The sequence below is a fragment of the Tiliqua scincoides genome, chromosome 1 (assembly GCF_035046505.1).
Source record: "Tiliqua scincoides isolate rTilSci1 chromosome 1, rTilSci1.hap2, whole genome shotgun sequence".
Lineage (NCBI taxonomy): Eukaryota > Metazoa > Chordata > Lepidosauria > Squamata > Scincidae > Tiliqua > Tiliqua scincoides.
In genome coordinates this window covers 97,936,916-97,996,250 of record NC_089821.1, presented here as the reverse complement: position 1 = coordinate 97,996,250, position 59,335 = coordinate 97,936,916, and the positions used below count along the sequence as shown (strand labels likewise).

Sequence of the window (59,335 nt, the reverse complement as noted above, 5' to 3'; positions counted from 1 at the left end):
TATGGTAGTTTATGATGTTGGTGTAATACCACAGGTCATGAGCACTGTGCTGGTATCATGGTTGTTGCTGGTTCACTTTTGATGATTCTCAGCTAAAGATGTGAATGACCTTCATTGTACTTGTTGACATCTGATATGAAAACTCCACCTGTGGTGAGCAATCTATAATGAAGTATTCATATAAGCAGCTCATTGCTCGATGTGACAGTCAGTAAATAATGGGTATGCATGTGTGAACTGGCTCTTAATCATGTAGTTGATAGATTATCAATAGAATCATAGAACTGGCCCTTATGTTGCTTCTCACTTTGTCTGGACTGAAAATCACCCTTGGGCTCACTACCCATTTGCTGTCTTGCCCTGTTTACTTTTTAAAAAAATTATGAACCTGTTGCTTTGGCTAGTGTAAAAATACTAGGAAGTAAGAGATGACATCTGTGTGAGCTTTGTTGTTCCTACTCTCAATTCTTTAGATATTTCTGGTATAGTTTATACATTTTATTTTTATCAAAACTCCATGGCTATTTCTTTTATATGCTGCATAATTCTGATGTGAATACTGAGTTGCCTTGCAGAAAACATATATATAACTGGATGCTGCCACAAGTTCTGTGTGTTCTAAAATACTGAATAAGCCTGTGTTGTGATGTTCTTATTTGTATGGAGCTTTTTAAAAGGAACTTATAAGTTCAGTTTTTTCTTCTTCTTCAAATGCACCACAAATTTGTGGTTTTATCAGATTCTTAAAAGGTACAAAGTATTTCTACAGAATATGATGAAAGTGCAATAAATTGAATCTGAAGGATCTGAATGTACTAGTTAGATGCCTAGTGTCTGTCAAAAGACAGTGCAGCTTTTAGAGATGAATGGATGCTAGATGTTGGGGCACTGCTCCATTCCAGGGGGGGGATTGTGTAGCATTTTGATCTGCAAGCCTCCATAAGACCTGTGCATTTTCTAGAAATAGGAATATTATCTAAAGCAACTGACAAGCTTCAAACTTAGCTATGAAACTAAACGATGAAGTCAGTCCATACTGTACATGGTTTAACCTAATGTATACTGTAACAAGTAAAATATTTATTTTTTAAAGGAATTGCATAATATTATGATGGCCTCTGGTTGTAAATAATGTGTTTGAATGTTGTATTTTTGTATACCTGCTCTTTTCAGAAAGTGTATTTTTGTAAAGTGGCACTTTTACTATATGAAGCCCTCTTCGCTGTTGTTTCTGTGAACCATAACTTTTAAATAATAAAAGACATGATGTCTAGGATACTCATGCTGCTGCATCTTTCAAACACTAATTGCTAAAGCATTCTGTGTATGTAAGATAAAAAAATCTACAAAAAAACCTGGACTATGTCTTCCTTTGCAATAGAAAGCAGATTTTTGTTGTTGTTAAACCAGAAACCTCTGCATGCTTCTTGAAGTGCCACAGCTTCTTGTCTGTATCTGTTATTAATCAAGTTGGCTCTGTAGTTAGGAGCATAAATTCAAAGTCGGCAATAGAAGGTGTTCATTTTGCCTTACCCGTAGGTCCTGTTCAAATATTTTTTGATGACAGTCTGAGGAGGAAGATCAGGCTGCTTTTTCTTGATCTGGAGAGGAACTGTTGCCTGAGAAGCATTTATTTTTACACTTTTCTTCCCCTTCACCTGCACACTACTAGCCTTAAAGGAGGAAGACAATTTTGCATCTGGAAGAACTTAAATTACTTGCTTTCTGATGCCCTTGCCTCAACAACTGGTCCTTCAAAACAGAAGAATACTATAGTTGACATCCCCACTCCACCCCTTGTGAAACATAGAGTTGCCTGTGGCAAGATCAGGATCTTCTCAGAAAGCCCCAATTTGCACATTGAGTGTTGTTGCAGTAGCATGGCAGTGGAATGATGTCAGCCCTTTCTTATCACTATGTGGATAGCCACCACTATGAACTTGGACATCCACAGAAGTACTGAATTGTGTATATTTTGAATGGTTCTTTTGAATGGTAGTGGTACTTTGAGGGGGAAAGATCACTAGGCCCCTGTGCAACTGGATGCTGGCCATATTGATGGCTGAGGCAGGGTGACCCGATGTCATAACTGCAAAAGAGAACAAGGTGCCCCAAAATGTAGGACAACCAAGAAAAATGTAGGACATGACAAAATAAAAGCTGAAAACACTGGTATATGGGGTTTATTTAAACACTATATTGCTTATTATTAAATTTAGAGCCCAACTTATGCATGTCTATTCAGAAGTAAATCCCAATGTAGTCAATATAATTGGATAGTCAATAGTGGATAAGTACCACTCAACAGGTGGGAAACCCTGGCCTCTGAGCGGCCTGCTCGGAGGCAGGCTGTGCAGCATGGCCTTTCCCAGTTTGAAGAGACACTTGGCCAACAGTCTGAGGCTAAGAGGCAAAGAAGGAAGGCCCATAGCCAGGGAGACAGACCAGGGACAGACTGCACTTGCTCCCAGTGTGGAAGGGATTGTCACTCCCAAATTGGCCTTTTCAGCCACACTAGACGCTGTTCCAGAACCACCATTCAGAGCGCGATACCATAGTCTTTCGAGACTGAAGGTTGCCAACAAGGAGTGGATAAGATTGTGGCCATAATTTATTAATTACAAGAAGGCTATGTGCCGCCTGCAGGGACCTGCTCACAGGGAAAAGGAGAACATTTAAGTTCTTTTCCAGGACATGAGACAAAAAAAGAGAATATGTCCTGGAAAAAGAGGACCCTGAGCTAAGGTCACACTGGAGAAAGCCTGCTGGAAGGTTCGAAAGCTTGCACCATTCCTCCATCATGCTGCTCTTCAGCTCCCACCCACCCCATCCCACCTGAATGCCTGAATCAGGACAAACATCTCTCTGTTCAAAATAAAATGTTTTGCGCTACTCCCTCCATGCCTACCTTGCTACTGGGAGTTTAGCGCTGATATCTCCTGTGACTATTAATGTCTGAAGAACTTAATTTCCCATTATGTCGACATTACCTATAGGCAGGGCTTTTTTTCTAATGGAACGCGGGGGGACGGAGTTCCGACACCTTTTTGCAGGGGCCCCTCCCCTTCGGAGGCATTCCAGGGGGGGAGCAAAACAGAGGCAGAGTAGACAGGCACAGGATTGGACTCTAAGGCTGCCATTCTATCCACAGTAAGCCCCATTCACTAAAGTGGACTTCTGAGTAGACATGCATAGGATTGGGCTCTTAGGCTGCAATCCTAGGCACTTTTCTGGGAGTAAGCTCCATTGGCTAGAACGAGGCTTACTTCAGAGTAGACATACCTAGGATTGGGCTCTTAATCCTGGCAGAGAAATATATCTGCACCCGTTTTCACATGCTAAGGGCAGGTGAAAAGGGATTCTACGTTTGTACAACATGCTGTCCAGGCTTGCCAGAGATCTTCCTCATCCTTCCCCCACAAGCATGCCCTCTGCCAGCCAGCATTTGCAGCTCCTCTCCAGCAATGCACAGCAGCTGCTCAGGGCAGCAGAGAACATGCAATTGCATGCCAAGCGCCTTCCCAAAGACACAGAGTATTCTGATACCTGAATTAAACCATATTTAAACATAAGAACATAAGAACAGCCCCACTGGATCAGGCCATAGGCCCATCTAGTCCAGCTTCCTGTATCTCACAGCGGCCCACCAAATGCCCCAGGGAACACACCAGATAACAAGAGACCTCATCCTGGTGCCCTCCCTCGCACTGGCATTCTGACATAACCCATTTCTAAAATCAGGAGGTTGCGCATACGCATCATGGCTTGTACCCCATAATGGATTTTTCCTCCAGAAACTTGTCCAATCCCCTTTTAAAGGCGTCTAGGCTAGATGCCAGCACCACATCCTGTGGCAAGGAGTTCCACAGACCGACCACACGCTGAGTAAAGAAATATTTTCTTTTGTCTGTCCTAACCCGCCCAACACTCAATTTTAGTGGATGTCCCCTGGTTCTGGTATTATGTGAGAGTGTAAAGAGCATCTCCCTATCCACTCTGTCCATCCCCTGCATAATTTTGTATGTCTCAATCATGTCCCCCCTCAAGCGTCTCTTTTCTAGGCTGAAGAGGCCCAAACGCCGTAGCCTTTCCTCATAAGGAAGGTGCCCCAGCCCCGTAATCATCTTAGTCGCTCTCTTTTGCACCTTTTCCATTTCCACTATGTCTTTTTTGAGATGCGGTGACCAGAACTGGACACAATACTCCAGGTGTGGCCTTACTATAGATTTGTACAACGGCATTATAATACTAGCCGTTTTGTTCTCAATACCCTTCCTAATGATCCCCAGCATAGAATTGGCCTTCTTCACTGCCGCCGCACATTGGGTCGACACTTTCATCGACCTGTCCACCACCACCCCAAGATCTCTCTCCTTATCTGTCACAGACAGCTCAGTACCCATCAGCCTATATCTAAAGTTTTGAATTTTTGCCCCAATGTGCATGACTTTACACTTACTGACATTGAAGCGCATCTGTCATTTTGCTGCCCGTTCTGCCAGTCTGGAGAGATCCTTCTGGAGCTCCTCACAATCACTTCTGGTCTTTACCACTCGGAAAAGTTTGGTGTCGTCTGCAAACTTAGCCACTTCACTGCTCAACCCTGTCTCCAGGTCATTTATGAAGAGGTTGAAAAGCACCGGTCCCAGGACAGATGCTTGGGGCACACCGCTTTTCACCTCTCTCCATTGTGAAAATTGGCCATTGACACCCACTCTCTGCTTCCTGGCCTCCAACCAGTTCTCAATCCATGAGAGGACCTGTCCTCTAATTCCCTGATTATGGAGTTTTTTCAGTAGCCTTTGGTGAGGGACCATGTCAAACGCCTTCTGAAAGTCCAGATATATAATGTCCACGGGTTCTCCCGCATCCACATGCCTGTTGACCTTTTCAAAGAATTCTATAAGGTTCGTGAGGCAAGACTTACCCTTACAGAAGCCATGCTGACTCTCCCTCAGCAAGGCCTGTTCGTCTATGTGTTTTGAGATCCTATCTTTGATGAGGCATTCCACCATCTTACCCGGTATGGATGTTAGGCTGACCGGCCTATAGTTTCCCGGGTCCCCCCTCTTTCCCTTTTTAAAAATAGGCGTGACATTTGCTATCCTCCAATCTTCTGGCACCGTGGCCGTTTTGAGGGACAAGTTGCATACCTTAGTCAAGAGATCTGCAACTTCATTCTTCAATTCCTTAATAACTCTTGGGTGGATGCCATCAGGGCCCGGTTTGTTTGCAATCGCTTGTTTGCAAATCGCTTGTTTGCAAAAAATAGCTGTTTCTATGTGCACCTAAGGAGCCCTCTCATGTAAGAATTCCTTTTTTGTTTTTACTCCCACAGTTGCTTCGAGTAATTTTACTACATGGAACTCATGTAGGCCATTTTTTGGAATCCATTCACTGCTTCCTCTCCTCGAAGTAGTGCCACACTACATACTACACGCTACAAGTGCACCTGTACAGTATTTTTCCCTATGTGCAGAAAAAGTAGCTAGGGGGAAGGGGATATGGAGATGGACAGCCCAATCCTATGCATGTCTACTCAGAAGTAAGTTCATCTTTAGGGGGGAAGCACATAAAAAATATTTTATTTCTCAAAAAAAAAAAGGTTTATAAATAAATAAATAAATAAATAAATAAATAAAAGATTAACAAGTTGTGAGTTCCTGCACCTTTTTTTTCACATAAAAAAGCACTGCCTATAGGCATATACCAATACCTGGCAACACCTGGCACTAAGACAGCCAAGCAGCCAGCCAGCCTAGAAGGGAGAATGAGATGTAGGGAATTGACTGGGGAGAGCTAAATCTCCCATAATGCGTTTGACATTAAAAATAAATGCCTTTTCTTGCACAAATGTGCTTTAGAGTCGCAGGAGGGAAGTACTATCTATAAAGGATAATCATTTGCAAGACAGCAATAAAAGCAAATTGGGTCTTCAGATAGCAAGATACCTTTTCTGAGTCTCCCTGGGTTAATCTCATTGGCAAGTCATTATGGTTTGTTGGTATTTTGTAGGTTAGTATAATTGCTACATCAAAAAAAAAAAAAAATGCAAGGAGAGGTTGCACGAATTTGGAGCTGAGCTGGATTTCAGTTCAAAGCCAGAAAGAGAAATTCTTTTCCTGCTTATTCCTAGCATCCATTCATGGATTAAAGACAAATAATTATAAAATGAGCTTAATCATTGTATGGCTTAAATCTGCGGTTTTCAAACTCTCCGGGAGTTTAAAACCCGCAGTAAGTCTTGGCGGGGGCGGGGGGGGAGAGTGGAGCGATCTGCTCTGCCTCCACAAAAGCGGAAGTGGAGTGCGATCGCCCCACTCTCCCTTTCCCTGACCTGGGGCGCCCTGCAGGTGCTCACGCAGGGCTCCCCGCACACAGGGATGGCTGCTGCAGGGACTGGAGGGTGCACCCCAGTCCCGGCAGCCCTGTCAGAAGGGAAAGCGGAGCGATTGTGCTCCACTTCTGGTTTTGTAGAGCAGGGCGCGATCGCTCCGCTTTCACTTTTCCTGACCTGGGGAGCCCTGCCAAAGGTTGCGCAGGGCTCCCCGCACCCCTGGGAGGCTGCGGGAGGCTTGGGCAAGTGCACCCAAGCCCCTGCAGCCCCCCCCGAGTGGCGCAATCCTGCGGATCATGCCGCTGCCTTCCCCCGTCTCCTGGCTGCCCCTGCCCCTTAAGGGGGCAGAGGCCAGGACCCACAGGCTGCAGCGTCGTGACGCCCCAGTTTGAATACCACTGGCTTAAATGGTCCAGTTGAGCCTATGCTGTAATTATTTTCTACATACAACATGCACAACATTACCAACTTTTTAAAGATCATGGACATCTATTAATATGCATGCCAAAGGATAAATTATTCCAAAAACAAATTAAGTCAAGAGTCCCAGGATGGTCCAAGCAGCATCAAGCAAATGGCAGTAAGTCAGCCTGGCACAAAACAATTGTTTTTTTATTTTTGAAAACAGTGCGCCACCTGCTGGATGAAGTGGAGTACTTGAGAATATGAACTTCTATAAGTGCTGCTGGATTAATTCTGAATACTACATGTTTCTATGCTGGATGTGTGTGTGTGTGTTTAAAAAACAAAACTGAACTCACAAACTTGTTTTATAAGTCAGTGATGTCAGGCTAGTCAATGCTTTTGCTTTCATCAAATAATACAAGTGTTTAAAATTAGCTGAAGGCCCTTTCTCAATCTGGGTAGAAATTGAGACTGAAGTCCCAGTGTCAAGTGTGTTTTTGTGTTTGTGTGTGTGTGAGAAAGATAAAATAATCTGTTTTGAAAAAGTAGCAGGTTAAAGTCCTGAATATGTGTGTGCGTATTTGCCTAATCTAATCCACAAACAGTCTGGGATCTGGATTGCTGTGATGTAAATGGTAACATAACATCGCACAAATGAATAAAGCAAGGAAGATACAACTTCATAGATTTGTAAGACATGGCACTGAAAAACTATCACATCTTCCATCCCCTTCCCCTTTTGTTGAATGATGAATGTGGATTGGCAGACTGGATTGACTTTTTTTTTCACATTTTTATACTGCCCTTCCTCAAATGAGCTCTGGGTGTGGTGTACATAGTTCTTCCTTTTTCTTTTGTCCTCGCAACAACTCTGTGAGGTAGGCGAATATAAAAGATGGTGACTGCCCATGGCCACCCAGGAAGCTTCATGGCTGAGTGGCATCTTCTGGGTCCAATTCCTGAACCACTACTCTATTCTGGCTCTCTTGGGCTTAGGGCCCCAGTCCAAAGGTATGGGAGTGAGTGCACTTCATTTACTTCCTATCACATTGGACAACAGCTTAATCATGTATCAAATTGCCCCTCTACATGCATAGCTTAATAGCCATCCATGTAGAGGGACAGGTTAATGATTATGCTAAAAAGTCCAGGTGTGCCAGGAAGTGGGCAGAGCTTCTGCACTCACAACACAAATGAGTGACAAGCAGCTGAACCAACCCAGTGGGTTTTTGTTTTGTTTTCCCACAAAGAAAATATCATGGAGATAGATTGCCAGCTGTATTAGATCCGTAAAACAATTTGCTGTCTCTATTTCTACAGTTTTCCAGATAATATTACTGCTTTTCCCAAGAATTATTCCCGCCCTAGCCTGCCATTTCCACAGTGACACGCGGCTCATGAAATCATAGGTCTGGCAGTCTGGCAGGGTAAATTCCTGGCACCCTTAGAGCAGTAGAGAAACTTTCAGTTAACAATACTCTGCTCGAATTCCACAGATTAATTATGCACTGGATAAAATAATATTTCCTTCTGTCTGTTCTAACTCTCCCACTGGTTAATTTTAGTGAATGTCCCCCAGTTATGGTGTTGTCTTTCCCATGCATAATTTTATATCTCTCACAGCACAATCCTATGCAGCTCTACTCAGAGGTACATCCCACTGTAATTAGTGGGATTTACTCTCAGGAAAGTGTGCATAGGTTTGCAGCCTCAATCATATTCCCCCTCAAGTGCCTTTTTTCTAGACGGAAGAGCCCCAGCACTGTAGCCATTCCTCATAAGGGAGGTGCCGTAGCTCAGTAATCATTTTGTTTCCTCTCTTCTGTTTCTTTTCCACATCCACTATATCCTTTTTGAGCTGTGGTGAGTAGAACTGGACAAAATATTCCAGATGTGGCCTTACCTTTTATTTATACAATGGCATAATAATATTGACCATTATATTCTCAATCCCTTTTTTAAATTATCCCATGTATGGCATTGGCTTTCGTCACAGTGGCCACACACTGGGTCGACACTATTCAATAAGCTGTCCACCAAGTCCCCAAAATCTGATCTGTTTCAGTCAACTCTGAACCCATCAACCCATCTGAGTCTGGGTGATGGCCTTTAATATTTGCTAAACAAGTTGTTATTCATGTTAGACTTTTCTAGATGGTTTAAATGGCAAATATAAGAGGAACTATGGTGACTTGTTTTCCCATGTTTTTGTGCAGTTATTTTTGCCACTGTGCCACTGCTTCATTCTTGTTTATGCTTCTTTTTAGTCCCAAACCTCCAACTGTCCTGCAATGATCTTATGATGCTGAGTCACCAAGCCACTGTCTCAGTGAAGTCATTTTGCTTCAGCATGGTACACCAGTGTTGTAACTTTGTGGTGGCTTCTCTGCAGGTTCACATAAGACAAGAGGTGTATGTGGAGCAATAGTTGCACACATGGAGTAGTAAGACATTTTTCAGAAGCTGGTGTAAAATTACTTGATGCACATCAATCCTGCAACAGTTTCTGTCACACTGAATTGCTTTCAATGTATAGAAATAAAGGGGTACTCAAGTCAATGATATCCCAGTGTCCTAGAATCAATGTGTGAATGGTCATGTTTTCAGGCCCTAAATGCGTGTGCTTCACAGAAATGGTTTCTGCTTCAGTTTTCACACGCAGAAGGAAGCAGGCTGAGTATCAGGCCTGGGCAGAGAAGACCTGGCTTCAAGGCCTGGATCCCACACATGGTTGCTTGTTTTATTTATATATATTAGTATTTTTAGGCTGCTTTCTCACCGAGACAGGCCTTCAAAGTGGATTATCAAGAAAAGTAATAAAACAACTGTTGTGGGAGGACACAAAAAAATAGGATAAACCTGCATACACTACCCTGACCTTCTTAGCAGAATAGCAGCTCATCATTATAAGAAAAATGTTTGAGAAGGCATACAAAGTGGTCAATAGCTCAGCTATTATTTTCCATCTTGAAGGTGTAAAATATTATGTTAGTGAGGAAACCAGAACTGTGTGGGCTTGGGATTTAGTTCAACTGGCTTAGAGCCAGTTGTTCTGTGAAACAGCCTTTCTTTAATTTTCTATTTAGTGCTGGCAAATCAGTTATTTGTGTTGAACTACCTGGAGTATGATCATGACACTTTGAACTTTCAATATGCAAAGTTCCCTTTGTGATCATGATCATGATTATGATTTGTTTTCCTCACAAAAGGGAGATGTTGCCAAGAACTGAGAAGAAACTGAGGCTGTGAGGAAAGACAACCGAGTGCGTTCTTGGCTTAGCATGGATTTGATTCCCTCCCATCTTCCCTTTCAAACCAATGTCTGAGATGTCACATGCAGCAGAATTAAGAGGATAGAATGTTGAAGTAGCCAAGTGGAGTTTGGGACTTTTGATGACAGGTAAAAACATATTTACCTGAGCATTTTTGAATGCTCTTCTATGTAAAAACTCACTAACTCACTTCTATGCTCTTCTATGTAAAAACTCACTTGCAGCAGGGCAGCAAGGTCCCAGACTAACCTTCTCCCTGTTTTACAAGTTTTCTATGTACAGGGAGTATGTTTTTATAAAGAAGAGATCAAACACATGTGATTCCCATTCTAAAATGTGACTTGCTGTAGTCCATTCTATCTCCACACCCTACAACTGCAGGCCAGCCGCATTTTGCTGCATGCGTGGAGCCAGCCCAGTCCATTGTAGATAATCTACTAGCCCAGCACAACTCATGTTTTACTGATACAGTACTTTCTGTCAAAAATCCATTACATTCTCACAATTACACTCTGATCTGACATTTGCTGTTGCATACAATTTAATGAGGAAATGCTCCTGGAAACTCAAAATTCTGTGGGTGATGGTGTCCTGAAAATATCACTTTTAGACAGAACCCTGGCCTCTGAGCGGCCCGCTTGGAGGCAGGCTGTGCAGCATGGCCTTTCCCAGTTTGAAGAGACACCTGGCCAACAGACTCAGGCAAAGAGGCAAAGAAGGAAGGCCCATAGCCAGGGAGAAAGACCAGGGACAGACTGCACTTGCTCCCAGTGTGGAAGGGATTGTCACTCCCGAATTGGCCTTTTCAGCCACACTAGACGCTGTTCCAGAACCACCATTCAGAGGCGATACCATAGTCTTTCGAGACTGAAGGTTGCCATCAACAGACAGTGATCATGGTGATAACTCTCAGGGACATTTTATCTGTGTCATTTTTCCTGCATAAGAGATAATCTCTGTGTAGGACAAACCACGCACACCATCAAGTACAAAAAGCAGCTTGGGAGGTGGTTTCCAGGAGCCTGTAAACCAATTCAGCAGCCAATATGTGCATGTTTTCTGGTAGCAAAATAAGTCCTTGTGCTTCATGCCTGATGGTTTACATGCTTAATGTGCCTAGATGGAGATCATACCATATGAAGTTGCCCACAAACCATAGTCTTCTACTGAAATCGGCACCGAAAATATTCTGAGCTAGACTGGGAATTCAGATGCAAAGTTAGTTAACAAAGTAATGATGCAGCATGCTAGGAAACTTAAAATTCTTGAATGACTCATCTAGGTAGTCAAGTCTGAGTCACAGCACTGCTCAGTAACTAAGTAGTGAGATAGCAAGCGAGATACCGTTTTCTATCTAATGCACATCTTAAGCTAAAATACTTCTGGGTCTTTTTCATGCTGCCTGAACTGATTAAGGGTGCAATCCTAACCAATTTTCTAGCATTGACCTAGCCGCAATGCAGCCCCAAGGCAAGGGAACAAACCTGCCCTTACCTTGAGGAGGCCCCTTTGACTGCCTCCATGGCACAGCTATGTCAGTGCTGGAAAGTTGATTAGGATTGCGCACTAAATCTTGTAGAAAACCCCACTAGAATTGCCTGAATTTGTATGTAGGGCTGTATACATCCTTAGCTTAAAGAATGTATAATTGATTAAACAGTTACTAACTAATTTGAGTTTCCTGATAAATTGTTTATGTTAATTTTAAATAAATCTGCATATTTCTAAAATCTCAACTTTGGTGGCTTATTGAGATATTGCATTGTTTAAAGGTAGCTTACAACTTGATACAGAAAAGTCAGCACTTTTAAATATTTCTTATTTCTTATTACACAGGCCTCTAAAATACATTTTTTAGGATTTTTTGAGGTGCTGAATCAAAAAATGGCATCAGTTTTGGGTCTAGTTTTGGGGGTACAGCATAGCCACTTTATGTGTTGATTCAAACAGTTTCCATGTGAGGTGATGTCATGACTTCCTCATGATGAAGCTGCTTGAATAGGCATATAAGGTGGCCATATCATACCCCCTCCAAACTAGAGCCACTTGGGCAAAACCAATGCCATTTTTGGATTCAGCACCCTGAGAATACCCAAGAATAGGCCTTAACTTTCATGACAGCAAAATGTGTATAGGCCTGTGTTATAGTCACATGGCAGAGCTAAACTAGCTTTGAAAAATAAACCAGTGTGCTTTTAACTAGTTGCTCTGGCAATCAAGGTCAGCTTCATCATGAGGTGAATTGAGGTAATGACCTCAGGTGGTAGATTTTCAGAGGCAAGGGGTGGCATGAAAGCACTTGTCTGATGTGCTTAGGACTTGCTGCTATGGTGTGCTCATATGTGAAAAGGAGAGAGAAATAAAAGAATAAATGGAAGAGAGGAGAATGGTGAGTAGACACTCTGGCCCAGTGGTTCCCAAACTTTTTAGCACTGGGACCTATTTTTTAAAAAGACACTCTATCAGGACCCACCTAGATTTACAGGACTTAAAAAAAATCTAGAAAGGAATAATATTTTTACTTATTTACATGTAATAATAACCAGAAAAGATGTCCTCCTATATTATATTTATCTCCCTATATTTACACATGCTTGCAAACTGTAGGAGTTCTTTGCAGGACAATTCTGATTTTTGAAAAGCCTCAGGGTTTGATGGAATTAGTTATCTGATCTCTTCATTACCTGTGTTTTCATTGGAGGCTCTGCTCAGCTGCTACGGGACCCACCCAAAACCAGGTGGCAACCCACCAGTGGGTCCTGACCCACAGTTTGGGAACCAATGCTTTTGCCCAGTGTTTCTCAATGTTTGTCTTCCGCTGTACCACTTCATATGGTTCACCTATTTGAAGTACCACCGGACGTCACTGACAATAACATCATTTCCAGTTACTTCTGGGTTGGGAGGCCAGATGCAATGCAACAAACACCAATCAGAGGCTCAAGGTGGACCGTCAGGCTTTTGAGAGCATGGAAAAGCATGTTTTGGAACCCCCTACCATTGTGTTGGTTCCTGGTCTTGCTGCCAGGTGGCAGGTGTCCAGGGGTTCTGTGTGTACCACCAGACACCACCTCAAGTACCACCGATGGTACCTGTACGGCTGGTTGCGAAACACTGCTCTAGCCCATCACTCTCCTTTCCTTTTCTTAAATGAACACAGGCCCCAGTAGGTTAATCAACTGAAGCTGTTTCTGAATCTACCAGTTAAAACTTGCATCTGTAATAATAGCAGAAACACTGCGGCAAGCTGTATGCTGTAAGCTCCTGTAATTCCCTCTGGAGAGTGCATGGAGCTCTACAGTGGTTGCGCAGTGGCTGCCCTGGAGTGCCCAGCAATATGTCACCATCATCTCGGAGCTCCCGAACACAGAGAGAAGCTGCACCAGATCTAACTGTAGCTGTGTGGCTGCACAGCTTATAGGGAACCATGGTTGCACGACAAGTTCCAAAGGGCTGATAATCTAAAAAGAGGCAGAATAAACACCAGCAAACAGCCACTAGAAAAGACAAGATGGGGGCCTTTCTGAGCATCTTTCCCAGGGGTTTAGATAAGGGGTAATCAGAATACCACCCTGTATGAATGAAAGTGGCTTCCATTTGTGGCTGCTTGAAATATTTGGAACCCAGCCATTATCTATGCCAAGAAAACTAATCATAACAGTATTTATATACCACCTTTCTTTTCACTGGATTATTCCTCTAACTTTATTCAAGGTAGTTTACATAGGTGGACTTTTCTTGTAGGGATTTTTACAATTACAAGTTCTGTCTTCCAAGAATGCCTCATTCCAGCCCTTCACAGTCCTGTCTCTTTCTGGCTGCATTCACCTCCCTCGCATAGCTGACGGTACTCCTTCACTCTCACGGAAGGTGGGTCATCTTTTGCTTCTCTCAGCTGGGATGATTCATTCCATCAGCATTTTCTGTAGCTCTCAGACACTTCCGGTTGTTTGAAACTGCGTTCCCAGCTGTTCTTTGGGTTCATAGGCAGTAGTTCTACCACCCAGCCAAACCTCCTGCCCTAAAAGGGGAAATTTCATATATTGGTAAATTATTTCGCTGCTGCAAATGGTTTCCAAATATTAACATTAGAAAATTCCAATTCTGCATTCGAATATGATGTGTGTACTTCATAAATACAACAATGGATGTACATTTACCTCTTTTACTTGTGTTAGTGATTCTCAAGTAATACAGCAGATAAGCAATTATCTCAGTAATGCTCCCAAAGATTTGGTCCTGGCTTCAGTGTCACTTAACTTTATTTATAATAAGAGTTCAAGAGTTCTGGGGCAGAATGGAGAGTGGACCACACAATTAGCAACTCAAACAAAAAGGCTCAAATACATGCAACTTAATGCCACCATAATGGTGTGCTGAATCAGAGACCAACAAAGGTGCAAACCAATGCTGTCATTGACCTATGGAAGTCTCGAAGGACACAGAAGTCCACCCATACTTTTTTGGGCTAAATCCACTCCCTTCTTGACACCATTATGCAACAGTGAACACCAGAATGCAAGCAAGCTGCCTTCCCCTCCTGGTAGCCATTCAATGGTGCAGCTATACTTTCCCTTTCCTCTTATGATCACATGAGTCGGGGAGATTACACCAAATTACTCCGGAAAACAAAACCTAAAGCTGAGGATGAAAAGTTCTGAGAACGATCTCCCCAAACGAAATGACTGGGCAGTAGAACAGCAGGTGAGATCTAATGTAAGTCCGTTCAGAGCGATGCCAAGAATCTTTAAAAAAAAACACACACACACACACTGTTCCAATCGTCACATATATGCTGATAGGGCTCACATTAACTATCCAGGAAAGCTTACTTACAGCACATTAGCTGTGGTAGTGAAGAAGACAAATTCTCTGTTAGGAACTATTGGAAAGAGAGAGAGAGAGAGAGAGAGAGATTCTCCAAATAAGACAAGGAGACCTTAGATAGCCACTGCCAGTCATAACAGTTTTGATCAAGGTACACTAATGATAAGGCGGCTTCCTTGGTCCCTACAGATGTGTGTGTATATATATATATATATCTGTGGAGAGAATACTGTGTACAGTTCTGGTCACCTTCCAAAAGATCCTTTTGCTAAATAAAGACAATGTTGACCAAAAATGGGCTAGGAAAGGCTGACAGTGCTTGAGTTGTTTTTTTAAAGCTTATGTTCCCCCCACAACCATCCTTTTCTAAACTATACTGTAATTTGTAAATGGATGACTGAAGGAACATAACAACTAGGAACGATGCAAAAAGAGTATGCACAGGCCTATTTTTGCTCTCTCAGGGCCTTCTCTCCATTGATTCCTCAGGTTAGGCATTGGCTTTCTGACCAGATCACTCACACTTTTAGAGTTTGGGCGCAGAGTAAAGGTTTATCAAATTAATATTATTCTTTTGTGCTTGTGAAATGGCTTGTCGCATATGTGGTAGACCTTAGCCATTTTTACTGTTTTCATTATTGTTTTACAATAGGGTCTCATTATCCTTTTAATTGTTGAATGCTGAATTATTTGATGGTGGCAGCTATTCTACTTTCTCTGAACAAGATATGAAAAAGCCCCATATAACACTGAAGGGACAGATATCGGCTCTGTTTGCTTTCTGCACTATCTAACAAAACAATGTCTAAGAACCAAAAAAAGAGGAAGAGAGCTTGAGTCACTGGAATCTAGTGCATTAGTCACCTCACTTGAGCAAGTAAAAATGACGCGATCCCTTAGGGAACTGTCTTGTTTGTGTTCAGAAGAAAAACAAGTGATGGTAGAGGGTTCACTTTTAGCCTACAGAAGCTGCTGCTTCCTGCTTCCACTCCACAACATTGCCTACCTGCACCCAGGTAGTAGAGAGGCTCAGGGTCCAATTGGATCCAATTTTCCAGTGCTGGTGCAACTGTATCAATGGGGCTTGCACTGCATCCTATGTTGTGGAGGCAGTTACAGAGGCCTCCTCAATGTATAGGAACATTTGTTCCTTTACCTCGGAGCTGCATTGCGGCTGCACTGGTGCTGGAAAGTGAGGTAGGATTGAGCCCTTAGGCTGCAATCCTATGCACATTTTCCTGAGAGTAAGCTCCATTGAACACAATGGAACTTACTTCTGAATAGACATGCATAGGCTTCTGCTGCTTTAGTAAGTGACAGCAGTTGCAAGGATGGCAATGAACTAAGTCCTAATATTTAAAAAATAGAATCTGTTTTTTCCCCTGTCCATGAATGAGTGAAGAGCTGATTCTTGACTGAGGTGTGTGCAGGTTAAGCTTTGTATCCATCTGATGGGGTCCTGGATGTCCTCCACGTCTTAAAAAGTTGCTTGCAGCAGCTCAGAGCCTCTTTCTAAAGGCAACCCTGGTAGCTTTCAGTCCCATTCATTCATTGATCTCTGCTTTGCAAAGGCTGGGCTGATTGCAGCAGGATTGATTTGCCAGGCCACTAGACATGTCTTTAGTAGGAGCTATAAATAAAAGAGCCGGATGAAAGGAAATGAAAAGAGAATGAAATCAAGGCAGGAGGCTGGAAAATGGAACAAAAGAGAGAGAGACAGAGAGAGAGAGAGAGAGAGAGAAATTGACTGGGGGGAATCAAATAGCTGGTTAGGCCTATGTTAGAAGTGGGCTTTTTCACACTGGGCAGGAAAAAGCAAATATATTGAGCTGTGTAGTGGACAGAAAAATCTCCTGTGTCTAAGCTTTTCCACTCTTGTCTACAAATACCCAAGTTTGTGGGGTTTGCTGCCTTATAATTCTTATATGTTGCCAAACCACTGGGGCTGAAAAGCAATGTGAAATGTAACTGGTATCTCCAATTCCACTAGCAGTTGAGAGTATGGCAGGGTTAGCCCTATCGTGAGATCCAGTGAGGCCATGGATCCACAGTGGCACATTAGGGAAAGCAGCCAAGCCACTTCCTCTAATGGTGCACCACAGACTTGCAGGTGACACTGGAGTCACCCTTCTCTTCCCTGCCAGCTTTTCAAAAGGCAAAAAAGGTGTTTGGGGATGGAAGAAGTCAGAGAGGAGCTGAGACTACTGGCCTAGAATGGCTCCTCACTTCACTTCCCCCATCCTCTATGCATTTTGAATGAATGGCAGCAAGATTGGAAGAGAAACCACAGCCAAAGTTGTCACTTACACTGAGCTAGACCATTGGACCAGAGACATCACTATTGTCTACGACTCTTGACAACAGCTTTCCAGGGTTCCAGGTGGAAATCTTTCTGCCCTTCCTGAGCATGCCAAGGATTGAACTTGGAACCATTGGCATGCCAAGTGTGGGCTCTAGCACTGAGCTACAGCTTTTCCCTGAAGATGAGGCCCTTTCCCATGATTCTGCAGCTTGAGACAGTGCTCTGGGACCTAACTTTGGTCCTAGCAGATCAGGTGGTAGCTGCGGCCAGGAGCCTTGGCTAGGGTAGTGTAATGGAAATGAGCAAGATCCCTTGAGGTCATAGGGTATGGTGTCAACAGTGGCTCCTTGCTCTGGCAGCCAAGCATGGGGTTAACACCAGGGCCTTAGATTGCACTGAGTCCACTTGGGGGCAAAATGCCCTCAGGGTTAAAAGCAGCACTTGCAGGAAGGAAAAGGGGAGGGATGGGAAAACCCTGTGGGGCTTAACTCGAATCTAGTCGCCAAGTCACTGCCCCCATAACTCACTCCAAAACGAGTCATAAGGGTACCCCTTTCCGAGTCACCCTTTAGTGACTTGATTGGTCTGCGGCTCTGATTGGTCTGTGGAACTTCTTGCCACAGGAGGTGGTGGTGATGACACCTGAGGTCTAGATGTCTTTCAAAGGGGATTGGACAGACAGGGGTGCTGGACACAGGGCAGGGCAGGACTGGCTGGCTGGCACTCTCTCTCTCTCTCTCCGCCCTTGAATCTCAGGGTCTGGGGGGGCTTCAGAGGGAGCCCTGCTTTGGGTCCTACCATCTTCCAAAGTGCAGTTGGTGGGAACATAGGAAAGGGCCTTCTTAGTTGCAAAACCCAGACCATGAAACTCACAGCCCAATTCTAACTTGTGCCAACACAGCCAGGCTGCATGGCCTATACGGTATTCAGCACAGGTTAAGAGGCAGCTGGAGGTCTCTTTGGGGTAAGGGAATATATTTCCCCTTACCCTGGGTTGGACCCCAGTCTGCCATATGGGACTTCTCTAATCTGCACCAACTATATAGCTGGCACAAATCAGGAAAAACCGGTGTAATGCTAGGAGGACTGAAATGGGAGTTAGGATATGGCAGAAGAGGACTTCACCAATCCTGCCCCTCTCCTGGGCCCTATCCGTCCCCTTTTGGCCCTCCCCTGCCCAGAAACACCCCTTCCCCACTACTCTTCCCATGCCCCTTTGCCAACCAGCACAACCTTATCTGTGCCATCCAGCTGAATGCCTTGAAGCAGCATCATCGGGGCACCACAGGTCTTCCTGCTGGATTAACTTCCACTTTGGGTCCCATGGCTGCGCTAGCCAAGAATGCGGTTAGGATTTCCTCTCAGTCTTTCTGGAGGCTCAGCTAGCCCCTTCCATTGTCTGGTGAAGACTCTCTGACTCAGATTTGCTTTTACTGCTGGTTAGCTGTTGACTCCTATTTCATATTATTATTATTATTATTATTATTATTATTATTATTATTATTATTATTATTATTATTATTATTATTATTATTATTATTATTAACAACAGTATTTATATACCGCTTTTCAACTAAAAGTTCACAAAGCGGTTTACAGAGAAAAATCAAATAACTAAATGGCTCCCTGTCCCAAAAGGGCTCACAATCTAAAAAGGTGCAAAAGAGCACCAGCAGACAGCCACTAGAAAAGGCGCTGCTGGGGTGAGGAGGGCCAGTTACTCTCCCCCTGTTAAATAAAAGAGGAGCACTCACTTGAAAAAGTGCCTCTTGAGGCAGGCTTTGTTTGCTGATCCTGTCCTCATATTGCTCAAAATTGGTTTCATTGTGCAATGGCTTTATTAATTCTTATTGTAACTTTTAAAATTGTGTACCACTTTGAGGAATCTTTTCAGGTGAAAAAGTCATCTATAAATTCTAATATGGACAAAGAATGGTATAGATATATTTATGAAGCAACTGAAGTTCAAGAAGAGCTTTTCCTGTGGTGCAGCTGATATAAGGGAGAAGGTAGCCCTGAAGCTCAAATAGAGGAGAATGTTTGACATCTCATTGTACAGTAAAAGCAAAAAGAAAAAAGACACAAGAGTTAAAATAACTTTAGAAACCCTGAAGCATCATTGCAAATACAGTGTTGTCTCACAGGCCGCAAGGAGCTTCCTTGAAGAATATGCATGTTTGCTTCTACGGAAGAGTGTTCTGAAAGGCTCCTGACCACACCGTGCTCCAGACCAGACATATTCAGTTTACAGGAAACCAGATAGCAAATGAAACATATTCTCTTGCAAAGGTCGGTACAGGAAACCAAAGAGGAGTGGGGAACCCGAAATAAAAAGTACCAGATGTTGGTAAAAGATTATTTGAAAGAGCTAAGAAATTAGATCAGGTGTAGATTGCCAACCCTCAGTCTCAACCCTTTGGGGACTTGTCCCAAATGAGGGGATTTCATCTGGTCCATGCACTGCCATTACACCTAAACTGTGGAAGTCCAGATGCCTTTCCTCAAGGTTCTGTTGTGGTCTATCCAATTGTCTCGCAGAAATGTTATCCCACTACAAGCTGTAATGCACTCTACTATCTACTACATTTATTGCCATGGAGCTTATTGTGGGAGTTATGGTTGAAAAGGTATCACAACTCCCCTTGGGATGGTGACATTCTTAGTGATGGAGGGTAATGCCTTGCTGCTCAGATTGGTCAACGTGTGACTGATTTTTTAAAGTCTTTGCTTTGCTTTGTTAGAACTTGAATGTCAGTAGCTGTGCCGCTTGAGCATGAGAGCTCTCAGGCTTGCCTTTGAACAAAATGGCAAACCCCAGCAAAACTATCCAGATCTCTGGCAAAAATCCTGATACACAGAGCCTTCTGCCTGTCGAGTTTATTGCTCTCCCTCTCCCTCAACGTGTGGATCTCTCCAGGGAAAGCATTCCACCCCAAAAGGCCTAATCTCATCCACTCAGGGATGGCCCAACTGACTCTCCTGCCCCTGACCTGCTGCCGCCGCCTTTATGTGCACTCCAAAAGCTCCTTACCTCCTCACTGTACTCCATCCTTGTGTGAGGTTTGAAGTTGAAAGGGAACACTTCCCTTTAAACACTGTATGTGTATGGAGTGAGGGAAAGCCTAGCAAAGTGCTCCTTCTGCACAAGGATTCACATTCCTTTTAAACTTTAAACCCCACAGGAGGATGGAGAAAGGAGTGGGGGAAGTTAAGTAGTCCTTCTTTGCATAGGGTTTAAAGCAGCGGTTTTCAATGTTTAGGAGCCAGCAGACCACTGAGGCAGAAATTGGAATAGTCTTGGACCACATGCAGTGCTATCTGTGGGTGGTGTCCACTCTCTCTGGTGGTCTTTGGGGAAGCATCTCCCAAGTGAGCACTCCCCCACAGACAACCTGAAAGGGTGGAGACCAGATCACCCACAGCTGCAGCCTTCAGTGTCTCTACCCTCTCTGGTGGTCTGTGGGGAAGCATCTACCAAGTGAACATTCCCCCACAGACTACCAGAGAGGATGGAGAATGGAACGCCTGCACTTGGCACATCTGTGAGGGACTGCTTGCTCTGCAAGGTACTGGAATTTATCAAAAGTGGTCTTTTTCCTGAGGCCTTGCAGACCACAGGGTTTTGTAGACCACCTGTGGTCCAAAGACCATAGGTTGGGAACCAGTGGTTTAAAGCAGCGGTCTCCAAACCCTGGCCCAGGGGGAGATGCGGCCCGCAGCAAGCCTCTGTCCAGCCTGCAGCCAGCCTCTTGTCCCCTGAAAGCCTCTGGCCCACTCAACTGAACATGACCAGAGCTGGTTGTGTCTGGAGGGTGTTCTGAGGGCCAGAGAGGTTGAATGAATGAATGAATGAGACTATTCATTCATTTATTCACTCATCTGAGTTCCATCTCTAATTTTTTTAAATTTTATATTTAAATTTTTTTCTGGTCCTCAACGCCATGCCAGATATTTGATGCGGCCCTCTGGCCAAAACGTTTGGAGACCTCTGGTTTAAAGGACAGTGTTCCCTTTCAACTTTAAGCCCCATGTGAGAACAGAGCATGGAGAGGGAACTGGATGACCCCCATTCCCACTTGCATTTAGTGAGCATGGAGCGGACTAATGCTGTTTGCATCCACAGTAGGCTGGAGGAAGGTGGTGGTAGACTCAGGGTGAAGGGCAGTCATATCTGTTGCTACTTTGCCCCCTCTCTCGCCATCAGCTGCTGACGCAAGCCTCATAAACCAGCTTCATGGCTGCACTGCCCCTGCATCCATTAAAGGAAGATACCCACTGGATTGGCCTGAAGTCTCCAGGAATTGGCATCAATCTCCAGGTGACTACTGAAAGGAATTCTGGGGAGTTCAGATGTTTCCAACATTTCACCAAGTTTGGAAAAAAAATCTTCATCAATGAAGCAAATAGCGGCTACAGGTGAGGGGCATGGACTGGGATTGTGGCAGGGGCAAAGGATGAAACTTTCTCCTCCCCCCCCCCATCTAGATCAGGGGGCCTGTAGCTGTGAATGACTAAAGCAAAATAAAGCCCATACTGCTTACTGATGCATTGAATGTCTTGTATAGTCTGGACCCCAGACAGGGAGGAATGCTAATCTCTCCTATGAACAATCTACGCCTCTTTAGGGTTCCCTCTGCCCCTTCATACTCTTGCTTTGCAATGGAGTAACGATTGTTGATCTCTTCATATATTTTTTTTTTAATCAGAAAACAAAACCTTGTAAACCTCCTCAGTACTTTGGAAAATGCTAGGAGGAATAAAGGAAGGAATAAAAGGAATAAAAATTTAGGAACTCATCAAATCCAGGTACTTCTTTCAGCCAGATGGTATTTGGACAGAGAATATCAAGGGGCATAAAAACTTCATGATGTAGTTACTTCTGTTTCTGTCCAAAACAGAACTTTTTCCTGAAAGAAACAGGAGTTGGGGGGGAGGGAGGAATAAGCAGATTGCTTTAATTGCAAGGCCCTACTCTTGTGAGCTTAAAAAGAAACATTGAGTAACACTGAGTGATCTGTGAGAAGAGATTTATGTAACACGCACCTAAACCACAAATCACATGTGCTTCCCTCCCTCCCTCTTACTGACTTCTGGTACTTTTGCTCCGAGCAGAGGTTATGTTCTTAGTCTACTTCCTCAGTCATGCAAGACTGTTAGCGATGCCAGCCTGTGGATGATTTGAAGTTGAATCCAACATGTCCTTAAAGAGACTCGTTCAGCAGAACCGCAATGCCAACTTCAAGGGCTACAGTGTAAATGCAACTTACACTCCTCATTTGGATCCAATAGGTAGCCCCCAACTGGACAACAAAAGGACCCAGACCTTCCGAAATTCAATGGGGTCGTTGACCAGGGATTACAAGCAGGTAGGTCTTCAGTTCAGAATTTTGCTGGGGTGGGCTTCATTCATGATCCACACTTATGTTGCTGTACTTTGTGATCCTGTTCATTCATTTTCATCAGAACTAATGGAATTGAGGTTTTGCTATGGTGAATCAGATTCAATTCGGTGCTGATTCTAGGGTAACCATCTTTTTTATGCACCTTGATGGCTGTGCCTTTAGCAGCTGTCCAAATGACAGAAATTCAGGAGGTTTTCCCACCCTTTACCTCCACGCCTGGAAAACCTACACCTGCTGACATCTCTGTGTGTCAAGCTGCCTCTAGAAACACAGCAGCAGCACTTGTTGGAAGATGAAAATCCTGGTGGATTCGAATGCAGTCAGTACGACGTTTGCCAGGCATAGTCTATATAGTGTTTGCTTATATATAGTTAAATCGGTTTAAGCAAATAAGCTACTGGACTCAGTGCCCATGCTCAATTCACAGCTCTACCTACCTCTTGAAAATAAAATCTGCCTTTGCTTGCTAATTGTCTAGTTGTGCTGTACTAGGGATTGCTCTTCATTTACGAATGTGTTAACAACAAGGATTATATTTTTAATCAAAAGAGGTTCTCGCTTTCCAGTTTGGGGTGTTGTGATTTCTTCCCTAAAATATAATTTATTTAACTTACAGGAAATGCCAGTGAGCATGTTTTTGGTATCTCTGAGAGATTATGCCTTAGCACAGTGCAATTTGTGTCTGAGTAGAAAAGTGTGTAGTGGGAAAACTTCAACAATTGCTTGAAAGTTTCTCAAAACAATTGTTTGGAATGGATCCCCCCCTTTTTTCGCTTCAGAACATGCAAGATTGCATTTCTGTTGGAACTAGTGTGCCTAAATCTTTATTCCTGTTCTATTTACTTCTTCTTCTTCTTCTTCTTCTTCTTCTTCTTAATAATAATAATAATAATAATAATAATAATAATAATAATAATAATAATAATAAATAAATAAATAAATAAATAAATAAATAAATAAATAAATAATGTGTTATGGTTATAGAAATTGGCTGGCTACAGGCAGCCATTTACCACATGGTAACTTACCAGGTTGTAATACAGATAGCCATTTGTTAAAATGGCCATCGCTTTCCATCCAAGGTTATTGTGCATGCTTTGTGGTCTGGTATTTCTGTTGTCATCTACCTTGAACCTTCAGTATGGGGTATGCAGAAATGTTTAATGATAGCAGAAAGTCCATTTGGGTCTAGGTGGAAAATTACATACAAAGGTTCATTGCACGTTTTGCCCATTCTGGATGCAATCTGAACCCCTTTGCATTGTAGGACAAGATTTGTGTATTGTGTTTGTGTACTTGTTGCTTGTAATAGGGACAGAGTTTGTTTTGTGTGTGGAAATCATTGTTACGTCAGCAATAATATCTGCAATTGCCCCTGGTTTCTGAAAATCAGTTGCGACACTGAACTGGTGCCTGAAAATTAACAGGAAAGGCTTCCCATTAGCATTTCTGCAGTATATTTCAATTATCAGTTATTTACATAATTACAATAACTGGTACCGTGTAATCTTTTTTTTTTTTAAGCACAAATTAAATAATATTTTAAAAATTGTACTGGTCAGTTATAGTAGACATCTCATTGGGTAAGCAGTCTAAGGGCCCAGTCCTATCCAACGTTCCAGCACTGATGCAGCCATGTCCACAGAGTGTGCCAATGGGGTGCACATTGCATCCTGCTGTGGGAAGGGCAGTCACAGTGGAATCCTCAAAGTAAGGGAACATTTGATTCCTTACTTTGGGGCTACATTGTAGCTGCATCAGTGCTGGAAAGTTGGTTTGGATTTGGCCCTAAGGTATGGATGGGTAACTTCAGGGGAACAGCTATATCAGAAAGACATCTAATATCGGAGGGCTGCTAATATTCAAACTGTATACATTTTATTTAGGACTGGGCATTTTGATTTTAAATGGAAACTTTTAAAACCATGAGCTCTGAAATGCCCTAGATGTTGGCCACCCCTAGTATATTAACTACTGTATATTGCATTATATATAGTTGTAACCACAGTTATGGAAAGATGCTTCACCATTATGAATACAACGGGAGACAAGTTTTTCAGAGTTGCAGACAGAACGATAAAAGCACCTTTGCTGGTGGTGCAAATATGCACCTTGCTATCATCTCTGTTTGCAGGTTTTTTGTAGCAATTGTAACCATTCAAAAACCTCCCAAACCTTGTTTGGCCAGAGATGACAAGCAGATAAAATGAATGTGATTACTACAAGCAGTCGTGCCTCTATCGTGAAAACAAGTTGAAAACTCATTTTTAAAAAGTAAATAATTATCTCTGGTTTCTAGCTTGATTGAACCCAACTCCCTGCCTAGTCAAGGAATTCTGAACTGAACTGTTGGCAACCTTCAGTCTCGAAAGGCTATGGTATCACGCTCTGAATGGTGGTTCTGGCACAGCGTCTAGTGTGGCTGAAAAGGCTGATTCGGGAGTGACAATCCCTTCCACACTGGGAGCAAGTATAGTGTGTCTTATAGTGTCACAGACATTTAATTATAACAATTTAAGGCATTTAATGGACGTGCATGTGTGGGTGCAGGCAGTATCATGGCAGCAGGCTCTACCCAAAAGTGCACACATTCAACAGAATATCAGTGGGGAACCCCCTTATGGACAGTATGTGTACTCCCTACAGATGTTAAATGAACATACATAAGTCAGGGACAGAGCCTGACACCATGATGCAACCCCTTCCCCATTGCATGGTTACTGTACCCATTTCAGTGTCTGATAAGGGCTCATGTTACTGACTTTAATTTATTTGTAACAGAGCTTTACCTGTCATTGCAATGATGTAAAACTGGGGTTCCCAAAGTTGCATTGCAATTGCAGCACACTCACAGGGGCACCATGGGATTCCCTAGTGGCTCTTCCTACCTGTTCCCCAGGGTGCTATCATCTTGGATCTCGTGCAATCTCGCAAGATTCAAGATGGCAGTGCCCGGCTAAGCTAGAAAGAAGAGGCTCTGTTGGTGTCATGACCCAGGTAAGTTTGGTACAACCAGTGATGAACACTTTTCGTTCAGGATTAGTTTGGAACGTCATGTGTATGACCATAGCTGTGCCGTGTTGCAATTTCTCCCTGGAGAAGATCTCTATAACTCACTGCACAGGTTCACAAATCATGCCAGGACCAAAATATCTTAAATAGTTGGACTGATAGTGATCATGGATGGCGCAACTAGGGACGCCAGCCAACATGGCCTTGGATCTACTGCTGCCACAGTGTGCTGAAGAAAATGACTCAATTCTGCTCTGTCACACAGTTTTCACAAACCTGTGCAGCATGGCCTTTCCCAGTTTGAAGAGACACTTGGCCAACAGTCTGAGGCTAAGAGGCAAAGGAAGGAAGGCCCATAGCCAGGGAGACAGACCAGGGACAGACTGCACTTGCTCCCAGTGTGGAAGGGATTGTCACTCCCGAATCGGCCTTTTCAGCCACACTAGACGCTGTTCCAGAACCACCTTTCAGAGCGCGATACCATAGTCTTTTGAGACTGAAGGTTGCCAACATGGAATGTGCAGGACTTCTGGTGTTGTTTAAAGGGACCACACGAACTGCACATACTGTGGGTGAATTTCAGAATTATTTTATTTATTCACAGTGTTTGTATACTACTTCTTAAAAATTTGCTTCATATGAAGCAGTTAACAAGTTAAAAACATAAAAACAAGAAGGCAAAATATAAAACAGCAGTACAAAATCCAATGCCAGCAAAAACCATAAAATCTACATAAGATGTTTAAACTAAGATGAATTAATAGAATACAAATTATGCAGAGCTAGTTAATGTGGGGGCCTGGTGGACTTCCTTGGGTACAACCATGGCATCATTCCTTGGTTTCTGTCAACAGTAAATGCCTAAGCCAGCCATTTTCAACCACTGTGCTGTGGCACACTGGTGTTTTGCGAGTGGTCCACAGATGTGCCACAGGAATTTGGGGGAAGGTCATTTATTAACAGGGCAAATGGGAGATGTGAGCCCCCATTGGCAGCATGGTGTGCCTTGTCAATTGTCAAAAACCTGGTGGTGTGCCTTGACCATTTTCGTGCCTTGTCAGTGTGCTGTGAGATGTAAAAGGTTGATAATCACTGGTGGGGAAAATCACTGGCCTAAGCAATGGACCAAAGAGAAGGGTTTGAGTTTATGACAATAGGGTCTGGCTGGGTTCATATTTAAGCAGGGTACAAATACAAGGAGATGGCTGTCTACCACATTTGGTAGACATTTGGCAACTCAGCTTGAATATCGTATGAGCACTGTGTCATCCTGCATTTCATCTTAATGTTACAGAAGATTCTAGATTTCTAATGCAACTGACTGACTACTATGAATTTTTGTTTCCAGCTTACTTTATGTAGAACAACTTCCTTATGTGACTCTTCTGGCCCACAAAGGTAATAAACACTTGCCTTTTCCCTTTCTTTATACTAACTCATAGTAGTACTACTTGTGCTATGATGGAAGTGCAGGGTGCATATTGAGCGATGAGGATGAAAGTGTGAAACAGAAGGGGATTATCGATGTGAAATTCATGAGCTGGTGAGTGGTGTAAGGCTTGAATGCTCAGGGCAACCCATGCCTAAACCCAGTAATTAATACAGCTACTGTGCCATTGCAGAATGATAATGTGAGGAGCAGTGGCATTGCTGGGGGGGGGGATGTGCACGAAGGGGTGTGACACCACTAGTGACCAACATTTTTATAATTTTGGTTTGTTTTTTTTAAATAATACCATCATGTTATATATATCATTAAATGTGGAATTTCATGCAGAATGCAATGAATCAAACCATGTTGAATTATCTCTATTTTATCAAAAATTATAGCTAAAAAAAACCAGTGGGGCAATTATCACCCAGGGCATTGCCCCACTCTCTGCACAGAGGAGGTTTATCATGGGGGTGACACACTGGCCTCCCGCACTTGGTGATGCAATCCCGAATGATACCACTGTGAGAGAGGTCAGGTTGGAATTGGTAGGCAACCTACCGATGATCTGGTCCCACCAATCTGTGTGTGCAGGGAACTCAATGGTCTAATTCGTATGATCAAATGGGTGAACGGAATGGAGCTATACAGAGCATTGCAAGGGTGAAGGCAGTCATACAACCACTATATGCCAGCACAGACCCAACCCATATTCACCACAATGCTGTCCCAGCATAGCTTGAAATAATGGCTAAAAGCCGGTTTGGTTATATGCTTTTGTCCTGTAAAGATTAAACTGAATGTTGAGGCCTGTGTTATGCAGTACACATAGCGCATGCATGTGTGTACAATCTGGATTCAGATTAAAAGGAGAAGGGGCTTTAAACTTTTGCTCTTGCTGTGTTTCCAATCATACACATTTGGCCTGTAGCTGCTGGCATCAATTAGAACTTTTCTCCTGGATCAAATAGCAATCATGGTTTGTGTGGGGAAGGATGATATGTCCTTGCAAAACAGTGGAGCAAAGGATTAAATGTGGTCTGAATCTCCATAGGACCCCCTATACACACATTTTTAATGGAGAAAAAAAAAACAAGCATTGCAACTCCACAGCAAGTGCAACCTAATGTATAATAATAATTATTAAGCTTTTGTATAGCGCTTTCCAATGTTCAAAACATTCACATATACCTACAACAACCTTGGAAGGTAAATATCACCTTCCAAATATGGAAGGTCTTCATTAGAAGATGGTTGTTGTCTGGCCCTAAGCAATGTAATCCAAGTGATCTTTGGAGTGGGGCGGTGTGAGATTTACATAAGTTTTCTCAGTGCATGTCTTAAATATTATTCATGCCGGTGATGAATGGTGCATTGATCCTAAGTAAAGTATATATTTTTTTAAAAATCCAGCTCATGCAATAGGCAATTAACATCAGTTTTTTGTTTTGTTTTGTTTTTAATGCAGAAAGTCCCTTAAAATCTTCAAAGAAGATAATGAAACGTTTGGATTTGAAATTCAGGTGAGGGTTTAATGCGGTGAATGGAATGTGTCTATGATCCCATGTACCCATTGCATGAGACACAACTGGTGTAACTTTTCTGTCCCTTGCATGAGGTGATCACCTGCCCATATTTCCTCCTCCCCTCTTGTCATAAATGGTCCTGGTGGTCTTTGCATCTGTTACCCCTAGGCCCTTTCCCTGCACCAATTCAGGGAACTCAGTCCATATGGAATACATAATCACGCTACTGTTAAATGATGAAAGCAGTATTTAGTGTACTGAAAAGCCAATGAGACCCAGGTTCACATCCCTACTGTGGGACATCTATATATAGTGGAAGATCGAGGAATGTTGCTCTCCCAAGTTGAATAGTAGCTTTAAGGAGAAGGAGCAATTAGGAAAACAGGGCAGGGGGGAAGATTTAATCCTTCCTCATGCAGTGCCATGGCCCCAATCTAATCTCCCCCTCATCCTGTGGCTGTCATTAACATTTTAAAGTGGGTGATCTTGATGACACAGTTGCCAGATCATGTCCAGTTGCACCTCAGCCACAAAGGTCTCTGTGTGACTTTGGACTTCTCTCTGCCTAACTACCTCACAGGGTTGCTAATGCAAAGAGAGGCGGTACAATGTATGAGACTCTGAGCTCTTTGGAGGAGAGGAATGATAAAATATTTTTAATTTTAAAAAGATATAAACAAAAAAAAAAAAACACAATACAGGTTGTCAGACAGAACCAAAATGCAAGTCTTGCTTATGTCATAGGCTTTCATAGTGGTCACTGTCTCCATGTGTTTGCATGCAGCGGCCCAGAATGTAGACTGCAAGGTGGGATGTCTTCCTGGTACTGGGGAGCTTTCTTTCAATAACTGTTTGCTATGCAAGTCCCATCCAGCCCTGGAGGAGTAAGGAGGAGGGACTTCCTGTGGAAACCCCGAGGGTCTTACAGTACTGAGTGAATAACAGGGGAGGGAAGAGGACATAAAATTGGGCCCTTCTTACTTTCCATCCCTCTTCCTGCCTGTCTAACAGTTGACCAGCACAGAGTGTATATTATTTGGTTAATGCAGCTTCCCCTAATCCTGTCTGAGCAGCTTGGTCATGAATGATGCACAGATAATGACGAAAGCAGAAAGCCTTGCTGTGGTGGGAAACCTCTTGGTTCCTTTTTATGTGTTTTTTTTTTTTTAAAGAGGAAATGTTCTTTGTAGTGACGCACAGGGTGGGGTGCACGCTGTTTGGTGGGTGTGTTGTGCAAAACAGACATGTAAACAGGGCTTTTTTTCTAATGGAACGCGGGGGGATGGAGTTCCGGCACCTTTTTGCAGGGGCCCCTCCCCTTCGGAGGCATTCGGGGGGGGAGCAAAACAGAGGCATTCGCTGGGTGGGTGCTGGGGGGTGCAGGGTGGGCAGGCTCCTGGCCCCTGCCTGACTGCACAATGACCCCCTCCTGCCGCCATCTCCAAGCTCTCACCTGAGCCCAGCCTGCCTCCCCTCCCCCCACGCTCTGCTCCCCAGCGCAGCTTCCAAGCCGCTGGAGGGCAAGGGGGACACTCGCCGACGCTGAGGAGGAGGACGGACAGCCAGCCAGGGAGACGGGCTGCAGCACCAACGGAATGCCCAGGTACTGGCTTGACGGAGGAGGAGGGGAAGGAAGCTGGCTGGTGCAGCCCCCGTGCCAATCTGCAGTACGAGCCTAGGCGTGTCTACTCAGAAGTATGTCTCATTGTGCTCAATGGGGCTTGCTCCTGGGAAAGGGTGCATAGCCTTGCAGCCTGAGAGCCCAAGCATGTCTACTCAGAAGTAAGTTCCATTGTGTTCAATGGGGCTTACTCCCGGGAAAGTGTCATAGCCTTGCAGCCTGAGTAGACAGGCAGAGGAGGGCTCTGTGGCTGCAGTCCTCTCCACACTTTCCTGGGAGGAAGCCCCACTGCCTCTAATGGGACTGACTTCTGAGGAGGCAGCCATAGGCTTTGGCTCTGAGGCTGCAGTCCTCTCCACACTTTCCTGGGAGGAAGCCCCATTTACTCTAATGGGACTGACTTCTGAGTAGACAGGCACAGGATTGGGCCCTGAGGCTGCCATCCTATCCACAGTAAGCCCCATTCACTAAAGTGGACTTCTGAGTAGACATGCATAGGATTGGGCTCTTAGGCTGCAATCCTAGGCACTTTCCTGGGAGTAAGCTCCATTGACTAGAACGAGACTTACTTCAGAGTAGACATACCTAGGATTGGGCGCCTGGCCCCTGCCTGACTGCACAATGACCCCCTCCTGCCCCCATCTCCAAGCTTTCACCTGAGCCCAGCCTGCCTCCCCTCCCCCCACGCTCTGCTTCCCAGCGCTGGCAGAGATATATATCTGCACCCATTTTCACATGCTAAGGGCAGGTGAAAAGGGATTCTATGTGTGTACAACGTGCTGTCCAGCCTTGCCAGAGATCCTCCTCCTCCTTCCCCCACAAGCATGCCCTCCGCCAGCCATAGTTTGCAGCTCCTCTCCAGCAATGCACAGCAGCTGCTCAGGGCAGCAGAGAACATACAATTGCATGCCAAGTGCCTTCCCAAAGACACAGAGTATTCTGATACCTGCATTAAACCATATTTAATCACTTGTTTGCAAATGTAGCTGTTTCTATGTGCACCTCAGGACCCCTCTTGTGTAAGAATTCCTTTTTTGTTCTTACTCCCACAGTTGCTTAGAGTAATTTTATTACATGGAACTCATGTAAGCCATTTTTCGGAATCCATTCACTGCTTCCTCTCCTCGAAGTAGTGCCACACTACATACTACATGCTACAAGTGCACCTGTACAGTATTTTTCCCCATGTGTAGAAAAAATAGCTAGGGGGAAGGGGATGTGGAGATGGACAGCCCAATCCTATGCATGTCTACTCAGAAGTAAGTTCATCTTTAGGGGGAAGCACATAAGAAATATTTTATTTCTCCAATAAAAAATGGTTTAAATATAAATAAATAAATAAATAAATAAATAAATAAAAGATTAACAAGTTGTGAGTTCCTGCACCTTTTTATTTACAAAAAAAGCACTGCATGTAAAGTTTTGTAAATTGGGGCCACGGGCTGAAAGGTAAGATTTTTTAGGTCTTCACATGAGGCAGTAATACGATTTCTGTGATTGACAGACTGTTCGATTTCAGCGCCAAAGTCACGACTCTTTGGAAACCTGCACCTATGTCTACAAAGTTAAGGAAGGAAGCCCAGCCCATCTTTCCGGACTCCAAAGTGGTAACTAGTCCTTCCTCATTCTAACTTTCACCAAATGTGGTTTGTCACTTCTTCAATTGCTTTTTGAGGTGGTGATGATGATGAATGAACACACAATGTTCTCAGTCCCTGCATTTTGAATTCTCACAGGTTCTATTCTGGCTAATATCAATGGAGTGAGCACCGAGGGGCTTAGTCACAAGCAAATGGTGGATGTCATCAAATCATCAGGGAACTTTTTAAGGTACAGAAGTTCCTGTATGTATGTCTCTGTTTAGGCTGAGCGCTCAAAGAAGAAAGAACAGGACTTTGGTTTGTTTGTTGCTACTTTGGTCTTTCATATATCAAGGCAGGCATGGGGTGGTTTTCTCTCTAAACATCAGATAATAAGGACAAGCAACGTTCTGAATGGTTGAGAAATGGCCAACCTACCATTCTGTCTTTGATAATGGATCCATAACATACACCACAAGAAATGCACAAAACCTCAGTACATTTGAGAGCTGGTGACAGATCAGCCTACCCATGAGACAGACTGAATGACTCACTGGAGGAGCAACCAACTGGCAAGGGCACCCTACCTCTGCCTACCGCTTCCTCCACCTGGCTGCTGCCCTATACTCTTCATGTTTGCTCTTTTTGAAGAGTGAGTAAGAACGGGGCGTTTCCCCCCTGTGACAAAGCTGGAGGAGGACATGGGACTGGCGGTGGCAATCCCATCCCCAATCCTATCCCCGCTGGAGGTGCAGGGAGCCTCACGCAGGCTTGGAAACTTCAGAAATAGCATGCGGAGCCACCTCCTGGCTGCGTTCGCAAACCAGAAGTGGCGTGCACTTGCACTTGTGGGGCTCCCCGCACCTCCTACTGCTTGCCCTAACACACACTAAGTAAAGCACCCCCCTCACCCCCCCTTAGTGACATGATCCTGGGGATCGCGTCACTGCCTCTCCCCCTTCCCCGCCCCTTAAAAGGTTGAGGGAAGTGTTACATGGTGGGTCATAACCCACCAGTTTGAGAACCACTGGGTTAGAGCAAGGGTACCCAAACCCTGGCCCTGGGGCCACTTGCGGCCCTCAAGGACTCCCAATCCGGCCCTCAGGGAGCTCCCAGTCTCCAATGAGCCTCTGGCTGGACTGACGCAATTGCTCTCAGCCAACTGTTTGACCTTTCATGTGAGCTGTGGGCTCCCTCCAGTGCTTGCTGTTTCATGTCTGTGATGCAGCAGCAGCAACAAAGGAAAGGCTGGCCTTGCTTTGTGCAAGGTCTTTTATAGGCCTTGAGCTATTACAAGACCTTCATTCATTCATTCAATCATTCAAATCATTCATATAAGTTCCATCTCTAATATATTCATTAATGTAAATTTATTCAAAATTGAAATGTAAATTTTTTCCCCTGGCCCTTGACACAGTGTCAGAGAGACAATGTGGCCCTCCTGCCAAAAAGTTTGGACACCCCTGGGTTAGAGGATAGGACCATTGAAGTCCCAGGTTCACATCCCCATTCTGTCATAAAGATGGCTGGGTTAACTTGGGCCAGTCAATGTCTCACAGTCTAACTCACCTCATTAGTTTGTTGTGAAAATAAATGGAGGAGGGGGGAACTGCTCAATCCCATGGGTCTTTTATGATGGCATATCTCCTGATAGGCTTTGTAAAAAACCCAGCAATGCCATGAAAATTGTGTAGCCGCGTCACAAAGCAGCAGCAGTTCTACACCCCCTTCACCACAGATCCTGGGCTGTGCTGACCCTAGTAAGTCATTGATGGGGCATATCATGGGCAGAGAGGGGAGAGAGGAGATTGAACTTGTGCCAGGATCCAACCCCTCTTTCCCAGTCTGTCCTGCCCCTTTCCCCTCCTTGGATTTACTCCAGCTCCATAGCTGCAATGAGTCCAAGGAGTCCCAGAGATGACCAGAAGGCCTATGAAGAGGTTTTTTACTTACCTCCATTTTGCCCTTGTTTCCCCCCATAAAATGTAGTGCAACTTGTATTGTTGCAGCTGCATACTATGGAATGGCAGGCGATAGGATAGGGCTGTATACTTCTTAGAGGAAAGATTGGATTAAAATATAATAAATCAAATAGAGAGTATTCAGTCTGTCAGTTAATGTTAGGTATTCCTTGAATTAGGAATCCTTCTTTGATAAGTCTAATAATTAATATTTTATTAGTGGATTTTGCTAGTTGCTTTTGACCCATTTCCAAAGACCAAATGCAAATGGGGCCTTTCACAGCTCTTTCAATACAGTGGAGCTTATTGTGCATCTCTTTGACAGGGATGGTTAATGGTAATGATCATTGTCAAGGGTGTCAGTGGAAGTAGAATACGTGAAAATGTGTAAAAAGTTGCCCAAATAATTCATGTTTGTCTTTGTCTCTCTGTATTCACCTCAAAATTCTGCCCAATGATTCTCATGAATGGGTTGTATTCGTGGTACTGAACCTGGAAAGGGATGCAACCTGTTTCTCTTGGTCACAATTCACATGCTGTCTTCTCCTTTCCCATCTCTTTTTGCACCAGAGCCCAGTAGCGGCTTTCCACCACCTCTCTTGGGTACCATCTGGTGACACTAAGGATTCTGGCATCAAAGTGCTTTGTGTTCCTGCTTCTTATGGTTGTTTTCTTGGATTAGAGAGGGATCAGTAGTGAAGTAGTGCATGCCATCACTTCACCTTCCGTCCCCTGAGCAGCCAGAAGTGCCTCTGTTTTGCCAGTCCCATAGAATTCTGTTCACCCCTCAGTTTCAAGCATAGATACTTCAATTATTTCTGCAAATGTCTGCAATACTACTGTGCTGACAAGATGCTGGGGCAAGCCATCAGCTAGAGCTCTTTCTGCCTTCCTCTGTGAGCTTCGCATGGCTTGCTGATCCAGCATTAAGTTAAGTTCAGCTCACTCATTCCAGCGCTCAACATACGAAGATGTTGAAAAGATATAAATGAACATAAAAAGATATAAATGAGCATAGGCACATCTTACATTTTTCTTGTCATGGTCCTGTGCTCTTTACAGGTTAGTCACTGTGAATGAAGCCTTGCTTATGAAAAAAATGGAACTAGAAACCAAGCTGCAGTTTTTAAAGGTAAGAATTCTCGAAAGAATATCAGGCGACTGTTCTGTAGTGTTAAAGCAGAAACCACCTGCAGACAGCTTTGTATCAAGAGGATTCAAGCATGCATTTAGATGTGACTTTCAGCCACTTTCTTGACTCCTAAGATGTTTTACTCATGTGAACATTGTATCATTTCAGTCAGGGTTGAGTTCTTCATCTTAGAGGTCTGCTTAGAGCTAAAGGCCTAACTACAAATTACATTTGGACTGTCAGTCTACAGCTTACTGTCATTTTCCCAGTGAGGTTAATTTTATATGTTTAAAACTATACCACTTCTTCCCATACATTTCATGTCACAGCAGATTAGTCCCACAAGATTTGTGCAGTCACTGCATTGTATTCAGTGCTCCTCTGTCCTCACTCAACTTTACTGGCTGCTCATCCAGTAAAGTGATGAAATGCTGTACACAATCACGTGACACTATGGTAGTGGGGAAATGTGGAAGGAGACAGGGGTGGGGTGGTAGTCACACAGTGCCCATAATGTGTAGCTGAGGCATAAAAACCAGAAATGAAAATGTCACTGTAGCTAATTGCGTCATGAATCACTGCTGCAGGCCAGAAGTCTCTAATCTTTTGGAGCTTGTGGGTGCCACAGAAATTCTGAAAAGAGAATGGCAGATGCTGCCACAAAATGACCACTGGGGTAGGTGGAACCAATGGGCCCTGGCCAGATACAAAATGAGATATTGCACACAGGGACACACCTTCACCCCATCCCTTCCTCCACATGTACATATGCACTCTTCTCCCACCTACACATGCACTCATACTTTCTACCTATTCACTCATCTAGGTACATGTAAACTCCTTCCTTCCTTCCTTCCTTCCTTCCTTCCTTCCTTCCTTCCTTCCTTCCTATTCTCTTTTGGACTTTATAGTGAATGTGTAGAGTTAAGCACATATTAACCTGCTCCATCACCACTGTCTATGCATCCACACAATGTCAGAAAAGGGCTATAGTTTATATTACTTCTCTGATCAGTGAGCATGTGGAATGAATTTTAACAGCAGGTTCACATATATTCTTAAATTGTCCTAGATTGTACCTGTACAAAAATAAACTGAGACCAAGTACGCAGTTTGTGGACTCATTGAATGTTACGGTTATATCTTGCGAAGATGCAAACCGAAGGGGTCACAGAGGGAAAAGTCATGGTACTTAGATCATCAGCAAAGATCTGAAAAACAGGAAACAGACAGCACATGTCTTGAGATATGGAGTTAAGTAGAGCCACATCTCTGAGTGTCCTCTTCAGCATTTTTTGACTTCTGAATTTTTCCTAGGTTTTGCCCACGTAATTTTATGGTGCATTAAATAAGAACAGAATCACAGTAGAATCATACAGAGTCTTGTTATGTACTTGTGCCCCACTTTACTGAGTGGTGAAAAGTTCTAGGGGCACAGCATTACCTGGGTACTAGACACATTAGTCTCTCAGGTAGCAGCACTTGAGGGTCCTCTGAGTCCCCAGTTGGGGTTCCATTCGGGACCATCAAAGATTTAAGAATCATGAACTAGCCTCCTGGCTTATTAGTTCAACAAAAGTCTGAGCTAGTCCCCACCTCTGCCTGAATTTCAGCCTTCCAGAGCCTTAGCTTTACTCAAAGAGCTGGCCAGCTTGAGTACTATCATAAAAGAGCAGTTGTTCTAATATTGAAATTATAACTCCCAAAATTCATGTCCTAATCTTGTAATAGTATTATGGCACTGATAGGCAGAAGTAACCATTTAAACATTCCTGGGATTGGGTAATTACGTACTATCATCAAGACTCTTATATACAAATATTCAACAACAATAAAAGTCCTCAAAGTGGCTTACATAGCAGTGGGATGAGAAAATGGTTCCCTGTCCCAAAGAGACTCACAATCTAAGAAAGCAAGCAAGCAAGCAAGCTATGCTTTCTTTACATACAATGCTATGCAGGGGTAAATAGAACAGTTGGTTTTCTCCCTGCCCAATACAAGAGAACAATCATTTAAAAGGTGCTTCTTTACCCAGTTGGCAGGAGTTAGATTAGAGTTCATGAATTCCTCTCTGATCTAGTTATGAACTAGATTTCATGTGTCAGCTTATTTTGCCTCTTTAGGGTATGTTTGGTTTGCCTTTGTAGAAATCATTGCTTGATTTGTTTCTGTAGTATAGATGACAACTGAACAAAATTTGGGCGAAAGTAGGGTTAAAGTTTTTTCCTAGCACAATGGGGCCTTCATTTTGATTAGAACTGTTAGTTGCTGCTGAAATAACTGTAAATCATCTCCTGAACAATGCTGCCAGCCAACACAGAATATGGGGGAAAGGTCCTTTCAGCCAGTGTTGTTATTCACTCTGCTGTGCTCTGCCCTGGTATAAACTCTTAAGACCCACAGAATGTGCTTCCCCAAGCCCCTTACATAACAGGGAGCCACCACCTGAGCATGACCTCCCAATGACACCGCTGCTGGAATGGCAGCAAGTGCTTTGATTAAGGCAGCTAAGCAGGCAAGCAGCTCCCACCATCCATCCAACCTAGAAAGGGCTACAAAAGAGCTGAACCACCAAGTTGGAGCTTTCCTTGCCATGATTAATTAGAACACAGCAGCTGATTATGATGAAGCTTGGCAGTGATTTGTCAGAATGCTGAGGATTCCAATCCTGTTGGCTGGCCAACCTCGGATAAACTTCCTGTTGATTTGTTTTAATTCTCTCTCTCTCTCTCTCTCTCTCTCTCTCTCTCTCTCACACACACACACACACACACACACACACACACACACACACACACAAAACTTTGGCAATTCAAAGAAAGGGTAATTCACTTGTAATGCACTGAAGGCTGTAAGGGGGTAAAGGAGGGTTCTGTGCACCTCCGTTATCTCCACTACCCAACCGTCCTCATACACCGAGTGCAAATTACTCAAATTCTGGAGTCATGCTCAAATTAGTCATGCTTCAGAGCATGAGTAGTTTGCTCTTGGTGCAGGGGGAAGGTTGGAGGGAGGCATGGGAGAACTGGATGGGGAAAATGTGTAAGGCATGCACACAGATTTCCCCTTCCATAAGAACATAAGAAGAGCCCCGCTGGATCAGGCCAAAGGCCCATCTAGTCCAGCTTCCTGTAACTCACAGTGGCCCACCAAATGCCCCAGGGAATGCACAAGACAACAGACACAACCTGCGTCCTGGTGCCTTCCCCTGCATCTGGCAATCAGAGGCAGCCTGCCTCTAAAACCAAGAGCTTGCACATACCTACTGTGACTTGTAACCCGTAATGAACTTTTCCTCCAGAAATTTGTCCAATCTCCTCTTAAAGGCATCCAGGCAAGATGCTATCACTACTTCTGTTGCAAAGAGTTCCACAAACTAATTACACACTGCATAAAGAAATATTTTCTTCTGTCTGTCCTAACTCTCCCAACATTCAACTTTCATGGATGTCCACCGGTTCTGGTGTTATGTGAGGGGGAAAAGAGCATCTCTCTATCCACTCTGTCCATCCCCTGCATGATTTTGTATGTCTCAATCATGTCCTCCCTCTTTTCTAGACTGAAGAGGCCCAAACGCTGTAGCCTTTCCTCATAGGGAAGGTGCCCCAGCCCAGTAATCATTTTGGTTGCTCTCTTTTGCACCTTTTCCATCTCCACTATATCCTTTTGGAGATGTGGTGACCAGAACTGTACGCAATACTCCATGTGTGGTCTTACCATCGATTTGTACAACGGCATTGCAATATTAGCTGTCTTATTCTCAATGCCTTTCCTAATGATCCCTCGAATGACTGCATGTATTGTCTGTACATATGTTAGTAGTGGGGAGGAAAAACGGAGGCACTGTTGAGTCTGTGTGAGAATTCTCCATGTGTGCACAATGCACCAGATTCTGTCCTTAATTTTGTATCAAGTGCTGTTGCTCATAGTACAGTGTTGTAAGTATTCCAGAAAGTATCTGGAGTTAGTAAATATCCAGTGCTAATAACATTAATGCCTCTTTTATTTGGGTCAACATAAACTAGTATGCCAGAGGCATAGGCAAGCATAGAAATTGTATGTATTGTACTTATTATAAGTAACATATATTACTGTATATCTAATAATTAAAAGTATATTTTATATACAAATATCAAAAATCATGTTTGGGGTGACATTGGGGTTCAACCAAGTGTGCACTGTATGTTTCCATCTATTCATTGGGATCTGACCAATGATTGGTCAGATTCATTGAGGTCACTGGGGGGTGTGGGGAGTGCAGACCACACTGGGTGATGAACTGGGGGGGTACACCACTAGTACCAAAATTATGAAGGTATTTTCTAAGAATACCATCATGATGTATATCAATTGATGAGTAATTTAATGTAGAAAGCAGTGAAACAAGCCATGTTGAAATATCTGTATGCTATCAAATGTTATAGCCAAATAACCAAAGGAAAACACAACTGCCTTATTCATATGCATAATTGCCTCATCAAGTTGGTCACTGGTTTATTGTAGGTTACTGATTTGTTGGGTGAACAGTACTGTTCTATTTTCAAATAAATAAATAAAGTTAATAGGGGTTACACCAACCCTAGTAATGTCACTGCATTTAGGTTATGCATATGATATTGTAATTTATTCTGTGTGGTCTGGTGCGGGAGGAGGTTCATCATGGGAGTGATGCAATAAGCTCTCACACTGAGTGATGCAAACCTTAGTGCTGCCTTTGGGTCTGGCCTCAGTGCTTCTAGAGGAAAACCTAAAAAAAACTACAGTGAGAGGGGTGTTGAAACACTAAAGAATAGTTGTTTCTCCTTGTTGCAGACATGAGCTATGCTCCACTGAAGTTGTTAGCAAAATGGTCACTGATTACAATGGTAGCTGAAGTGCACCCAGTGTAATTTCTTTCTGAGAAGAAAATCATTAACATCAACAAAGATGTTTTATATCCCATATTGGTTTAAGAATCACCATGATCATTGCTTGTCTCTTCCAGCACACTTTACAAGAAAAGTTGGTGGAGTTCCAGTCCCTGAACTTACGAGAACAGCACCTTGTTAATGGTAAGTCCGTCTTGCCGCTTAGAGGAAACAAGAAAAGATTACTGACCCAGCTTCCTCTACAGAAATGATGTGAACTTAGTCATTATGTGAGTTAGCTTGGTTTTGGTTTGCCTTTCTTTCCTCCATCAATTACAAGTGTCAAAAGAAAGCTGTAGAGAAGAATGATGTTCACCTAGTTTTTTGGCCAGCTTTAAACCATTTTTGTGAAGTCTGTAAAATGCTGCTCATTGTGGGTGTGCTGCTGTTCTATCAACCGCTGTTTTATCAGTTTTTCTGGCTGATCAGAAAAATGGCTCTGTTGGTCAGATCATAAGCAACAAAGGGTGCAATCCTAACTGCTTAGTGCTTTCCAGCACTGGCATAGTGGTGCCAATGGGACATGTGCTGCATCCTGCAGTTGGGTGTCACTCACGGAGGCCTCCTCAAAGTAAGGGAATGTTTGTTCTCTTATCTTGGAGCTGCACTGCCCTTATGTCAGTGCTAGAAAGCACTGACATAAGGGGATAGGATTGCGCCCAAAGTTCCTTAGAGCCTTAGAAATCAGCCTCTGGGATAGTGCTCAAATTACAACGTGAAAGGTAGGTGGCTTGACAAAATCCCAGCCCCCTGATCCCTCAAGTTAAGCCAAATCATGGCCTTTAGTTGCCTAAACAGTAGCTAAGTGGCTTGTCATAGAAAGTTAGGGAGCTAGGCTTCCTGGCCCCCCCCCCGATTTAAGTACAGTTTTGAGGGATTTCACACAACTGATTAGTGTCCAGAATTAAGAGGGGAAAATAAACATGTATGATTCATGTGCAATTTGCTTAGCTCTTTGACCGAAGGTTCTCCCTCACTGAGCATGCAAATTTTCACAAAGACACTTGTTGGCATCCTTCAGTCTTGGAAGACTATGGTATCGTGCTCTGAATAGTGTTTTGGGACAGTGTCCAGTGCGCGAAGCCTGGGTAAAGTAGATATGGAGGATAGACTGTTACCCATGCAACAAATCCCCCCTCTCCACGTCACTGAAATGGTCCAATGGAAAGGCAGAAGCCAATATGGTTGGTTCCAGCAGTGTCACAGGAGTTGCCAGAACGTGACTGTATTCAACCGTAAACTGCCTCAGGGACTCCGGCTCCGGATTTTGCCTCGAGGTTGACTCCTGAAGCCTTTTCCGTAACTGGATGTAGCCACAAGGCAGTGGAGGTTTGGGATCAGAGTTTTCCTTCTCTCAGATGAGCTGCCTTCCCAGGCTAACGAGTCCCATCTACCCGGTAGCTGTTTAGTTGCCTCTTACGACAAGTACAGCCAAACTGAGGGCCTATTCTTATCCCCAACCCCCAGGGGAACAAAGACACACTAACATGAGAATTTGGCTCAACTCTAGTGTGAACCTGAGAAAGGGAAGGAAACTGGTGGGTAGAGGTACATGTGACCAGGACCTGCAGAGGTGAGTTCCATTGCTCGGAAATAACCAGCCAAACCATGCAGGTTGCTAGTAGTCTTCTAATAAGGGCTGGTGTGGCATAGTGGTTACGAGACTGCAAATCAGAACATCCTCAGTTTGCATCTTGTCTCTGCGCATAGGCCTCTCACCCTTAGCTCCAGTAAAGGGACCTAGCGGGGGGTACAAAATTTGGCTTGTGTTACTCACAAAACCCATTCCTTACTAGCCAGGCTCAGCCCCTTGCTTTCCTGAGTTCTGTGGCATGTGGAGAGTACTCAGGAGATGATTGGGAGTTTGCCCTTCTGTTTGACTTTTGGCAGAGGGTGCAAACTGCACCTCACTGTTCTTGTTGGTTCCTACAAAAACCCAAAGGGAAGGAAGGGAAACTACCTTTCATTTCTTCCATGTAGACCTTGGGGCCTGGGTGAGAAAAAGGAGATGTGGCTTCTCTCCTACAGTAAGGAAGATCTTTTCTCTTCTTAATCTCTCTTTTGCTCTAGGGAGAATGGAGCGAAAAGGGGATGATTAGTTTTAGCCCTTTTCATAAGGTTATTCAAGAAAGCTCTGGCAAGATGATGCTAGCTGTGACCTTCTTCAAAAACCGAATGCGCAGAGACAAAAAACAAGCTTTCTTCCCTCCTTTTTCTTTATATGGTTTCTTCCAGGGAGAAAGGAGTATCTCCGTCTCTCTGGTACTTTCTGCAAAACCTCACGTGCAGTAAAGAAACTATTGTATCTCCGCAGAGGAAGTTTTTTGTCTTTGATTTGGGCTGTTTTTTTGTTAAAACAAAAAATGTTCCCTCCACCCCTGTCTCCTTCCTGTCTTCTGCAAAAATGAAACTGGAAGAGAGCAGAAGAAAGGGGCTGGGGCTTGTCTGGCTGTCAGCTGGAGTTTGCAGAAGGAAGTTGTGAAGCACTGCCCTTGCTCTTTGCAGAGCCTAGCAGGGAGGGACACAGAAAGTGCTATGGGCAAGGATGCCGGGATTGAGGCCCCTCACTTAGCTTGCAAAGTTTATGTACGCATTACAAAACATATTGAACTTTTGAGGCAGGATTTAGGCAAACTCAACAGGTCTCACAATCCTCAGGGGCCTCATAAAAAAAAATTCAGAATGTTTTTGGGGGGGCGCTTTTAAAATAATATACCCCCCCACAATTATATATATTAAATATAAAAGGCCTCCCCCCAAATTCTAAATTTTTGCACACACGCACACCTCTTGAATAAATGGCTTGTACAGCAAATTTTGGTGTAATTTTTTTTAACAAGTTGCCACCAAACTTTCTATAGCTTAGGGCCTCACCAAGTCTAAATCCAGCAGGCTATCCAAATGCTAACTACTCTTAATACTGGAGATAATTAGCTGCTGTTTCTGTTGAACAGTTGCACAAGGTGTGCCAGGCAAAACACATATGTGGAACCTATCCCCACTGTGTTTACATTCTACAGTATCCCCTCCATTAAATCTGATATATTATTCTTCCTTGTGCTGACATTCTTCACCATGTTTCATTCTGAAGCTGTAATTCTTGTTTTCTGATGTCTCCTTTCTAGCTGAAGTAAATGGCGGCTCCCCACTGGATTCATTGGGTTTAGAAGAGTCTAACTTATTTGCTGAACATATTGGATCCAGGTCTGCCTTGGCCAGTAAACCCCGGTTTTCCAGTGAAAGCAGCTGCTTAAGCCGCCTGAGCTCAATGACATTGGACAGTGAGGACAGCTATTATCAAGCCTGTGTTTTTGAAGATTCTGAGAATGGCTCTTTTAGCCGGCAGTCAAGCACAGAGGATGACTGCTTCCTCCCTAGGGACACTGAGGCCGTCGTTGTGAAGACTTCACTGAGAAGGCACAGAAGCATCAGTGTAGCCAGTACTGGCTCTAGCTCTCCTGTCTGGGATGGAGGCAAAGCTTCCAATGTCTTTGGGACACTCCCGCGAAAAACCAGAAAGGGGAGTGTTCGAAAGAGGCTTTTGAAATTCATCCCTGGTCTTCACCAAGCTGTGGAAGAGGAAGGAAGCCGGGTCTGACAACTGGTCTGAATGCCATCCTTGGTAGAAAATTTGGTCAGAAACTGCATTGAAACCAAACCATGCCTGAACATTGGACTCATCAGAGCACATTCACTGGGGGTGAAAGAAACATTCAGTAGCCTCAAGACAACAATGGTGTTATATACATGGATTCTTTTTCTTATTTAGTGGGGTGGGGGATGCTAATCTTCAATAACAGCAATACAATGTGGATTGGACAGAGCAAGCATTTCTTCCCCCAAGTCTTTAGCTGCTAATAAGAAAGTTGGACATATTTATTTTCTAGACTAACGAAGCAAAGGCCCAGTTTGGTGCTACCACTATATTTTCTTCATGGAATTTGTCAAGGGCTTGTGCATGCCTGTCCTTGGTTTTTTCTTGCTTTGCAATCACACTCAAGAAAAATGATGAACCAGAAGTATATGTTGCAGAAGTATCTGGGCCTGGCTAATGCCTAGGTGTGTTAGTTCTTGAGAATGCAGCAGTTCTTGTGATGTTACTAGCTAGCTCATAATCATGGAGCTACATCAGTTCAGCATTCACCACACGTGTACTTAGAGTTCACACATCATCTCCTCCATGTAGGTGGAGCCTACACCACCTACATGTGGAGCCAAAGGCTGAGTATACACAAAGAAAATTGGGCAGTGTTACGGAACCAGGTCTCATTTACAGCCACCAAATTTAATTACAATTCCTGCTCTTGTTTTTAAAAACACAACATTTATTCCAGCAAAAACAACAACCACCAGCAGTGTAGGAGTTATTGATTTTTGACATTTTTTTTGTAAGTAACTAATAAGGTCTTTGTAAATTTGAAAATCCAAATTCAAGAACGCAAGATTTGATATACTGTATGTATTTCAAGAAACAAACTCATGAATGCTTGTCAAGTTGCAAATTGCCAAATCGGAGAAGATATCAGAAGTTGGGGGGGGGGGGAGGAGATGAAAATGTAGAAACCAAAAAATGAAAAATTCAAGTGACATATTTGAATTTTGAGATTTTGATTTCTACCTGCATGGTTTGAAGATGGTTGTGTGACTCTATCTATGAGGCTCAGGGCCTGGCTAATGCCTAGGTGAGAAACCACCAGGGAATTCTGAGTTCCCTATAGGAAGAGTGGTATATAATGTAGCAACTGTATAAATCTCAAAATTCAAAATTTGAATACTTCGTTTAGAATGTTTACTGCCTGTAGTTTGACATTAAGCAGGATGCACTTGGGTTTCAATGCCTGAAAGGGATTGAGACTAAACTGAAATTTTGTTCCTATGTAGTCTTTCCATCTGTAATTAAGAAAGTTTTTTAAAAAGAGTCATGTTACTGACATTATCTATATAAACAGTAATAACTTCACACAGAAATTCCCATTTGTCTTATTTAGTAAATCAGGAGCCTTATGGTCCAATCCTATCCCCTCTTTTTGCAGGTGGAACCTGTGTTCTATCAGCGGAAATGAGAGGATGCTTACCCTGCACATGTCTGATCTTGGAAGCTAAGCAGGGTCAGGCCTGGTTAGTACTTGGATGGGAGACCACCTGGGAATACCGCGGTGCTGTAGGTTTGTACCATAGTCTTTCGAGACTGAAGGTTGCCAACCATTTTGACAGAAGTGACATTCTGCTGGCGAGAGCAACAAGGCCACTGGCGCAATGGCTGGTGGTCACACAGGCAGGCCAGCAGAGAGGCCACCATCTGCTAGTGCTGGTGAATTGGCTGGTGGGTGGTGGGCAGAATGGGGTGGCGAGGGACAGGGGAGTGTTGGATCGGGAGGGGGCAGATACTCGCACGTGTCCATATCTTATAATCCTTCCCTCTCCCCTTTCCTTCTTCCTTTCCTTGGTTTTGTGCCAGCAAAATGGCTGCTGCAGAACTGAGGAGGCCGATTGGGAAGTTTCCCTTACCCCGAGGAAGACTTCTGTCACTGCCTCCCCACCATAAGAGGCTGCACATGCTCCGTTGGCACAGCTGCATCGGTGTGTGTGGGGGTTGATAGGTTTGGGCAGTTCATGGATTTTAATATATTTTATCTTTAAACAGGTGAATCATGTATGGTCCTGAGCATATTGCTTTGGACATAAATTCAATTTCATTGAGTGGGGCGTGCTTTCAAGGCTAAACAAGCAAAGGGCTTTCTCGCTGTGACTACATGAACAATTATTTTTTGTTGCAGAATTCAACAGAGAATAGGACTCCTATACTTGAATAGGGCATGTTAGCAAGGGATGGAAACTTGAATCAGGTGACTCAAGTCCAAATAGCAAAAACACATGTTTTTTGCTGACTCGTTTGCACTCGAGTCACCGGTGTTGATGACTCAGGCAATGAATCTGAGGCCGCTAACTTGGCACTCGGTCCCCATGCATGCAGACTCAAGTCTGTCTGTGTCTAGGTGTGCTTGCTTACATTTTTTTCATGGTGTGAAAGACCTCGTGGGGCCATCATTCAGACCAGGCGAGCAGCATAGAAGTTCCATCCAGGAAGCAGGGAACGGTTAATGTTTTGCTTTCATATCAAGCAGGAGAGGGGAGAGGCAGGAGCAGGTTCTCTTTTCCATCTCTGAAGTAACTGATGGTCATTGGATGAAGGATGGGCAGTCTGATTTGTTTCTTTGGATGAGGGAAGGTAGAAGGAGGAGCCCAAGGGGGTTCTTGCCTTTGAACTGACTGGATTATACCAGGGAGGGGGAGGTGGTTTTTAGTCATCATGCTTTCCAACACAGGGCTCCTGATGGCTCAGTTGTTACTTGGAAGGAAGAAGCCTCATTGGTTGACCTATGCAAATGGGACTGCTGAGCAGAGCTGCAAAGGATTGGGCCATACTGGTTCACTTCCCAGCTGCTGCACATGATCCTCCACCCTCTTGCCGCTTCTGTCCCCTCTCTCATGCAGTCTGTCCCACCCCGTCCCACCTTGTTTACAGATGGGATGGGAACAGTAGGGGAGAGTTTAAAGAGAACTCCGACGCACACAGATACTCTGGCAGCACCCCTGTTTTTTTCCATGAAGCTGTGGCTGTCTTTTTAAAGGGCAAGACTCATGACTCGAGTCATTTTGAGTCACGAAACTGCTCTCAGCAACTCGGAAAATCCTCTCTGTCAGGACTTGTTTTTGACTTGAGTCATGGGGGCGGAGACTTGTGACTCGATGCAAGTCAAGCTGTGTGGAACTTACCCATCCCTGATGTTAGCTACTGTGACTTGTAATGTCATAAGGCAGTACGGTTAAATTATATGCTATCTTATATGCAAGAGTCAATTTGTGCAGCCCCCCCCACCTGGATCAGGAATGTGGTGTGAAGGGGGGTTTAACCCTTTCCTCCCCACCATTTTTCACTAAAAATCACACCCAAAGCTGCTACTTGCTGCAGCTTCTGGGAGGAGTGCAGTGTAGATTTTGAGGGAAACATTTTATTCCGTGGGAGTACATGCAGTTTCTCTACAGCTGCAGGTTTAATATAGCAAGAGAGAGAGGAAGTGGTTTTTCTGCCTTGCTGCTGTGCTAACATCAGCTGCAGCCACAGTGTCATTGGCTTAACGATAATTAGTGGTGCTGAGGTGAGGACTACCAACTGTCAGTTGTCCTGTGGCTGCACTGACAAGGGGAGGTCTTGATACCCTTCAGGACCAAGAACCTTTTCCACCACCTCCTGAATCTCAGCAAGAACTTCAGCAAGGAAAGATCATCCTAGCCCCATCTGGTTGTAAATACCTTTAAACAACTCTTTTCTTTGTTCTGGCACTGTGAAATGCATCTTCCTCCTCTGCCTTTTCTCTCCACACTTGCCCTCCTGAGTGTCTCATCTTTTAGGCCTGCGGTACATATATAACCAAATAAAGTGGTAGAATCCTGAAGCAGTAAAATGGACTGCATCATTTCTGACGGCAGGTGGGGGAATCACATTGTAGCACTGAAGAAAGAAAGAAAGAAAGAAAGAAAGAAAGAAAGAAAGAAAGAAAGAATCTCCTTGCTAGTGGAAAACTAACACAGGAAAGAGTGGGCTGCAACGGAATCTTCCTGATATGTCCTGTGTGTGTGTGTGTGTGTGTGTTGGGGGTATATTTATACAGGAAATGATTCAAAAATGGCATCAACTACCCACATGTGCAGTTCACTCCAGCACTAGATTTTAGCACTTCATGCTGCTTCATGTACAAAGAAGGCCTAAGTTTATACGCTTGAGGGTAGGGCCTTGGTTCCATTTTCTTGTATGTATGATACAGGCCCAAGGGCATTGTATGTGGAATTTTAATCACAATAAGGGCGCAATCCTAAGCAACTTTCCTGTGCCAGTGGGGCATGTGCTGCATCCTGCAATTGGGGGGCAGTCACGGAGGACTCCTCAAGGTAATGCAATATTTGTTCCCCTACCTTGGAGTTGCATTGGCCTTACCTCAGTGCTGGAAAGTTAGTTAGGATTGCGCCCTAAGTCACTTGGGGTTTTGCCTGAAAAGGATAAAATATAGATAAATGAGTTGTCAAATAGAGATTACTATCTGCAGTAATTGAAGTGCCCTTCTCATCTCTCTGCCTTCATTCAGTAAAGCAGTGTTTCTCAAACTGTAGGTTGGGACTCACTAGGTGGGTCGCGATCTAGTTTCACATGGGTCCCCATTCATTTCAATATTTTATTTTTAATATATTAGACCTGATGCTACCATGGTATGTGACTGCATGTAGGAAATCGTTACACATCTGTACTTTTAACAGGCCACTATGTATATGCTTTTAACAATGATAGTAAATGGGCTTACTCCTGGGTAAGTGCGGGTAGGATTTTAGCCTGGCAGCCCAATCCTGAGCTGCCTGGGGTGTGCAGCTTCAGCGGCGTCCCAAATGGCTGCCACTGCATCCTGTATGTCTCGGGCTGCCGCAGGCGTTGCCTTGGCAGAAGGGGACTTTTGTCCCCTTCTTCCGGGTAAGGGAAGTAGCCCCGCAATGGGCTACAATGAAAAAGGAAGGTAAATGTGTTTGTGTAGGGTGCCGAGCCCTACACGAACGGACAGGATCTGGTGGAGCAGAGCCCCGCCAGCCCCGCCTGTCTGCCTTCCAGTTTCTTCCCCCTGGCATGCCTCCCACCCCCCCCGTCTCCCCATCACACCTCCTCCCTGCTCTACACCCATCTCCCCCCTCCCCATCACACCTCCTTCTTGTCTCCCTCCTCGCCCCAGCTTTCCTCTCCACGGCTTGGCAGTCTGTGAGACCGCTGAGCAGCAGAGGCCGGGTGCTTGCCCAGTGCTGGCCCAGTGCTGGCCAGTGCTGGGCTAGCACGGGCAGTAGCCCAGTGGTAAGCCTCACAAACGTAAGCCTTGCAGCATGTTTGTGACAGTGCGCCCCAACGGAAAGCCGGAGCGCCGAGCTCAGGATTGGGCTCTCGATTGTTTAAATTGTTCTTGCTTGATGATGTCACTTCCGGTCACGACATCACTTCCGGCGGGTACTGACAGTCATTCTAAAAAGTGGGTCCCGGTGCTAAAAGTTCGACCACTTTTAGCACCGGTACCACTGCACTAAAGAGTATGCAATTAGTTTTCACTAAGAAGTGAAAAGTGAAATAGCACTGAAAAAGGAAGTCAAACACCCACAAGGTAAGATGTTCTTGAAAGTGCTGTTCCTTTGTAAGTTCAAAAGACTGAGGCTCTGCTATCTCTATTTTCCTTCATCTGTGTCTGAGATTCTAATCAGAGTTGACTGAAAACACTCAACTCCACTAAACATCTCAAGTGTAGTTAGCAGGTAGTTAAAAAATATAAGAAAGGTGACTGTCACCAGTCAGTGCTAGTGTTATTTTTAAAAATAGAAAGCTTCTCAGAACTCCTCCAAACATATTGAGAAGAATACATTAATTGGCAGGTAAATATAATATTTAGAATGCATCCCTCATTTCAAGGAGAAAGAGAGATGGAAAAGTCTCTACATAGGTCAGCTTGAGAGGTTTTGCAATTATTGCTCTTTGGTCTCATTTGTGAATGGGAGGCCTCCTTCCACCGTGGGAATAGCCTCTTGGGCCTCTGTAAGCATTTGAACTGCGTATGGCGTGACGTAGAAGTGTCCTGGCTCCCTCCTGACTTAAACGTCACAAGCTGGACTTAAACTCAACACACTCTCCACTTGAACTCTCACAGTGGTTTGATGTGTACATCAGGATAGTCGAAGCTTTCTGATGCAGTTGTTAAGGCAAACAGGATGTGGGTGTCAGAGTTGCATGGGAGGGTGCTTTTAATACATTCACGAGATATTGCGATTGGTTCAACCGCAACAGGGAGGATATTTTCACATATCCTCCCAACTTGTGATAGATGACAGTTTTTCAGAGTATTGAAGGTGATACCATCGAAGCATCGAGACCCCCATGTGTACACACTCATCCTGTGATGGTTTAGGGCAAAAAATAATTTTAGGTTCTGTAGTTCTTCAGAAGCTCGCAAAATGTCAGCACTATCCGGCCATTGTGAAACTATGGAGGCCCCATGGTAACACAGCATTTAGGAGCATGCTGGAAGCCCCAGCAGCTCACCATCCACTTGCTCTGCTGGCTGCCCCTGGTCAGTGGCATAGCTAAGGCACCTATCTGCTATCTAGGGTCAAAGAACATTTTTAGCCTCCCTCCATGACAAAATCAAATTTAATTAAGTAAATAAATAAAAAGTGTGCCCCTGATTGGTTTGAAACACTGTGCTGGGATGAAGAGAGATGGTTACTGTCCCCTTGCTAAATATAAGAGGTGCACTACTTGATAAAGTGCCTGTTTTCCCAGTTAGCAGGGGTAACTATATTATGATATACATGGAAATGAGAGCTGACTCATATTAACATCTTATTGGTTTCATGCTGTATCATGATAATATGTCATTGCAACATGTCAATAACATAATAACATGTCATTGGCTCTCAGAACAATCAGTCTCATAGCTTGGTTTTAGGAAAATCCACTTTTTGTTCCATAAGGCAGTTTTGTTTTCATTTTCTGGTTAATTGGCCCTAACTTTTGATAGAATACAGATATTCCCTTTAGGGAGAAGGGCGGGATATAAATAAAGTTTATTATTATTATTATTATTATTATTATTATTATTATTATTATTCCAATGCAGTTTGTTTCATTGCATCCAGCATTAAATTACCTTTCCAATGATATATAACATGATGGGCAGGAGGTCTAGTCTAGAGGGTAGAGCCTCCGTTTGCCTGAAAATAACAGCTGAAGGTCGCCAGTTCGAGGCCACTGGCACCGTGAATGGCAAGACCTTGAAGCAGCTGACAAGCCGAGCCGAGTTTTTCCATCTGCTCTTTGGCGGCCCTTCAAGTGAGATATGAAGGATTGTCAGCTTGCATGGGAGGAAACTGGAGGCCAGAATGTGATGCCAGATCATAAAAGGATCCATGTGAAATGTTGTAGTTCTTGAAAGACAGAACCTTTGTCAATTGTAAAAATCCCTATAGGGATTTAGTATAGCCTGCCTGTGTAAACCGCCTTGAAATAAAGTCTGAGGAGAAATCTGAAGACCATGAAAGGCGGTATATAAATACCTGTAATATTATTATTATTATTATTATTATTATTATTATTATTACATACCAAGATTTTCACAATTTTGGTCACTAGTGTCAAGCTCAGCTTGTTGCCCCCCTAAAGCTTGATGCCCGGTGCAACTGCTACCCCCTACACCCCCTTAGCTATGCCACTGCTCACAAGCCTCCTACCTATTTTGCCATGCACTGGACAGGGAATGGTGGAGATGCATGCCCAGGCTCTGGAGTCTCTGTACTGTTGTGCTCCACCATTCCCTGCCTAGCATGCTGCAAACTGGGCAGAAGGCTTTGCCTCCCAAGCCAAGCTCCGCACAGCCCCTTCCACGAGCATGACAACCTGGAAGTTTGTCGGTGAGATGATGATGTCATGGTAAATGTTGATTATATTGTTGCTGAATGTTTGGCTTCTTTTCCCAAATAGACCCATTTTTCCCTAAAAGACTGACCCCAGTATAGAGGCTGGCAGTGCTGTGGTGCCCTTACAGGTTGGAATGAAGAATGTTTTTGAGTCAGTGTGAATTTTAGCTGTTCTGGTTCAGCCAGATGAGAATTACTAGGAAAGTGACTTTCCTTATGTTTTTCTTTTTAAAAATAGCTTTGGTCGGCATGCCCCAGCTTGAACTTCACAAAGTAGAAAAGGAGAAGCTCTTACATGTCAAATCAATGCAATGTATAAGTGGAAAAAAGCCTTCACTTCAATAAGTGGTGAAGGGTGGGAGCTGATTCTGCAGTGATCCTTGGTGTAATATTATTACCTGAGGAGTTACAGCTGCACAAGAGTGTCCAATTTTCTTCTGTGAAACACTGGAGGGTCTGTACCAATGGACTCCAGAATGAAATTTAGTGATTGTGAACAAATTCCCTAATTTCAAAAGTATGTGTTTTTGCCAATAGATGGCACTGGTCATAGTAAAATTTGGCTGTGTATTTCTCTAGAAAAAGCATAAACCTGGCAGTGGGTTAAAAAAAAACAACCCTCTGTCTGGCATAATAAGGAATATGCTGATTTAGACAGAACTCACCCCATTTGCCTATAGATAGCCTTCCTCAAGTTTCAACCAGGTGAGATAGTTTACTGCAAAACAAATGAAATGCAATCCTTAAAAAATTGTTTTTATAGAAACTTAATTTTTAAAAAAATGTCAGTTTCTGTTGGAACCTTCTTTTTTCATCACAGAGTCTTTATTTTCCAGTGTGTTTTGACTGGTGTGATTTTAGTTATAGCCCTGATCAAAATGGGTTTTCAGGGCTAATATACAACTTTGACTGCTTGTGAAGCAAAGTTGAGGGGGGACGACACGTATTGATATAAACCCCATGCTGCTTCTATCGAGACAGCATATACAGAGTATCCCAGCAGTCTCATTCATGCCTGTTTAGATAGGTTGCTGCATCCTGCATGCTGCTGGGAGCCTGCGGCTTTCTGTCTTTCAGTGGCTGCCCTCATGCAAACTTGCATCCAGTGCTTGTATTCATCAAGGATTCACATGACACATGGTCCACTGAGTGCCAAGTGAAAGCTGTTTGTTCCTCTTCCCTTCATGGCTGGTATAATTGGTGGCTCTCTCATTACTGCCTTGTATTACAGCCACAGGAATTGTTCGTGGCAGCAAAAGTGGCGGAGGCAGCCCATAAAATTCAGAATAGTGCCGCGGTATATCCCCTGGGGGCTGGGGATAAGAATAGGCCCTCAGTTTGGCTGTACTTATCATAAGAGGCGACTGAACAGCCACCGGGTAGATGGGACTCGTCAGCCTGGGAAGGCAGCTCATCTGAGAGAAGGAAAACTCTGATCCCAAACCTCCACTGCCTTGTGGCTACATCCAGTTATGGAAAAGGCTTCAGGAGTCAACCTCGAGGCAAAATCCGGAGCCGGAGTCCCTGAGGCAGTTCATGGCTGAACACAGTCACGTTCTGGCAACTCCTGCGACGCTGCTGGAAACAACCGTATTGGCCTCTGCCTTTCCAATGGACCTGTTCAGCGACGTGGAGAGGGGGGATTTGCCGCATGGGTAACAGCCTATCCTCTATACCTACTTTACCCAGGCTTCGCGCACTGGAGAGGACACTCTGTTCCAGAGCCACCATTCAGAGTGTGACACCATGGTCTTCCAAGACTGAAGGATGCCAACATATCTTGTTATCAGGGCTGTGTGTCTTCTCTACACTAAACAGCCCCAAACAGTTCTGCACCAAGCTAACCCAAATTCTGCCGTTCAGGAAAGCCAAATTATGGGATCTGAATCCATTATGCAGAAGTTGTATTATTTGGAATTAGTTTCATTCTGTGTAGTTGATTACATAATTCATTTCTGATTTGTTCAAGGGCTAGTCTGGAAACAAACCAGTTTGGGCACCAATCTGTGTGGCAAGCCAATATCCATGAAACTGGAGCATTTTCTGGCATCCATGTGATCACAGTTATGTCATAGTAAGTTGTCTTAAACTGAGACACTTGGAGAAGACAAGTTTTGCTTGGAAAGCAGATCAGATCAGATACTTTATTAACGGTCATCCGACCAGCTAGTCACAAATCAACACAACAAAATACACAAAATTAAAACCAACATCCCTTTACACATACAGTATATAAAATCATAAAATTATCAGTTAATACTCGATTTGCTTTCTTATCAACTGCGCAGCATGGCAGAAACGGGCCACCCTGAGCGATATATCAGGATTAACATCAGATAGCAGAAAAGCAAGCTGCTCCTCCACCTGCATCCCCGTTACAGCACCAAAAATCGGGGAAATAAATTTAAATTGCAAATCATCATAGTTTGGACATTGCAGAATAATGTGGGCAGTTGTCTCCACCACATTATTATGGCAGGGGCACAGTCTTTCTGAGTAAGGACGCCTTGCATAACATCCCAGAAGAACTGCTGATAGAAGTGCATTGCACCTGGCTTTAGTAAAAGCAATCCTGAATTTTGGAATAGTGATGTTATAAAAATATCTGGCAGGAGAAAGCATAAGAGCTTGATCCCCAAGAAAAACATATGTAGAAAGTCTGGCTCTCGCAGGTCTCAATTCAAGATCCACCAACCTCTGATGCAAAATTTCTTTTGCGTCTCCTGGGCTCATCATCGTTAAAGACTCGGGAAAGATCACAAAAATTAAAGTAGTCCAGGCACCTCTTTTCCCAGGAGCCTATAAAGGGATCCAAAAAGATCAAATGAGTAAAATTACCCTGTCTCGAGAGAATCTTCAAGAAATAATGCAAGGCATTTAGCCACATTGACATCTCTATACTTGGGATTCCAGCCTAAACACAGTATTCGGCACACATCGGGGCACATACATCAGTTGACGCAAAAATTTGGTCTGGATCACCTCTAAAGACCTGGTGTTTAAATATGGGGCGATCTCAGAACCATAAAGCAATTGAGCCCCAGTTTTAGCACTATGCAGCCTTAGAGCTGCAGGGAGAAATTTGGCGCCTTTGGATGAATAAAAACGATAAATGGCACCAGTTGTTTTCTGTGCTGATTGACTGACATAGTTTTTATGGGCCAAATGACCACCTTGATAGTGAAAAATCACCCCCAGGTATTTTATTAATTTAACCTGCTCGATGGGTTTCCCATTTAGGAGCCATCGATGGGCCTTATAGTGTCTGGCAAAAACCAACACCTTTGTTTTATCAGAATTAATGATCAATTTCTCCTGTGAGCTAACCAGGGCTATTGGAAAGCAGGATAAAAAACATAAAGAAAGAAGTTGACAAGCACAGATATACAAAACAGTGAATGTTCTATCTGCAGAAACTCAAGTTTCTATTCCCCCCCTTAAAGAGTATGCAATTCATTTTCAATAGGAGGTTAAAAAGATTAATATCATGGAAGAAGAAATGGGCTGATGTGGGGAGCAGCAGTCCTTGGGTCCCAGTTCATGTGTCTGCCTAAGTGGGGATGGATTTCTTTATCAAGTAATAGGTGTAGCTCACATCATGTTTTTTTTCAGTGTGTTCAGCTTCCATGAGCAGCCATTTCAATCATCAGTCACCTCCTCTCCGCTCATTTTTATGACAGTGATAATAGCTGTTGAATTAACTATGGGAGCTCACTGATGATCAGAAGCTGTCTGGGCTTTCCATTCCTTTCCCCATGTTGGATCTGATCCCAGCAGGAGGGTTGCAAAAACAAATTAAGGAAAATGAAAGCTAAAAGATGTTAGTGCCGTGCCTCTAGCAGAAGCAAAAAGTCATTTGAAAAAGCAGATTATTCTCTGATGTGTCTTCAGATGCAGTGCCAATGAAGGAGATAGGCCCCATAGGGTCAGCCCATTGCACTCTAACTAGCATTTGGGCTGAAGCAAAAAAAAGAAAAGAAAAGAAAGAAAAATAACAAAAACAATTCATTTCCAGAGCATTAATCTTCTAGGACGGCGTTTCTCAAACTGTGGGTCAGGACCTGTTAGGTAGGTCTCCATTCATTTCAATATGTATTTTATTTTTAGTATATGCTCAGTCATGTCGTGAGAATGGATGATGGTCGGATCCCAAAGGATCTCCTCTATGGAGAACTCGTGCAAGGAAAGCGCCCTACAGGTAGACCACAGCTGCGATACAAGGACATCTGCAAGAAGGATCTGAAGGCCTTAGGAGTGGACCTCAACAGATGGGAAACCCTGGCCTCTGAGCGGCCCGCTTGGATGCAGGCTGTGCAGCATGGCCTTTCCCAGTTTGAAGAGACACTTGGCCAACAGTCTGAGGCTAAGAGGCAAAGAAGGAAGGCCCATAGCCAGGGAGACAGACCAGGGACAGACTGTACTTGCTCCCAGTGTGGAAGGGATTGTCACTCCCAAATTGGCCTTTTCAGCCACACTAGATGCTGTTCCAGAACCACCATTCAGAGCGCGATACTATAGTCTTTCGAGACTGAAAGTTGCCAACGGTGCATTAGACTTGATGCTACCATGGTATGTAAATGCATTTGGGGAAATGTTACAGATCTCTACTTTTAACAGGCTACTGTGTATACGCTTTTAACAATAATAGTCAATGGGGCTTACTCCTGGGTAAGTGTGGATAGGATTGCAGCCTAAAAGATTTAAGTAAATTAATTAATTGATTTGATTTTGTACTATGGAGGGAGTTAAAAAATTTCCTGCTTGAAGATGTCACTTCTGGCCACATCCAGGTTAATGACATCAATTCTAGTGTGTCCCAACAAATTGTCATTCTAAAACGTGGGTCCCATGCTAAAAAGTTTGAGAACCACTGCGCTAGGTAATCCTTTCTAATGATATACAGCCAAGTCAACTCAGTTCTTGGGAAAGCACATCCCCTTCTGCATTGCAGTGTGGTTGAAAATCTACATAAGAAGTGACCTTCCACTGAATGAGTGCATCTAGCACAGAGCAGTAGCTCTCCAGCGTTTCAGACAGGTCTTTTTCTCTTCCCTACCTGGAGATACCACAGATTGCACCTAGCACCTTCTTCAAATACAGCATGTACAACCAGTGAGGTACTGCCCACTTTTTAACTCTGTTCGGGTGCAATCCTAACCAACTTTCCAGCACTGGCATAGCTGTGCCAGTGGGGCATGTGCTGCATCCTGCAGTTGGGGGGGGCAGTCACGGAGGCCTCCTCAAGGTAAGGCAATGTTTGTTTCCTTATCTTGAAGTTGCATTGCTCTTATGTCAGTGCGGGAAAATGGGTTAGGATTGCACCCTTCCTCTCTATTTAATGTGAAGGGTGTGCTATGGATGTTTCACATCTAAGTGCCTCACAACTAGCCTTACAATGCAGCATCCATCAAGCATCATTGATTCACCTCAAAATCTTTATTTCAGTCTCTCTGTTGTTGTTTCTTGCTTCAGTTTCATTTCTCAGGACCAACCAACAAGAAGGTCTGAACATTTATAATCCCTGAGAAGTAGGAACTTGGTAGAGCTGAAAGGTACTTGGAGGTCATGTTCTCCAGCTCAGGTTCTTTTAAATTCAGCACCTCACTGGATTAGCCTATTTCACTGACAAGCAAGGATCCGGATTGAGGCACACCGTGCCAGATACATCTTTAGGGCAAAGAGTATGTTTAGTGAAGTAGAGCCAGCTGGCACAAGGAAGCAATCTAATCTTAAAGGAGAAGGTGAACATTTTTCCATGGTCTATTAGCTCTAGGAGAAATGCTCTTCTTGATCACAATTTTGACTTTTCCTTTCCACAAATCTTACCCTCAGGTTGAAGCCTGAATAGCAATTTGTGGTCCACACAGATTTTATGGGAAAATTCACTTCCAGTCACAAATTGAAGTCCTGTGACCCTTCATTGAAAGCAAGACTGATTGACCTCAGCGAGACCTACTTCTTTGTAGGCAGGCTTGGGCTTTGACTGCATGGAAACTATTTCTGAGGTATCTGATGTGTCAGTTGGCAGCTGCCATTCAGATGAATGAAAATACAGGATGAAAATTCTTAGCAAAATTGTAGAAAACCAAAACCTACCTTGGAATCTATATTTTTTTGAAGAGACAGTATCCTGTCTAAGTTCCATCTTGAAGCTTGTTCCATCTCCCATCTTGTCAAGATTGGCATCTGGGTGGTGATCTCCATGCACTATGTTCAAATGATGAGGGCATGGAGGTAGGTTGCCCTATAGCTTTGGAACTCTCTTATTCCAGAGACTGAAGGTTAGTATATGCAGCAGCTATAGCCCATGAATATTGCTACAAAATTCATCTTTTTCCCCTGCTACATTCCACAGAGTGAAGAATTAGATTTCCATTCCTCTCTACCATACGCATCAGTTGAAATGTGTAGTATCTGCAACTGTTTGTGTGGTGGTATATTTGAACTAACACACACACACACACACACACACACAAACACGCAAGAGAGGTATTTTGGACATGACCCACAGATGTTCTTTTTGAACAGGTCCCCTCCATGCCAGCACAGACAGCCACAACCTGGGAAACCCAAGGCATTCCCAAGATGGTGGCACAATGAGGTCCAGCTGCTGGCTATAACCAACCATTGACATTACTAAAATAATGGCAGATATAACAAAATGAGACCAAAATAACAATTGGTCACTGAATAGGTTGTGACAAAAACCCACAGGAGGCTGTTAGACGTGCTACCATGAGAAAGAGCAGTGTTGTTGGTTGTTTGCTAGCAGCTGTGCAAAATAGTCTCCATTTCCTGGGTGTTGCAAGGGGGTGGCACTGGGGGTATCAGGGTAGTACACCACAATCAGGGTAACCAGATACAATGGAGGACAGAGTGCCTATACCTTTAATCGTATAGAAGAGGGAATTTTGGCAGCTTTTAAAGCCCTTCCTTATTGAGCTGCACCTGTCAAAACTCCCTCTTCCATACAGTGATTAAAAATATAGGCACTTGGTCCTCCATTGTATCTGGTTATCCTGCCCACTGTGCTATGAGATCAGCAAAGTTCAGGCATTTAAATGTTACCCCTTCCACATGGGTGGCAAATAGGAATGTATATATTAGTCTTGACAAAACCTGAGCCCTTGGCATCTTCCAAAGAAAAGATGAAAAATCTTTTTTTAATTTAGGCAAGCATTGTATGGACTGGGGTGAGTGGAATCCTTTGGGTGGTCCATTTGGTAGAGTGGCCAGATGCCACTGGAGGTAATTACAGCCCAAACCTATCCACACTTTCCTGGGAGTAAGCCCCATTGACTGTAATGGGACTTACTTCTGAGTAGACATGCATAGGATTGGGCTGCTAATGGCTGCATAGAAGAAGGAATGTGAACAGGTGTATCTTCCTGTGTTTTGGTGCTCCAAGCTCCACCAGCCATGATGTCTTAAACCACCATGAAAGGGACAGAAGCCGTACAATCTAGAGCATCCAAACTTGATCAATGGATTTTAAATTAATTGTTTTAAAATATTTTCCCCTCTCAATCTTTGTGAGTAAAGGCAAGTTGAAAATAAAAATAAATAACTGGGAGTGGGGATACAGTTATCCAGAAAAATGGTATCTGGAAGGAAGGAACCCCACTGTATGCAGATTCTTCCCTTAACACCCACTTTTATGATTTTGCACACTTCCAACAGTGTGTAGCAGTGTTTCAAGGTTTAATTGGTACATGTAACCTGTTTGGGAATGTTAAGCTGGTTACACACAGCTAATGTGACTCAAGGTGGTCACTTGCTGTGGCTTAGCAATCAGGAACAATTGCCAGTCCTGTTCCAAGGCCGGCATACAAAGAGCCATTATGATGTGAGGACAACAATCTCTGTTGATTGCTGCTGGACTGACATGCTGAAAGCCCAGCTCTGCATGCCAGCACAAAAAGCTTTGTTGCTTGTAGATTGTTTGTTTATGGAAATGACCATGGCGCATTACATTATGCAATGGAAGGACTCTAAGCAACCAGCAAGGTGCTGATTGGACAGCCTCCTGCAAAGGGACCACTGACAAATACGAGACAAATCCTGACATTGTTATTCTCTATTCTCTGTGTGGCTACAACAACTTCAGGAGAAGGAAAACTTGTTAA

The 59,335-nt window shown here is 43.7% G+C and overlaps 1 protein-coding gene across 1 annotated transcript; it reads left to right on the top strand.

Annotated features, from left to right (window-relative positions):
- The first annotated feature begins 22,338 nt into the window (after positions 1 to 22,338).
- CYTIP (cytohesin 1 interacting protein) lies at positions 22,339 to 44,276 on the top strand. The gene is made up of 8 exons (XM_066637744.1): positions 22,339 to 22,509; positions 26,906 to 26,955; positions 28,458 to 28,512; positions 31,641 to 31,743; positions 31,873 to 31,966; positions 34,740 to 34,809; positions 39,794 to 39,860; positions 42,842 to 44,276. The coding sequence occupies exons 1-8, from the start codon at positions 22,339 to 22,341 to the stop codon at positions 43,312 to 43,314; spliced, it is 1,083 nt and encodes a 360-aa protein (XP_066493841.1). The 3' UTR covers positions 43,315 to 44,276.
- The last annotated feature ends 15,059 nt before the right edge of the window (positions 44,277 to 59,335 follow it).

Excerpts from the sequence above, each read along its gene's own strand:
- CYTIP (XM_066637744.1), top strand. The coding sequence starts at position 22,339 with ATGTCCTTAAAGAGACTCGTTCAGCAGAACCGCAATGCCAACTTCAAG. Across the intron at positions 22,510-26,905 it reads TGACCAGGGATTACAAGCAG|CTTACTTTATGTAGAACAAC; the intron begins GTAGGTCTTCAG and ends TTTTGTTTCCAG. Across the intron at positions 31,744-31,872 it reads TCTTTCCGGACTCCAAAGTG|GTTCTATTCTGGCTAATATC; the intron begins GTAACTAGTCCT and ends GAATTCTCACAG.